The sequence below is a fragment of the Cygnus atratus genome, chromosome 3 (genome assembly GCF_013377495.2).
Source record: "Cygnus atratus isolate AKBS03 ecotype Queensland, Australia chromosome 3, CAtr_DNAZoo_HiC_assembly, whole genome shotgun sequence".
In the NCBI taxonomy this organism is placed as follows: domain Eukaryota; kingdom Metazoa; phylum Chordata; class Aves; order Anseriformes; family Anatidae; genus Cygnus; species Cygnus atratus.
The window spans coordinates 95,931,984-96,002,591 of NC_066364.1; the positions used below are offsets into that span (position 1 = coordinate 95,931,984).

Genomic DNA, 70,608 nt, shown 5'->3' on the forward strand with positions numbered 1-70,608 from the left:
CATTTCAGCCCTCAGCCCAGGGGGAAGCACAAATTTTATCCTTTCCTGTCTATCCACCCTTCACAGTTAAAGCATCAACCCTGTAAAGGCATGGGAGCAAGCAAGCCAGGAGACAGGGGTGATGAGCTGGCACAGACAGACTTCACTTGCCACCTGCTGCATGCCGCTTCTCCCCTTCTGCAAATGGCCACGGGATGCTGGCACTCCCCTCATCTCACTTGGCCACCACAACACTCACCAAACTTTGCCCTGACCAGCTTTCCTCACCTCAAACTTGCAGTTGCAAGTCTGAATTCATCTTCTGGATGTCTTCCCAGATGAACGTGCATGTAGCTTTTCCTTGGGGCTTAAAAAATTTAAAAAAAAAAAAAAAAAAAGACTTTTCAAACCATTTTTCCATATCACCACAAGCTGCCCTGGAGATGTCTCCAAGGTAGATATATGGTGAGGTTACACATTCCAAGTCCTCACCGGGAACGGGATTACAAAAGAACGTTGCAATTATTTTAAGTTATGGAAAAAGTAATCAAATATTTCACTCACCACTAAAATGTCATCGTTTTATGTATTTCACAAAGAATTCTCTCATTATGTTAGATAGACCTGGAGAGACTCCAGTCTCTGTGGGTTACATGCATTCCCCTGTTCTGTTCAGAAATCAAAAGCCTTAGTCTGTTTTTGAAGAAAGCCAAGTCACTTGGTGCCCTGCTACTGACCCAAAACTTAACAGCAATACACCTGATTTCTCTTATAAACTGAGTTGGCCTTTTCTGAATGTATTCTTCACACAGCTGCAAGCACAGCATTCTCCCCACATGCTCTGATAAAAATAATAATTGCACATGAAGAAAAAAAGAAAGCCCAGAACAATAACCACATCAGCAATCCTTTGAGGAAAAATTACTGAGTGCTCCTGAACAGCACAGCTAATCACCAACACTGGATAAAGAAGGCAGCAAGCCTGTGAGACCATTAGTATCCTGACTTTTCATTTTACTGGACCTCTCTTTAATTTTGTTACAGCTCTGCAACAGTACAACAGCATCATATGAGCACTGCAGCATTAGCAAAACGGCTCAGAGGCTGAGCAAGATGACTTCAGACAGCAGCACAGACCTTTTGAATGCAAGTGAGTGATTCTCACTTCAGGAGAGGGGTGAAGCATGGTCTTACCTCTTCCAGATCTCCACGGTGCCTAGAAGCTCAGAGAGCCAGAGGTACCAGCGACTGGGCACTGTACAAACACGCAAATGGACAGTCCTAAACTTATATCCTACAGTTCTAAGATTGCAGCACCGCACAAGAAATCCAGTGGCACAGTAGAGAGAAAGGCTGAGTAAGAAGTGTCTGTAGTAAGAAATACACCCTTTTTCAGTCTAGGTTGCTTTAATCCAAGCTCCTACATCACTGGATTTTATGCAATATAATGTATCTACTGAAAATTTGCTGCAAAGTTTTCCACAAGATCTTCCTTAAATATCTTTCTGCAAAATCCCAGAAGTAGAAGAGAAAATCTGTTTAAGGAACAAGGATAACACATGTTCCAGATTATCTAAAGTACCATGGGAAGAAATGACACTGACTGCACCTTAGTAACAAAAAAAAAAAAAAAAAAAAGTCAGATTCTTTTGAAATGTCATAGGTTTCTTTTGAAAAGAACAAAGCAATGGGACAACACACTTTAGGGACGCACTTCAGATTTTTGTTCAGGATTACCAGATGTAAGTAGTAGTTTTTAATGCAGCCGGTGGTGCCTTGTCCTAGCAAACCTCTGACAATAATAGAAAGTATTCTTTGAAGAAAACATCTGATCCTACAGACTCCACTCATACAAGCAAATCCTTAGCCCTGGCCAGTCACACTCCCGTACACGACTCACAAAAGAAAAGGTGTATGACTGAAAGCAGTTATTAACCCCCTCTAGAGTTGCCTTTGGTGGGGAGAATGAGAGGGAAGAAATCGTGAATTATTCACAATTTTCAGTTTATCCCTAATCCCTTAAATCTGTCGCTCTGAGGGTAGAGAATTTTACTTAATGGCAGTGCCAGAAATAACAAGCTAGAATTGCATGTTTATGAAATGGGGTCTTAGTTACTTATTAGGATCAACTGGGTTTGAATTAATGTTGGCTCACATTCAAGAGCACTGAGTGGACTGAATAAGCACTACAATTTTAAAATTCGTTAATGGTTGTTTGTTGTATATATTTTATATACTAGAAACGTCCAGAGATGCTCGACCTTAGCTTTCTTTTGAACATACACACATAGAAAACCATGGCTAACATAGCATAACATTCTTTGGGTTTGTAGGTCTACTTACACAGTTGATTAATGGATGAAGACAATCCTGAATATAACAGGACACCTCTTGCTTCCAAATCTAAGTTGTGCTGGGGTTGGTAGGCATATCACATCATTATCACTTGTGGTTTTGGCTCAGAAGGTAGGTGATAAAACAAAATATGGTGGAAGTAGAGTTTACATAAAAGTGATAATGAAATGTAAGGAGAAGAGAATCCAGGTCAGGTAAAAAGCATAACTGATGCTGTAGATAGCATAGGGCTTTGAAAAACTTGCTGCTGAATGCCATTGAATATGTGAAAATTACTCTGCATTTTGAATTGATGAAAATTGCACACAAGATGCTTGCTGCAGATGACTTATCAATGATCTGACACACAGAAAGTACAACCATTCCCACATATTTTGATGCGCATTGCACAGGACTTCTTCCAATACTAAATTTTTTTGTTTGTTTGTTCACTGTGGAAAAACAAATAATGCTTAAGTTTGCATGACAGCACAGCTATATTTCCGAAGATTTAACCATGCGAGGGATATTTATGTAGAAGATAATGTGTCAGGAAACTTTGAGCATAAGAAATAAAGGAAGTGTGACCACACTAGCTTTCTGTTTCAAATTAGAAACAAGCTTTTGTAGAAAATGTCTTTATCATCCCACTTACCATGCTTTGGTTTGCACTTCAAACAGCCTTTAGGCTCACAGACTGGGTGACAAAACTAAATGGGAAGCTCCACACTCCAGCAGCACACCTACTGCACTCCAGCCACCTAGAAAGAGTCCAAGGTAAACAACCTGAGATGCATTCGGTGTGGACATCAGCTCCTCAGCCCCAGGTGTGCTGTTCTGGAGATCCACAGCTTTTGTGCTGTGGTACCAGGAACACAGCTAGCAACAGCTGAACAAAACTGAGCTGTGCAACCATGAAATTTGATGGTTAGAATGCCCCGAAGTGACAAAAACTGAATGTTTCCTCTCCCTCTGCTCCCACAAAGTGTTACATTTCAAGTGACTCATCTACTGAAAGGCCAGTCCCGAAATCCTGACACCTGAACAAAGCCCCTCCAAGCTGGTCTCGTCCCTATTGAAGGACAGTTCTTTGTCAAATTAGATTCAAAGAAAAAAAGTCACTTTCAAATACAGGCCCAAGGCAAAAATTTACTTCTGAAAATTAAAACAAACTTACACATCTGACTGAAAATTACAGCAATAACAATAACATATGCCAATAGTAATAAACATTACAAGATGTGATTTTTCATCAAAACACTGGAAATTGACTAAAATGATTGATCTTGTCTGAGCACAGTTTTTCTAATAAAAATAAAATAAAATAAAAAACTGAGTAAAAGAAATCTCTGTGTTATACATAACCACAAAGTAATGGTGAATCAGGCCCATGTACAGCCAAACTTACCACAAGCTGAGATGCTTATGCAATTAACACACTCTGCAGCATTCCCCTGAGGACACAGCCCTGTCCTACCAAGTATTGGCTACTTTTAAGCAGAAGCAAGGGAAAGTCTGACCAGTCCAAGCCCTATGGCCGCAAGCTTCAGGGAAAGAGATGTCATCCCCTCCCCTTCTGGTAAGAAGGGAAGCATGTTACTGAAGACAGTTTCATGTGCAAGGGCTTTCAGCCAGCATCTCTGGTAGGAACATTATCATCAGCAGAAATTATCTGGGCCATGAAGGAGAACTCTCCTGCTCTCACAGCCCTACAGCGGAGGACTCTGTAGCAATAGAGAAATTTGCTACAGGAGATGTAGCAGAGCTGAGAAGAAGACACTGAAACTCCCTGGTCTAATAAGGCCTTGCCACGTTTCAGGGGCCCCTGGGAGGAGGAAGCAAGAGTTGAGGCTGGCACGGGGTTTGCGTAGACTACTGCACTGAACTTTATATGCTAGTTCTTAAACAGGCCAAAATTCTGGTTAGGTCAAAGCCCATTAAAGATTTTCAAAAGTAACCTGTGATTTTGGACCCCTGGCTTGACTCACCCAACAGACCTGATGCTGAGAACTCAGTATGTTTGGAAAACAATGTCTGCTTGAGGCATCTCAAGGTTTCAGGCATGCCACTTGTTGCACTAGTTGTTCACAAAAGCACACAGAGAAAAGGAGAAAAAAAAAGTTGTAAATATCAGATACTTTTATTCCTGTACTGTAGGAAACACTGACAGGTAATGAAAACCAGAAGTCATGTTACGGTCCTGTCTTGAACACAACTGTATTACAATTTTAAGGCTATACCGTCCCCCCTTTTTTTTAGCTCAAAATATATGTTTTTTTTTCTTTATTTCAGCAGATTAATGGCATCTTCTGAAGAAACAAAGCCAAAATTTTTGGTTCCCTCCATTATTCCTCTGCCTGCTTCAGAACTATCATCTGAAGACAGCAGCTGCAGAACAAAGGTGTTGAGAAGGCTAAGAAAAATGGGAGAAACATGTCAAATTATAAATATGAAAGAAAAGTATTAATTAAAGTAGAGTAGTTTTTAAACAAAATCACATTTAGCCATGCAAGGCAAATAAAGGTTGCTGAATAACCTGAAAAAGCTAAAATTTAGTATCTTATGCCACTGAGGGAAATAAAAACATTCAGGTTTTCAGAAATTAAAAATAAAATAAAATAAAATAAAATAAAATAAACATGACAACAGAACTTAACTTCATCCAGAAGATTGCACAAAACATAAACACATACTAAAGGAAGGCAAACACCACTTTGCTGAAAATCATTTAGAGAGCTAAGGCCTTTCCAAACCCGAGTGGATGAGATATCCACTCTGCAACATCTGAGCAAAGCAGCAGACTTCTTGTGGTTAAAGGATTTCAAGGAGGATTCATCAGACCTAGCGTCATTTTGCAATCCCACATAACATTGATTTCTTCATACGCTCATCTTCATTCTCTCATCATTCTGGCAGCAGTAAATCACAGCAGTTTAAAAGAAGGTCATGTACGCATTTTCATATTTCATGCATGATCCCGTTGCACAAGACATATGATCTGGAATACTTTGCTTGAGGGTTGTAAAGTCATCAGTTCACTTCTGGATTTACTTTAATACATCTCCATGGAATACTTCCATCTTTTTCTCCTTCAGAAGGACTCTGTACACTCATTTGTTCCCTGACTACTTTCAGGAAGGTCCAAAACTCATCCAAAATTTAACAAACCACAAAGCCTTCTCTTACAGGCAAGCACAATACATGAGAACACACAGTCTACCTCACTCCCAACCCCTAAGTGGGATCTTTAGCTCTCATTTAGGCACCTCTGCTCCCTTTGTAGTTTGTGTGGAGATGTAAGCACCGCAGAATAAGACACCCAGACCACACACAGCTGGCACTGCCACCTCCCTGGGAACTTCCAACCTCCACTAATGCCCCTCAGGAGCCTCCATCAAGTTGCTTCAGCATGCTACAGCCCAGCAAATCCAGCCTTGAGTCACCTCCCCAGGGCACGCCTGTGCCCTTTCCCTCAGCCCACCAAGAGGACTGCCCTAGGTCTTGTTATTCCTTTTAGAAGCCCAGCAGAACTCAGAGCATACAACAACGTGGTAGTCAGGGACCTGTTCAATCTCTAAGAGGCCAGGTTATGGTTAGCAGGGCTGTTGTTGGACTAGAAATTAATAACATCAGCTGGATCAGACCTGCCTCCACACTAGGTTAGTCTGATGCTTTTTCTCCCTTTGTGTCCCAGGGAATGTCTATTATTCTGTTTTTCCTATCAACCATGGTGCATCAGTGCTTTGTTAGGGAGAGTTGTGCGTGGTGCTGTGCATATATGATAATAATGTCTGATTGTATCTGAGGCTGCTACACAAGATCACCTCAGCACAGAGCCTAAACCTGAGCATATCTCTCCTTGACTTCTTTTCATTCCTTTTTTTTTATTTTTTTGAGTTCAATTTTATCTTTGCATCTCTGTGTTTATTAAGTGCTAGTCAGAGGATAATTACATCTCTGATACTTTCTCACAATCTCCTACAGTTATTACTAGGGTTTTGTTTGGAAATTTGTTTGCATTTACTGTTTTTATGTGTAAGTATCAACTTCTGCCTAACATAAAACAGAAAAAAAAATGCATATCAGGACATTTATTCTGTATGTGTTCACAAAAACACATCTTCTTATGTTTTCATTACATTTTTATACCTACAAGAAAACCAAACTCAAGACAGGATACATAATGATCACTGGTACCTAGGCTAGATTTTATGTTAAAGCAGAGGTTTGGATTTTATACTTCATGCCAGACCAAAACACTTTGCATGCTACTGACTTGAGCTGCAACATTTATTGTGGTTGAAATTCTAACCCTTCCTCTAAGCAGAACTGCCACACGAAAAACCCCAGAGCTACCAACATATCAGTCAGAGGATAGGTAGGATCTCTCGAAGAGAGTAGGGGCCAAGGGGATTGCTCCAGAACCCATTTTCATGCTCCAGAGAAATGCTATTGTATTGTTTCTGCTACTGCTGCCTGCCGTCTCCCTGCTTCACACATGGTAGAGAGCCCTCTCTGTTCCCACTCTCTCACGCCTCCAGCCAGGCAACAACTTGTAATAAAAAGCTGACGCCAAAAATTAGAATCATAACCATATATTGAAACACTCCTCTGAAGTGCTTACATCCCCAACACCACATGGATCCAGCAAAGGATCTCAGGGAGAGAAGAGGAGAGAGAGACGAGAGCTTCTAGCTGAGAAGCACGTGGATTCATGCTAGCAGCAGCAAAGAGCTGCTGGAACTGATTTACCGCTAAAGCTGTTAACCAATAACTGACTTTTTCCAATTATTGATTTCACAAACAATAACCAGGTTAAAATTAGCAATCAGAACATAAAACTTTTCTGAAAGAAAAGGGAGCGCCATCCTGTGAAGGCTGGGGAAGAGCGAAGGCTCGGAAGGGGAAGACATGAAAAAGCATCTTGGAGGTGGGAAGTGTGTTTTGTGTCGGGGCAGAGTTGCAGGACACCACGCAGCACACGTTCAGCTCCCTCTCCCACCTCAGGAACTACCAAATGCCACTGTGGTGACAGTGGGGATGAGCTGGAAGCCAGAGCAGAGAGTATGGGGTCTGGGGTCTCGTTTGCATAACAGAGAGCGACATGGAGATTTAATGGCAGCAATTCAAGTCTCAAATACATAATCTGGTTTTGTACAACTTTTCCTTCTCTACTCTCAGTTTGCAATTACAGACCAAAATTAACAACCTAATCTGCCATCCACACATTTATGTTCTCATATTTAACCACTGCACTGAAACCATCTATCAAAAAGCCAAGTTTGTTTTAAAAAATACAGCACCCCTGAGAGTTGACAGATCAAGAAACAGAGACACAAAGGTAAGAAACGTTTTAAAAAGTGGGGGGATCTGATTTTGGGGTGACCAGCTTATTTATCACAAAGCAGATACTGTTTTGTTTTGGTTCTTATTTTTTAAACCTTTGGTTTCAGTGACTGTAGCCAAATACAGGAGAAAACTGGAGCTTGAATGCAAACGTCTGGCTCCTATCCTTTCCTCAGACCACCATGCTGGATTACCACCACTGCTAACAGCACTTCCACTGAGAATTGGCAGCTGGGCCCTTGACAAAATATGAAGATATGTTGATGGGCTTTGAGTTGAAAACACTGAAGTATACACTCCATTTAATAAAGAAAAGCATCTAAATCTTTTAAGTCAAAAGTTCTACTGGGAAATAAGCAATAGACATTTCTGTGTTGCAAATGTCAGGACTTTCATTCTTCTCCTATAAATCATACGCAGGGCTCAGATATGAGGGGGGAAATTCCCAGCACAATCCCACAGGTCACACGGCACAGAGCTCTGGAAGAGGACAATCCTGAGCAATCCATATCGTTTTCCAGCCTTTTCATACACCCAAAGAGAAAACAAAGACCACCCCAGGACAGGAAGTGATTTTACTCAGCATAGTGGAAATTAAGGTACAAATTATAGGAAATACTTGTACAGGAAGAATTTCGTTTCCTACGCACTTGGCAGTATCACCAACTAGGAAACAATAATACCGGCTGTTCAGAGATTGCGCCACCCTTTCTAACTTCATGCAGAGGTGTTTCTTCCAGCCTGCAAAATCTTGGATAATTTTGGATCATACTAAATATGAAGGAAGCGAGGACCACTGGCATAAAACAAAGGTGAAGATACAATCCCTGTAATGGGAAGTCCCTAGACTGCAGATTACTGGTTATTTCAACAGTTTAACAATGAAAGATCGTTCTAATAATGCTCTGTTTTTATACTCTTCTCTGGACATCCACTGCAACCTGTACTAATAAGGAGTGTGTTGGTACTTTTCTCAGCTTTTCTTGAATTTTGCCCCACATATTTTAGGTTTTTGGCATATTTTATTCCTTTTTCTGCAATTAAAAATGTTTCAGTCACTAAACAACCAAAATTTCACAGCCATTATTTTTAACAGGACATGGGAAATGAGGCTCTAAAATCTGTATTTAAGTAATGAATAATTCTTAATGAGAACAGATCCTAATGAGGTTTCCTGACATGCTGCAAGACAAAATAGCAAGTACCAAGACAGCCAGACTGACCTCGGCTGATCTCAGGCAACAGACTCTCACATGAGGCTTCTGGCCCACAGCATCACTTCCCTCTCACCTTTGTTTCACAAGATAGGATACTTCACTAAATCTGCAACCTCAAGCTCATTTCCATGGCAACTCGTGGAATAACAGAACATAAGACTTTAATCATCGTTCTCAGACTTCACCAGGAGAGAAGACACTAGGCTGTGAGTCGACAGAATTGCATGACTCACAAATACGAGAAACAAGGGAAAGCAAAAGTGAGATGGTGTGCTGCAGTGCTCAAGGGACGAGCAGGATCCAAACCACACTGTATAGATCCTCATCTGGATCTGGATCTTGGCTCCCCTATGGTCTGGCAATGTTAATAGTCTATGCTTCAGCCTGTTGCACTCAGATTCAGAAAAGGATGAATCAGAGCTCCACAAAGACCACGTATAGTCACGCTCTGCGCTCCGCTGAGCCAGTAGCTCAGTACAGAATCAGCCCTAAGAGGCAACGAGGTCCAGGCCAACTGACCCAGAGTTCAACTGACCCAATTATTTCTCCTAATTGCACCTCCAGTGGAAATTTTTCCTCATCTGAAGCCCCAGTTGAAAGACCCTCTTTCGAGGGTGTGAGAGACTGCTTATTCTTATGCTTCACTCCTTTGAATGATTTCATTTCCACTGAAAATCCCATTTTATTGCTTCGTTTGTCTTTCTCTCTGAGATAAAGCAGCATCAGCGGTAGAATCTTACTGCAGATGGTGACCCTGAAACCTCTGGTGTTCACTGAATCTGTGAAATGTTTCCAGAATGAGATATCACAAGACTTGAATCTAAATATTTTTTTCAAGTATTCAATTTTGTAAGTATGCATCAAATGCTCTGCCTTCAGAAGAAGGTCATAACCATTCTTTGGATGGCAAAATAAATATTATAAATACTAGGAGAAAAGAAGAGGAAAAACGCATATTGGGATAAACTAAAAATGTTTCAAGACAGTGAACACTTGAATCAGTTTTTGCAGTTATATCTCAAGAAGAGGCTAAGTGTTCATTCTGTGGGAAAGGCCCCAAAGCAATCTTTGATCATAAAAAGTTTGCTGTGCTATATCCCTTGAATAAGTATAATTCCCCTGGTTCAGATCTCCTTGGACTTTGTGTATAGTAGCTAATCTTCTTTGATTTGCTATGTAAACACAGTTGCACATACCAGGTTAAGTGTATCTAGGAGGCATTCCTGCATCCTGCTGGCATGGATGTTTCTCCTAAGCCATTACCTCTGCAAGATTTGTTCCTTAATATCTTTCTCTCCTTCAGTGCTTCATTCCACTGGTTTCATTAGGATAAAAAAAGCAGTTCCACTACAATGTTCCTAGGAGCTTCATGAGGCTGTAGAGTGCTTTTATTCAAGCACACTCACTAGGCTGCAGCACTTTAGAAAGACTGAGTGCCATGTGAAGATGTGCAAGGTAAGTATGCCAAACTGGAAATCTCTGTTCACAAAGACTGATGAAAATTGTTCCTTAAGCTGCAGCTCTTGTATCTTCATATCTGTGGACCTTGTGCCTGCATGGATCCTCATGCACAGGAAAACAGAAAACTATCCAAATTTCAATAATATGGAAGTCCTGCAAAGTCACTGAATCCCACATAAATCCCATTTGAAAGCATAAATTAACTCTGATTTGAGAGCCCTGTCAAAAATCTGTGACTGAGCCCGGTCTGAACGCCACAACAGACATCTCATATGCCTGAGGAACCCAGCAGCAGTCCTCAAGTTTTGAAGAGATCTCAATATGCATCCACTCCCACACAGAGAAGTTGATGAGAGCCCGTGCCCCTACTGAACGCCAAGCTCTGCTGAAAACCCAGGAGTCCAGAGTGACAGCTGATGGCTTCCACATTCCCTTGAAAACAAAAAGAGTTCTTCTGAATTTCCCCCGCAGTGGCAGGTAGCTCAAAAGGCACAAATGATTGCTGCTGTGGTAATACAGTCATAAACATTAAAAAGGATAACTTGGAAAGGCATTTGGAAAATAAGCTTCAGATTTATCCCTCGTAACTTCAGGCACCACCAGAGAGTAAGACCTTACCAAGTGGTCATTAACCCTCCCCACAGACTGGAGAAAGGCTGCTAATTGTTGTGCTTGTATGGTGTCCCAACGCAGGTGACAGGAGCAGAGGGCACCATACTGCCATACCTCAACAATGAGGCACGCTGCCTCTTCCAGCTTGCTGCCAAACTGTTACTTTGCAGATTCACCAAGGAAAAGTTGTTATAGCCATTATTTTTCTTGAATCTGGAAGGGCACTAGAACACAGACCCTTTGTTTTCACCTTGCGCATTTGTTAATAAGTGTAAGACCACTGTTTTCCCTGAAACAGTCGCAAAAGGACAGGAGATACGACAGCTGGAGAACAAGCAGGGAAGGTATAATAGCTTCCTTACCTTTGACACAAGAGTACAAATTTGAGCCAGTGATAACCACGGTAGATGATGGGGTATGTGCAGACAGTTTGACAAAGTAGATGAAAATCTTGACTTCATTACTACCTCTGCTATGAATTTCTTATATTAACTGCTTCTAGTAAAATCTGCAAGAAAAATCGGCTAGTGCTTTGCTTTTGACATCAGGAAGGTTATGATAGCATCTTTGGTGCTTCAGAATTCTTTTCCATGGAAGAGAGATTATAAACTGTTCCCCGTTGCCCAGAGGTCTCCACAGATATACATCAAAAACTCAGATGCTGTGGTTATAAGGTCAGACAAGGAAAAAGTTACTATATTCACTTCTAAAAATTCAGTGGAATGAAATAAACACATACTTTATATAGTCCTAATGAGCTTCATTTTCTTTTTATTGTTTTGCTCCCTATAGCATATTAATTTTGTTTCTAGCGTTTTCTTCAACTGATAAGAAAGACAGATATCATAAGAGGCAATGTCAGGTTGGAAACAGTCATCTGTTTTCTAGCTAAATCCTCCTCCAAAGACAGCAACTTGCAACTGGGATGTATAGCAGCTGAAACTGTAATGGTGCATACAATGTTTAATTGTGCATATGTGATACACACTATTTAGCTTTTCCTTTGTTTAATGCAGCACACAGAAATTCCCAGGAGGCTGGGGAGGGTCATATCCATGGATGAATGAGAAAAGAACATTAAAATTATCATTATAGGCCTTCCTCCCTTTGACTTAGCCGGGTGATCCTTAGAAGATTTAGAGTTCAGGTTCAGTTCAGATAAACATCCAAAAGTTCACAGGTTTACCCAAACTATCTCAATCTCTAGAGCCCCAAAATGAGCTGGAAATCTCCAGAACTGCCTTTCTTTGGGGATTTCCTGCTTTTCCACTTTTGGACTGAAATCAGAAGTGAAACAAAAAGGAAAAAAAGAAAACAACCACCTAAAAAGCATTCAGCATTTCAGAACCTCAGCACAACTCATTAAGTTACACTCAAAGTTCAAGAATACTCACATGGACTTGTTATCAAGTGTTTTGTTGATCCCTCTTTTCTTATTAGCTTTTATATCTGGATCAGAGCATGTTTACTTTTTCACCTGTCTTCTCTCACTCACTTTCTTACTCTTTTTTACCATAAGAGTTTTTACCCGGAGCACATGTTAAAAAGACACTCTGTTCTTCTACACACTTGCAGTACATCTACACGGCACATTTTAGTCTTCCAGGGAATCTCTCTCCATCCAAAACTTTTATTAAAGCAGGGGCTTAGAGGTGAAGGGAAGAGACAGGGAGTAGAGTGAAGTAGTTTACAAAGTGCTGACATTCATAGCAGATAGGCCTCTCATTGGCATAGGAGCTGCTGGTTTCCCTCTTTGACACCGATATGGAAAAAAATATCAGCAGCCACACTATCAACAAGAACACAACCCTCTGATCAGCCTTTGTTCGCTTTCCCAGAGCAGATTCCCATCTATGCAGTTAACTGTGGCCATTCATTTTCTCTGTTGTAAAAATGTGTTTTCAATCACCTTTGGGACTAAGACTGATGAACTGTGCTAAATGAAGAGCACATTGCCTTGTAGTAGTTTCCATCATCCCCTCCACCTGGAAAGCCAGAGAGGGGCATGGGCACCCTGGCCACGACCACTGTTCACTTGGCATGCTGTGAGGAGCTCACCTCCTCACATAGCTCTGCAGAAACATCCTCCCCATTCACTCAGCAATGTGCTCTGCCACCTGCATCAGGCTGACAAGTATTCTCTCAGTCATTTCTTATGCTAGCAAGTGGGGAAAAATATGATTCATAACCTAGGCACTGTTGAAGGAGCATGTAGTCCAATCTAAAAGGTGTTTATAGAAGTAACTCTTTCCCTGCTACATTCATCCAGCTACCAGCAAGGTACCAGCTTAGGGACTTCCTAAGAAAGTTTGCATCTGCACCATCATGTTTAATACCTACTTGCAAACCCATCATCTTCAAATTTGCCTAATACTTTTCTGATCTGCTTATGCTTTTGTCCAGGAAAATATTTTGTGGCAATGGAGTCCATGACTTAATCATACTTCCTTTTGCCTGACTAAAATCAGCTACCTGAGAATTTAAATGAGTGTTTGTAGCTCCTGTTGAATGACAAATACTGTATAGAGAATTCCATCTATTATTCACCTTCTCTATTCTTCATTCACTCTCATTGCTTTTAGAGGCAATGATCATCCCTTGCCTGCAATCACTGTTTTCCAGCCTAGGGAGCCTATCAAGCTTTTTGTCAGGTAGAAGTCATTCCATAGCATTTTTATGATCCATCTCTACAGTTCTTCTTAAAACCCTTTGCATTTTTCAGTGACGGGATTTCCAGAGTTGCGCACAGAAGACACGGTATGACTGCACTGTGGCATGATGCTCTGTACTTTGACTTCTATTTCCTTCCTACCAAATGCTACCTGACTGTCAGAGCAGTCCATAACGACACCTGAGATGCTTCCCCCCAAAATGGGTATATTCCATGACATGCAGGAAATAGATAAGTATAATTTGCACTAGTTTCTTCACTCTTCATTTACTGAGATGAGAAAATAACCTGAGAGATCAGATTCAGCCATTCAGCATCATAATAGTGCCTACAACTCCCCATGGTTGACTTGATTTTAGATTCTCCTGAATAGTTTTGTATTATTAGAAAATCTTGTACTTTCACTATTCTTCCCATTTTTAGTTCAGGAAGAATTTGAATGACATGGAACAGACCTGTGTCAGTAACTTCCCCCTCCTGTGACTACCATTCCTTCTATTACATCATTACAATGTTCTAGCTAACTGGGGAAGTGTTTTCTACATCATTTTCACCCATTTCTTGGAGGCTTGCCACATCCATCCTCATAAAAGCATGAAATACTTCTTAACTGACATGGGTTATGAGTTAGTAAAGCAACGTGTTTCTCTTCCATACCTCATTGCTGGGTCTAAGTAAAAGCTATGGTACATGTTAGCTCTTTGTGAAAAGACCTTATGCAGAAAGCTCAGCTTCTTCTTCCCTCTCCCTTCCCATCCCTCACTTTTTTGATGTTCTTGGTGGCTTTTTTGGTTGGTTGGTTGTTTTTGTTGTTTTTTTTTTCTTTTTTTTCTTCAGACCAGTTCAGTGTTGATCTGGGGCTTGCTTCTTATCACCACTGGCTCAAATGCTTGATATTATCCAATATCCCCGATAGTGTTCTGGGTTTTTAGCCCTGTCCCTCCTCTTGCACTTGAAGCCCAGAGCCTGGTACAATTCCACCCCCTCCAGAAAAAAACTACCAGTCAAACTGGCAGCCGAAATTCATGTTTGCTGCAGCTTTCCAGAGAAATGTCTCTTGGGACTCACTCAGCCACTGATGAAAAAATGCATGAAATCCAGCAGCAGCCCGGTGTCGCTGTCCCCAGTGCATTGATGCTGGGGGAAGAGGAGGGGCACAGCCAGGAGCACACACAGTACATCTTCTCACCAGATGGTGCATCAGACCTGTTGGAGTTTAACTTCTAATTAAATGAAGAACTAAGGGCCACATTGAGTCACAGCATCAGTTTGCTCCAAACCAGATGTCTGCAAGATACCACAATAATTGTATTCATGTGAGCCCAAACCCAGGCTGCGGGTGGCCACTGCCCAAGCCTCATATACCATCTCCACCAGGACAGGAAGTCTTCTCCAACGGTGAGCTGACAGCCCCTTTTTTCTGGGCCTCCGTGCCCTGAAAGCCTCCTCTGTCCTCCGTGGCACACGTGAAGGCCAACACTCCTGCAACACACCACTGTCTAACCGGGCATAGAAAACAGGCTGGCAGCAAAAGCTCTGTAAGTTTACCCAAAGCTTCCTGAAGCAGCACTCTCCTTGCCAAGGCACCTGGTAACTGTGCAACGCACGCACAGTTTTGCTAATTTTTCCCGGCAGCTCAGCACATTGACCAAGAAGCCCTCTGTGCCAAAATCCCAGACATGCGCTGTAGTCCTGGCTCAGAGCAAACGGGCAGGAGGTGTCCGAATTGATAAGCCTACTAGACCTTTAGAAATCATGGATAAATCTATGAAGCCTTCAAAAGCCCCTGGATAACATTTTCAGTAGACGGACAGAAGAAAAATTAAAAAAGTTCCAGGCCAAGTCGCATGGCAGCCCTAACATCTTTCCTGGAGCCCTGCCTCCAGATCTCCATCAGTGCTGCACAACAATTTCAGAGAAGTGAGGTCCATAAGGCTCCAAAGAAGCAATAATGATTTATTTGGGTAAAACCTGAAGCCAGCAGCCTACCTGTAATGTTATTTGTCGAGCAATGGCAACAGCCTAGTACAGATTTTATATCCTGGGCATTGACTCAGTGTCAAATATTTAATGAAAAAAAAAAAAAAAGAAAAGAAAAAGTAGCTGATCCAAGAACTGGCAATGACTGTACTCAAGGATCCAATCCCTCTCTTGCCTCCAGTCCCCTCCCTACTCTGCACCCTAACTTTCCCCTCCCTCTCTGCCTTTCTCACTTGGAAGATGTTATTGTTTTACATGGCACGTTCCCAAGCTGCTAGACCAGGACAGTAAAATTATTCACTGACTTTACTGTACTCTTCTACCAGTCGCTCATTTTTTAAGCTTTCAGCCCTCCTTCCCTTCACCCCCACCTCCTCCGCTCCCCAATGAAATTCTCTTTTCCCTTCTCTCCCTCCCTCTTTGCTGGGCAGAATCTGGAAAAAAGAAATCGAGGCCAAACTCAACAGAACTACTGCTGCGTAATAGCAGTCCTTTTTCACACACAGATGGTCAGTCAGAAGAATGAGCGCTTTATAAGACAGACATCATGCTGGTCTTTGCAATCCTGTTCTCCTGGACCTCAGCAGGAGTTTTTCATCACCAAAGTGGATAATAACTCTGTCAGACACCTCATACGCACAGGTATTAATAAAAAAAGAAAATACTGTAGTGACTGATTTTACAAGAAACTGGGAATCTTAACGTGATAGTTAAAAATGCGCATGATGATTACGCACAACCAATAGCTATGTCAACGGGTTTATGGCAGGTTGCTAATAAGCAGGGAATGTGCTTATGTATACATCTATGGTTTTGCACTTTATTGACAACATTTCAGTGGCCAAAGTCCATGTACCATTGCATAGCCATGTACACACACACGCTGTATGCTTGTAAACACCTAAGTGGCCATATACATTGCCGTGTTTGCATATGGAAATGCCATTTGCATGGGCTTTACAGAATCACTGTCTGAAACATAACAAAGTGCTAGCACTTATGCATGCCTTTGTTTCTGAAATTTGGCTGAACGTACAAATAAAAAAAAATAACATATTTAAGCCTAATAAAATTCCTTTTTCTCCAAACTTTCTAAGTTTTGATGACTCAGAAGGTAGGTTTCTATCACTATTAATTCGATGCTAAAATCTTGTTTTTTCTTGTGATAGATCCAGTGTCAAGATCCCATACAAAGACATAGCGTCAGCATTCCCTAACCCAGAAACACAGCTCCCTTTGTTTAAAATAGAAAAATATTTTCAGAAGCTCCTACATTTTCCTACACCAACAAAAGAAGCCAAGCTAAAAAAAAAATATCACTACAATAAGTTTGAACTAGGAGCTCTGTTCTGAGTCATCCTTTTTTTTTTTTCCAGAAATGAAAATTCTTAGCACTTTTGTAGCTAGTCATTTTCAAATTCAAGTTGAATGAAACTGTGGGTGAACTCACTTCATTAGTCATTCCCTTCATTTGCCAAATGAGAAGGGGCAGCACTTTATGCTTCTGCTCAAAGTTCTTCTGCTAATATATATGAGATCTATTCTGATGTTACAGTCTAAAAATTGATTCCTCAATGGTATAGAAAGAAATTACACCATCATAGAAGCTTAAAGATAATTCAGATGACAAACAGAAATGAGTTTGCTGACATCCTTTTGTTGCCAGCAGACTGTAGCCCACCTAGCACTAAACAGTTATGGTGTACGTGGAAGGAGAAATCCCTGTCAAGGACACACGCTCTCCACAGGTGAAGCAATACCCAGTCTTCAGCTCTCAAAATCTCCGCTCTTCCTTGGGCATGGTGATAAGACATATCCTCTCCCCCTGCCCTTGCTACCTTCTTTCTCCTGTTAGGAAGTCTTCTCCTTTTCCTCCCTCCCCAATTCTGCGTTTCAGAACCGCTTCTTCACACTACTGAAATTACTGAAAAATAAACACCATCAACAGCATCACACCAGTGATTTGTACTCTCCCCTGGGTGCAAAATTAATTCAGGATTTTGTTCAGGAGTTGCCAAAGAGCAGCATATTACCAATCATTAAAGAGCTGCATGGACAAAGCTGTGAGCGAAGACTGCCAAGAACTGGGGTTTGCTGTGCCCACCTCCGTTTGGTGCTGTCAAGCCCTCAGCTTCATTCTCCAAATGTAATTAAATAAACCAAGTCAGCCTTTTCAGCATCAATCTCATCCATCATAAATTAATTTTAGGGGCATTTTCCCATGGATTCAAGCTGACTGACCTGGATTCCATGCTTCCCGTTTACACCAAACATAAAAATTAACCGTAAAAATTAATAGCAAGTGTTCAAAAGGAGAGCTCACACATATGGAGCACAGAATAAGATTTCAGAAAGAGAGATAAAAAGTGTTTAGCCATTGGGGGTGGAGGGGAAGACAGTTGAAACAGCAAGTCTCTGAGTGTTACAAAAAGTCATTTAAAACAAATTTATGTTATACTGTGGTATAGCACAAATAGATTGTGTATTGACTTCGAAAGCACAAAATCACATACACTCCTGTTTTCAATCAAACTTCTCAAACTTGTAGACTCTTTTTAATGATTATTAATGCCACACACTCATACCACATCAGCAAAACTCTCATTAAAGGGGGTGAGAGAAAAGAAGAAACTCACCCTACAGACAAGTTTTTCAACAACACCTATCTCATTGACTGAAAGAGAGAGGGGAGAAGAGAGAAAGTATTTCAGCTGGATTTTGAAACCAAGAGACCTCTTCCAACAGTGATTGCATTAAAACCTTCCTATCTATCTCCCTTTCACTCCTGCCCTGCTTCTCTCCCTCTGCTGTTCTTGCTGCCAGCAGCTCCCAGCCTTGCCCTCCAGCACAAAATGTTCTTTCTCCATCTGGGCCTCGGTCACGTAAATTGCTCTGAATGGCAGGATCCCCAAGCGCTCATGAAGCTCCTGCCGAAGTTAATGAGACTTGGCACGAGGTCTTCTTACAGCGAATGATTTGCAAGAGCAGCACCTCATTGCCTATTGGAGACAACACAAAAATCACTTCTCCACCAGCAGTTTTCAGCCTTGGCTCTAATTTCTTCACAAGTCAGGAATATTTTTTGCTTTATACCTGACTTGACAGTTATTAATACTACTGTGAGTACACACCACCTGATTTTATATGATTTAGAAAGAGCAGAGAGAACAAAGATAACAGTTTCATTATAAGTTTTAAGTACCCATAAATCTTTCTACATCAAACCATTCCCGACCTCCTGAGAGGGGCTCTCCAAACACTGAAGCCATGCCTATTTGGCAAGAACTACAGACAGGGATTTCTTTTTTAGCCTCCTTCATATCTGCAGAGGGCAAAAATCTTGGATAGAAAACCGTGGTCCAGAAGCCTTTTTCTTTTCCTGCAACAGTTAGAGGCACAGCAATGGTTTTAATAGAGCTCTCTAATGACTCTATTGCTACTTTTTATGACTATTTTTTGGAGCAATAAAGCGGCAGAGGCAACGATACTGAATCATTGACTTTTCTGCAGTGGAGAAGGGAGCATAATGAGTCCATAGTTATTTTCATTCAAAAACCAGCATCCAATGTGTTTCTGGTTCCTGTGACACACAGTAAAAATCCTTTCTCACCTGTGGACTTTCTTGGTTCACGTCAAGTAGGCTTACTCTACCCACTACTTGGGGATAATTTCAGCAGTCCCACCTTGATTTTAACCTGTTTTACAGTAAGTCCAACGACTATTCCTGAGAGCGGCTGTTACAGAGAGGAGAAGATCAGTATCCCCTAAGCACCTGAGGGGAAAGTGCAGGAGTGATGGGCACCTCTACAGCCAGGTTTATCCCACCTGTATAGACCACATATATATATATGTAGAGCACAATGCAGTTCCCTCCAGCTGATCACATCCCAGGTGGGTTAAATTGTCCCATCCTTCTTGACCGACTTTGAAGAGGGTCAAGGGTCCTAATTTGGTGACAAACGCAGAAGGGGATGATTCTAGACACTTGCACAAGTAGTTTTTCTAACATCAGGGACCTTGCAACTGAAAATAAAGCAAACACTCGTTCACTACACATTATAAAATTTCAGACTGAAACTGGAAGACCCATACAAAGGCTGTGAGATAAAATCCACTGAAGAAAAGTGATGATTTTTTACCACTGATTTCAATGGCAGTGGGATTTCACTCCTACTTATAGCCAAATGTCTAGGTTGGGTGTGAGATCCCCCTATACATTCAGTAGAAAACTTTACAAGAGTATATCAAAAATAGCTATCTAAACTAATCATGGCTATATATTTGTACGTCGTTAACCAAAACCAAATGTTTTCCTCCACAATTCAGTTCTCACTACAGTTGTATATGCTAGGCTGGAGCAAACTTTGTGACATACTTCTGTGCAATGCTGTACTCCAGCAAGGCATGTCAAAAATGCAAACTGAATAGTAAAATTATTTCATTTCCAAAATAAATAGTGTTTTTGGTTAATACTGGTACACAAAAGGCAGGTATTTTAAATTAAGGAATCTGGAGGGAATTGGTTTCTCAAAAAGCTTCAATTAGCTTTCAAATTATCTCTTTCACAATGTGTACAAATATTGCTAACCAGACTTCACTGAAAAATGGATTCTCAATAATTTTATTTAGCTAATAGTTAACACAAGGATAACAACACACATGCAAATTTAAAATAAAAACATATGTGGGGATTTTTTTCCCAAATAAGAATTTGAAACAGATGTGCTCTTTTAACAGTACTTCTTCACCCAATGCTTTTCTCTTCACTGTTTGTATTTTTAAATGTGTTTTTTTTTCCAAAGGTACAATAAGATATAAACCTAATAAATTATTCTCCCTTTTATCTGACAAGTGAGGTTTTTAAATAACATATTCTATCTTTATTTCTTGCTGGCATAACTCATTCACATCAATTGGTATTTGCACAGAGAGCTGACTGCAGTTCAAATATAAGCAGGGATATTATTTTCTTTCAAACTGTATTTAAAAACCAACATAACAAAGTTGCAGGATGAAAACATTATAATACTCACTCCTGTTTGCGCAGTCCTTTCTCTTCACTAAGTCCCTGCTTTTAATGGACACTGCCATCCTATTCCTTCTCTCCTTAAGTTTTCAAATAGCAGTGCCTAACACTTAGAGGGAAAAAATTGTTGGAGCAACTTTTCAGTCCCAGAACCAGAAAACATTGGAAAAGATATTTGATTCTTTTTTTTCCTCTTCAAAACTTAATATGTAACATTTGGGGAAGAAAAAAAAAAAAAAAAAAGGAGCAAATATCTACTAAAGTAAAATTTCATGGAGCAGCTTAAATATAAAAGTTAATAATGAATCAGCTCCATACCAAATATACTACACCTGAATGTGTTCTCTGAGATTTGCATCTCTGAGATATGCCAATATGCAAATAGCAACTTAAATTCTTACAACAAAATGCCTTCAGCTTTTTTTTTTTTTTTTTGGAAATTGTCTCCAGGTTTTTCAGAGACATTTAATTACGGCAAGCTCCATTAGCATTCACTTGATGATGAGATGTCTTGGCCCACCCTTATGATACAAGGTGCCCTTGCACAAAAGCATTTTGGTTCAGCATAATCCAATTCCAAATAACATGCCTATCTACGTGACTTCATATTCAGATGCTCTAAACAAATATTCTCTAAAATGCCCTGTATTTACAAGAGATATACTTAAGGAGTAAAGGCAAGAATCAATAAAGCTAGGCAACATTCCTAAATTTCTACTGAGTCTAAATGGCAGGGTGTGGGTAGCCAGGGCCCTGTGTGGAGGAGGTCCCGGGCTGCTCACCACCAGGCCCTGCTGACTGAGCACCCCAAAACTTCAGCCTGTCGGGGAAGTCCATGGCACCTCTGCCCAGAAGTAGTTAAAGAAATCAGCTGCTCATGCAGGAGATGCATGAGGAAGACATGTTTTGAGAAAACAAAGGAAAAACTGGGGCAGGGACACCCCTGAGGGACTGGCCCACAGGCCCCACACCTGAGTGGGGACACCCCCTGAGGGTGCAGTCCCAAGTCAGGGCAGAGGAAAACAAGTGAAAAGCAGCAGAAAGCCCTTAGGTTGGTGTCCCCAGCCTGCTGTGCAGCCCATCACCTCGCTGAGGGGACCACACGAGGCTGTGGTTATACCTATGGTGACAGGGCTGAGAAGGAGAGGTGTCAGACTAAAGCCAGGCCTGGGGAAAGGGGAGAACAGGTGCTTCCCCAAATGTTCATTTCTTTGTCTTTTTATTATTATTATTATCATTTCCTCAATACTAAATCAGTAATTAAAAGTTTATGTTACTTGGCAATAAATTAATAAAATAAAATTTCCCCAGTTGAGACTGTTTTGCCTGTGACAGACTTAACATTTAGGAAAACCCTTGCCCGTTCAACTGCAGCCCTGCCACGTCCACCATGAGCAACTCTACAGTGTTGTCTTCACTTTTTCTTCACATTCAACATGTGATAGAGGGGTTTGTTTGTTTAACTATGCTTACATTAAATCTTCTGGGAAAAAAATATTTGACTTCTTGGCATTTTCAATGATATTCCTAATAGCTTCATAACAGAATATCCAAAAGCATTTTAAAACATAGCATCAAGCAAGAAATTACCTGGCAATATCTGGGCAAAACTGAAATTTTCAACACCCAAAGTGTTAATGCTTTATTCCATTCAGGCTTTGCAACCTCTTCTTTTTTTTTTTTTTTCCTTTTTTTTCCTAAAAAATATATTTGGATTTGGATTTCTTAAACAAACACCTCCCTTCCCCCCCTCCCCCCCCCCAAAAAAAATGATAATTTCATCAAATATCAGAAGATTTTTAGGGTAAATATAAAAAGATATATTTCTGACTCATGTACCCAAATCGCTGACTTTGTCAGGTCTCTGGTTCAAAATATTTGACTAAAAATACCTTTTTTATATATACTTTACACTTAAAATATAAATGAAACCATGTTGTTGGTTTTTTTTTTTCTTTAAATTATTCTGAAAAATGCTAGACTATGTTGGTGTACTTTTGCCCAAGCAAATATATTCTTCTTGATGCAGACACCTGACAAAGTTTAAGCCTAACCATTAAAGATTGGCAAAGCTAAGGTGACCAAAAATAGGGTCATGTTTAAAGAAGTCTTACAAATATAAATATATAAAATGGACAGAAGAGTCAGGAAAATTCAGTAACTGGAGAACTTATTAAGCCAATGGTTAATTTGGATACAGAAGTGTAAATTAAAATATTTTGGGAGCTTTGGCATCCTTGAAAAATTGCAGTTTTACAACAATTAGATAGAAGTGGAAAGAGGAAAAAAAATAGGTCTGTGTTGCAGACCTGGCACATCTCACTTAAAGATCACAATAGAAAAGCAAGCTGCAGTGGCCTTTCACCAATCTAAATAAATAAATAATAAAAACTGAGACCGGGAGATGGCACTTTAAAAATTGTAATCAGTCTCAGGACCAGACTGAGTGAATTACATGTTGGCCTTTGAGCAGCAAATCAAAGCAATCAGCAGAGAAATCCAAGCAGCAATTGAACGTTGGCCATTGGAAACCAAGACTCAATTCACTGAGATTTTTCATTTTTTTTAAGTGAACTCAAGTAAAGCTAGTAAAACTCAGCAATTGCTAACATACCACCATAACTACAGGTTTAATAATGTCTCATAAACTTTAAGAATTTGAAATTCATTGCTGTGCAGCAGCTTTTGCATTCAGTTCGCAACACACCCATTTTCACACTCAAATACATCAGAAAAGCAGATGAAAGTTTATTTTTCTTCTGATAAAGAAGTTAAGCAGATTTTGGCAGCTTGCCACCAATATGACCCCATCCCCCAACTTCTCCCCCTGCCCAAACACTATAAATTAATCTTACACTGGTTGAGAAAAAGAAAAAAAAAAAAACACTGAAAAACTTCCAACGTTCGAGTCCTTTGGCTGAACCTCTCAGGGGCATATCCCATGGTGACAAACTTTGGCCTTGACTGTCTCAGCTGGCCTCTTCCCCAAAATTATGCCTATAGAGCAAACTTTTCCCTTAGATTCCAATTCTGTTTTCTCTTGGCCTTGATATTACCATCACACTTTCTGATTCAAATTCTCCAGAAATACCCACTATGACTCTCTCTTTTTGGAGTAGCTGTTGGTCTCCATGCAAACACAGAGATACTTCACTCAGCTGCTGTCAATGCAGGTTTCCACTACAAAGCCTAAGAGGAGAGTATGAGTCCTACAAAGTTAGTCTCACCAATTAGCAATTACACCCAGGAATTATATGGGGGAGGGGGAAGTCATAGTTGACTTTGACTGTAAGGCAAATTGCAAGATGTTCCTAACTTTTCTGCATAACAATGAATGTACAAAACAGTGAAAAAAATATACAGACTCTGAGACACTTTCCATGCACGTGTGCAATGCACACAGGTTATCCTAGGACAGATTTTCACCTAATTCAAAGAATATCAGCATCCCAATTTTCTGAAACTTTAACTTTTTTTTTTTTTTTGGATGGTGATTCTGCAATAATTTCTCCCATTGCTAAATCCCCAGCTTTCTCAGTAGTGCCAGGACCTCGTAGCACAATATCAGAAAAACAGAACACGAACACAAAAGACTTGGATATACATGACTTGGAAAAGTGTGTTTCTATCAATCTGCTGCTCTTACCACCTGTTTTTGTTCAAATATTAGCAGGTCACTGCTGATGACTTTGGAATGAATTCTTTCCCTATACTTTTGCATTAAATAAAAATGACTGATATACTGACAAGATGCAGATTTATCTGCAGGATGATAAATTGCAGTCTCTATTCAGGGAGAATAGTTCTTTCCATTTTCATGAACTAGGGTCATCCTTAAGTGTCAGGAGAAAAGATGCCAAAGGTAGGCTTCTAGTTTCCACACCAGGACATTGTAGCGGCTACTTCTCGATGTCCGTCTGTGCAAGATCTAACTTCCAAGGATTATCTGTAACAAGATACCAACATATAGTTTGAAGAGACTGCCTGAAACATTTTTTCAGGACAGACTGAAAATAGAGGAAAGTTTCAGAGTTGTTAGTAGGTCTGAATTTTGTGAAACAAAAATCTGGTTGTTACATCACTCTATGAAAAAATATTTGTATTGGCTCTGGTTTTAAGGTTACATTTTTCAGCTCATGCAAGTGGCAGGAAACATGTAGAATCTAACCAAGAGATAGTCCACAAGGCCTGTTAAATGAAACGCTACATAAAGACTTATTATGAAAACAAAAAGATGCAGCTCAGGAAATGAGCTTGGTCATCTCACAACTCTCTGTTGTTCTACAGCCAAGCATTGGCTAAACATTAGATTATCATTACAAACAATGCGTAGGAAAAAAAAAAAAAAAAACTGCATTCAGAATTTACCCTAAATTTCAAGAGCACACAAGTGATTTATGAGCCTCAGCTCTCTTTTCAAATCTGATTTAAATGACTAATTCAGATCTTATTGAAAGCCAGAGAATATAGGCTTCCAAGATGTTTGCGCACTTTTTTGAAGCCTTTAACCTAAAACATAAAATACAACTTTATGGATGAGACAGAAAAACTTGTAAGAAAATTTATTTACAAAATGTGAATTCATACTCAAGAAAAATCTCTTCAGTTGGTGCTTGTCTGTGGAGGAAACTTTATTTTTCAATGCACAAGGTCAGTGTTACTAGAAAATAAATAACATCAAAGGGGCGGAAGAGAACAGAGGAAATTGCTCTGCAGAAGAAAAACAGTGAACTGCAGTCACAAACTTCTCATGAACTCCTGAACTACCACGTTAACCAAGGTAATCTATTCCTATCCTCCATATTTCTGGCCCAGCCCTTCTTTCCTTTCTTTGGCCTCATTGCTTTAACTTTCATCCATTTGTATGGGTGAATTACACATTGCCACACCAAATATGATTTCTAAGTGTCCAATGGAGTTCTCAAATTTGTACCCATCAATGTCTCAGACTATTTCTTCAGATTAGGCAAGTGCAACAGCAGTGTCCTGTATTAAGATAGTTGCCTCTGTTTTCACTACTTGACAACGTGATTGCATTCACATTCAGTGGAAAGCCTACACAAACGGATGTCTTTTGAGCTTGGCTCCAGTATGCACGTTTTAGCTCCTAACATGGCGAAATTAATAGCTATTTTTATTTCATCTGGCAGGGAGTTTGCAGTCGATGTAGGATTGCATCTCCTGTGACCACAGGGTTTCTCAGATTTCCCAACAGTTTAATTGCTATATGCTACGTGAGGTTGCATTTTCAGAGAGAAAAGGAGCTATCTCACACTGCCAGAGCTCTGCAAACCAGTCAGCATTCTGGAAACATAGTCTTTGTTCAATGACTATTAGAAAAAAAAATAATAATAATCAGGTTTCAGAGGATATAGAACCATAACAAACAAAGAGTCTATGCTTAAAAATTATCAGTCTGATGAAGTTAAATTGATTAGTTTAAAGCAAATATTAAAATTCAGACCGCATATACATGAACATTATGGAATGATTTGTGTATGCATCTTCCATATCTTCATCGCTGACAGCAAAGCTCCATAATCACCTGATTTTGGGAAGGGGGAAAAGGAGGAAGTGGAAAAAGGGAAAGACAACCAAATGTGTTGGTTGTCTGAACAATCAATGAAACCTGGACAATCAATGAAAACAAATACTTGGTTTGTTTTTACTTTCCTCTCTTCCTGAATGAATTAATGAAACTGTTGAACTTTGGCCTCTTCTCCAGGCTAAAGCAGCAAGGGGACTGAGTGACTTAATATCCCCCACAGCCCACAGCGATGCTGGTGGAACATTTTGATGTGAGAACACTGTGCTCGTTTGGCATTGCACTCCCTAGAGGGAATATGGTAGACAACGTATAGATTAAGTTTAGCTAGAACTGGACATTAAGAAACATATACTTTGTGCCTTGATAGTAAAGGTCGAGAAAGGTCATTCTAAACTTGGTTTCCTTTGCAGGTTTATAAAGACTTTGCCTTTCTCATTCTTTTCTTTCTTTTTATGGCATAATTGTTGCATAGCAGACAACCATTTTTTCTTTCTTAGCAATGCAAGTTAAATAACATAGAAAGCTTGTGTTAGGAAAATAATCAGGATTCTCTGAAGCACTTCTAAAGTCCTTTCTGCATATGCCTCATAATTGATTTCAAGTGCCAGATGAAAAGAGTCAGGCCCTGTGACATAGTTTTGCTTTGGCTTCACAATCAGAAGAAGAAAAATTCCTGCCATAAGAAAATCAAAACTCTAGGTCTGAAGTGAGAGCTTTCTTGGATTTTCTTTTTCTGCATGAAATACCACTATTCAGAGGGATACTCAGCACGGCACCAGCTAATAATAATAACACGAGGATAGTGATCTTCAGTGGCTGCTTTGCAGACAATAAAAAAAGCTCGCTTTAAAAGCGCAGTGCCTACAACAGTTTCAGGTCATTTCCCAACTGGCTTTTCCTGTCTGGTATGCCTTTCAGAGTTTTGGCTGTGTTGACACTACAGGTTAAATGAAACAAAAAAATCCAAACAGAAGCCACAAAACTCAGTAACTCAGCCTTTTTGATCTACCTAAGTGCTTTTAAGCCTGCTCATCACCATGGGATCCAAGAGCCCTTTTTCACATTTCAGTGTTTCCAAAAGGGTCAAGCCATGGTAAGATCATAATGTTTGAGAGGCTGTTACAAGAAAAGATTGCTTCTTTAGAGAAGAAATGAGTCCTCTTTGCCAGAAACAAACCTGAATGGGACAAATTAAAGGTGGAAAAGGACAGAATGGCTATTTTCCCTTGGAAAAAAAAAAGATTAATAGAGTTGGCAGTATATGGAAGCAGAGCTTCCATCAAGTAAAGATCTGGAAGAAAACGCTTTCCTCTCGCCTTCAAGATCAAAGAGGTCACAATTCTTTCAAAGGGATTCCCTTGGGATAATGTGGATATGGACTGTCCCATACTTCACGGATTGAATAACCATCTGAAAGTGCAATAATTTGAGATAAACTGAGCTTAGTTTCTTGCATTGACATCTGCTTGGAAAATAACATGGAAAATCTAGTGCAAGGGTCATTTGGCTTGCTACGTTAATGATAACACTGCCAACATCCAGTACCAAAACAATGAGTAATTTGTAAAGATTTGCCATATTACATCCTGCTTAATAAATTCAGAGGCATGAAAATGACAGCATATTGTAATATAGTAACATAATATTGCTAATTTGCAGGGCCAGATTCAATCCAGGCATAAGTAAACCCAACATGGATTTCAGTATACATACTTCATACTGAATAAATACATACTTGGCTGAATACGTCCTATCCCAACTACATATGCAATAAAAAAATAAAAATTTATATTAAAAAGTGCTGTTTCTTTTTAGTTATTTTTATGTAGTCATGTAATAAACATATTTTTTCATACATATTTGCATCTATATTTTGGCAATAAGAAAAGTATATGTTTAAATGCAAGGCAAGGTCTCTGGAAGTCTGTCAAGCATGATGCTCCAGTCAGCATAAGTTAACAGCTACAGTCAAAACATTCCTTCAAAAAGTCACAACAACTTTGGGATGAGGGAAATGTCTCCAAATGAAAGGTAAGGCCTGCTTTCATAACCCAATATACCCAATTAATAATGGAGAATACAAACTGGTCAAGGTAACCATAGAGAGAGGGGTAGGATAACCAAGCATCAACTACAGCACGGGGGGATGCAAGTTAACACTACTTTTTTTATTCCCACCACCAAGTCACTGGACTGATCACCCACCAGTGTGCCTAGAAAATATCTATCTGTCCATCTTATGCTGTTACTCAGAGAGCCAAAATGAGCATGTGGGATAAAAATCCTGAACTGGGGAGTCTTAATTGCAGGGTTTTATCCTATGTATTCCTAGAGAGAGGGAAGTTTTTGTTTATCGGAGATCATCCATGGCACTTCTGTTGGGATAGGCTACCCACCATTTTCTTCTCCTCTCTTACAGGATACCTGATGAGACTGTAGCCAGAGCAGGAATTAATGTGGAAAGGCCATCGACTGTGCATAATGGAGGACAATTCCTAGGTGCCAACATGATAAAAATGGAGAGGAACGAAAGAAATGGACATAGATAAAACAATTTCCGTTCTTGTTCCAATAATGGGTTAATTTTCTGTTTGAAGAATGAAAATTTCCTGTAATTACAGTTCCTTAGTCAGGAGCAAACATGGGAGAAGTGACCCAATGCTATTTCGGTATCCAAGACCCCAGTTTTGGCCACGTAATGAGTGCAGGTGCAGGCAGAGGGCGAAGCTGGGCAGCATGGAGAGATGGCTCGCTAATTCTGTCAGGAGGAAAAGTGTTTCATGTCACTCAACGGCATCTCCACAGGGCAGTTAGGGGAGAAGCGCTGACAGCCTCTGAAAGGAATCACATCCAGTCGTCCTCCGGCAGGAAGAGGCTGGCTTTGACACAAAGCTTATAGGGTGGGTGAGATGAAAGTATGGGGAAGGGGTCTCTGGGCTCCACGTAGGATTTCGCCTTCCTCTGCCCTGTGAGGAGAGGGAAGAGGAATGCACTAACAGTCCCAACCACTCTCGGCTAGCCTGTCCTTTCTGACCCCTTCACCAAGCAGTTCTCTATCTCTCTCTTTCCCTGCCTTTCAAAACTTAAACTTGCCCACCCAGCTGCCAAAAATAAAGACAGAAATAACATCAGGGTTGAAAGCAGTTTCAACATCAGGAAAAGCTACAGGGACAGACTGGGGATTCTTGCTGCATGACACAGAGAGCATGCTGCACCACAGCACACCAACAGATGAGTACATTTTGCAACCAGTTGTACAGACTTGTCCTACTTTTCCTTAGAAAATATTTAGTCAGCTTCTTTCAGTTACTGGGGTGCTTGAACAGGATTTTCAGCAGTACAAGCAGTAAGGAGGCTAAACAAAGAGGTGAAACACCTCCAGAAGTCCCTGGGATGAAGTCACCCAAGTCATCAACAGGGTTAAATAAGAATGCACTTAAATTGGATAGTAGATTTCTGTAAGCAGAGTCACTATCTCCAATGTAGAAATCAGTAGGCATACAAACTAAAAGTAATTTACATCCCACCAAAAAGAGAATGTGAAATAAAGTAGAAAGAGGCTTTTCACATCATATACACCAGTGATGAGCGTTTGCAATACTTAACCTGAAGAAAAATCACCAAAGAACAACAAAGTGCATGTGATCCCCCATCCTGCACCAAGCCACGGCACTCTGAGTGTCAGGGTACACAGCTGTGGCCAAGGACTTAAATTCTCCTGCCAGAAGACACTTAGAGTCATGCTTTTAAAACGTGTAGGTGTCTAGGGTTACAGATGGGCTTCTGGATTTTTGCACATGGTATTCTTAACTGTCTCAGAGGCTTACACACCATTTTTACTGCAGCACGCAGTCTGCTCGCAGCCATTCCCTTGAACTGTGGCAGCAGCCATGTGTCGCTCTCAGAGACTGTTGTCCTCCTCTTCTAGGGCCTGAGCACCCCTTTAAAGGGGTAATAATTCTTGCCTTGACAAGCAAGAGAACAATGGCTTATTTCTAATGCTGAATGATGACAGAGAGAGTTGCCACTTGCCCAGCAGTGGAGAGTAATTCAGAGGTCCAGCTGCACTTTCCCTTCAATTGTGCTTCGATGTCAACTTTTCCTCCCTTTTGCAGATGAAAGCTGAAAGGCTTTACAGGAGATATGTCTGTTACTGTAATATAAACAATAAATAATAATAGGAAAGCAAAAGTAGACTGATTTATTGAAAGCTATTCACTTCTATAAGGTAAATAGCAGAATTTTCAATTTAAGTGGACATTTTTACTGCCAAATAAATCTCCTCACACAGATATGAGAGACTTTCATGTAATATACAGAAAAGCAAAAGTTTGAGAAATTAAGATAATGCAAGTGAACACCCAGAGCCAGATTCTTGATGTAACTGCTATTTTATACCACGCCGGGACTGTTTATATAATCACCTACCATTGAATGATAATGATCTACACTAAGATATAGCAGAAATAAACAAACTGATTTTGAGCAAACAAAAAAATAGCCACAGGCCTATCAGCAAGCCTTCACATCATGCAAAACTCCCAAGAAGTTGGTATTTGTTTTGCCCAAGTAAGGACTTTCAAAGTAAGCCCCTGTATCAAAAGAGGGGTGGGCAGCAGGTCGAGGGAGGTGATTGTCCCCCTCTGCTCTGCCCTCTGAGGCCCCACCTGGAGTGCTGCATCCAGGTCTGGGGCCCCCAGCACAAGAAGGATGTGGGGCTGTTAGAGGGGGTCCAGGGGAGGGCCATGAAGATGATGAGAGGGCTGGAGCACCTCTCCTATGGAGACAGACTGAGAGCTGGGGATGTTCAGCCTGAAGAAAAGGCTCCGGGGTGACTTTATTGCAGCTATTCATTACTTAAAGGGAGGTTATAAAAGAGATGGACCGCAACTTTTTACTCAGATAATGACAGGACAAGAAGGAATGGTTTTAAGCTAAAAGAGGGAAGATTTAGATTAGAGGTTAGGAGGAAATTCTTCACTCAGAGGGCGGTGAGGCACTGGCACAGGCTGCCCAGAGAAGCTGTGGATGCCCCATCCCTGGAGGTGCTCAAGGCCAGGCTGGATGGGGCTTTGGGCAGCCTGGTCTGGTGGGAGGTGTCCCTGCACATGGCAGGGGGTTGGAACTGGATGATCTTTAAGACCCTTTCCAACCCAAGCCATTCTATGATTTTAAGATATGAAATTTAGGTACGACATCTATTTTTATGCTTCTAAATGCCCTGTCCTGACAAACTTTTGGGTACCCTACGGTTTCCTTGGGTCACAAAAAGAAGTGGCATTTTCAGCACTGGACTACTCATTTACCTTTGCAGATTCTCACAGAGATGGGCCTATGGACTTATACGCACATCCAGAACTGAGTTCAGGTATGTCTAGTACTGGCCACCACTTGCCCAATTGTAGAAGTTGTCCCAAAGCACTAATGGCCAAATCATTGTAGTACAGAGAGCCCCACTGTAAATGAGAATGCAGAGATCTGACGAAGCACCACAAGGATATTTGCACCTGGCTTATTGCCTGAATCAAGCTGTATATTCAGAGCCATTCAGTTTCTAGCGAAGAAACCTGAGTTTCTTACCACTTCTGAGGAATGCTCAGACAGCAAACTGAGGTCCTATCCTTAGTATTCTTTGTTGATTTCTGCACTGCCATCTCTACACAGTACTGTGATAGTTACCATACCATTTATTCAATCTACATGGATTCTTTCAACAATCCACAGAAAGGGAATGTGAAATCTACCCTCCTGAACTGTCACCAGTCCAGCCTGTCTATCCTTTTCCAATGAACGAAATGCTATTTCTTTCTGATCTCATTTTCCCACAGTTAAAGTACAGTTGACACTCCCTGAAGCAACGTAACAAATATGGGTACACCTAAAACACAGGAATTTGGGAGTGATATGGAAAGTTTTATGTATGTGAAAATTGAATTCACACACCACTGACTTTTATCTCAAAGGATGGCCACACAAACTGCTAAGCATGATTCCTAAGTGGTAAGATAGTACTGCACTTAGATTTCCATCTGAACTGATGGAGAATCTTAACAATTTTATGAAATGTGATATATCCTCATACTTAGCATGAACTTTGACAGGTCACAATTTTAGAGCTCCAAAATTTGAATTTGCAGAAAAGAGATTTGCAAATCTAAAGCCTTTCTGGATGAACAGAACAAGAGAATAACACACTGATGGGAGAGAGAAAGGGAGAGGAAAGAAATACCTCCTGTAGGGTTTTTTGTGTGTTTTAATCATTTACTTAATTTTATTTTCAGCTGGTTTAAACACCTACTGCTGAGGTTTCTATTTGTTTCCTTAAAAATTAGTATTAGTGAACACCTAGCTAAGATTATTTATTATCCAGGTAAAAAGACTATGAATCTTTCAAAATATAGAGCAGCCTTTTTTATCCTTTGTTGATCTCTTCCAAGAGCTCTCCCTGTTTGGTGAATGCACAAAACAAACCCATGTTTCTGTAGCCAAATCAAGTGGATTGCAAACTTCTCTTTAGACTTGGAGCAGGCTTTGAAGTCAGAGAGTCAGTGTGATGAAATTAAAACGCAATAGGACATGAGTTCACAGAGTTCACATACCAGTGAAAATCTGTTTTAAGATTTGAAACTGAAGTTAAAAGCATAGTAAAGATACAAATTCCTGTTAATCTGAAACTTTCTCTTTCTCACCTTGTCATAAAAGCCCTTTGTGCCTGTAACCATAGTCCCTTATCTATCCTCCAGACTCAGCCAAAAGGAAGCTGACACCTCATCAGAAGATATCTGGGGAGAATGGTACTACTCGAATCCTACTTCTATCTTCAGAATGATATTTTAGTCTTCAAGGGATGGCAAAGGATTTCCACAAGCAGATGGATCAGCAGAAAATGTAACTGAACAGCTCATAAACAACATGTCCTTCTCATAACCAGCTAGTTGGTTTTCTGTTTCATGTTCTTACTTTTAAGTACACAGCTGTAATTGTGTCTTTGTCTAAAGTTTCTTAACTTTACATTACTAAATGTTAGTTTTTCCACTTAGAAGAATCTAAGCTCTATAGCCTAAGAGATCAGAGTAGGTAATGTCAGTCACTGCTGAATGGAAGAGAGACAACCCTACTTAGGTACTGCATGGTAGAAACCTGTAATGCGTGTAGGACTTTGCAGAGTAAGATTTAGCAGGCACCAGTTACTTTGCTGTAAAAAATACCCTTTTGCAGTGAAAACGTACACATAGCCCTTTCTTTCCTGCTTCCTAGTTCTTTAGCTGTATTCCACTTTTCCAAATGTTTACATAGTATTTCTGCAAAATAAATCTTGGACTTTAAAGAATTTTTTGCTCAGTCATTGCCTTTGACTACTTGTTATATCAGGGTGCACCTTTGATGCCCCTTTACTGTGTTTTTTGATCCAAGATAAACAGTTCAGCAGGGGACCAGGTAACGGTGAATAAAGAATAATGCAAAATGAATGGCAGATAATAATGTTCTTTATCCAAGAACATCTTTTATTGCACATGCAACAGTCATTAAATATAATGTTCTCTTCTCCCAGTACTTAGGAAAAAATGAGACTTGGAGTTAGCAAACCATCCAAGCATGTGCCTACCTTTAAGCCTGTAGAAAGTCTTACAAATGTCAACTGGAGTAGTCGTATGCCTGCAGCTAACCATCCCTAGAAATATTTCACTGATTTCTGAGCCAAAATGTGTTTGCATTATAGTTTGGGAATAGCAAAGGACAGAGAACAAAAGGAACAGTTATTCAGAATTTGGACAAATAGCTGTAAATACATCTTTTGGTGTTATTAAGCCAATATTGGCTCTGTTCAGAATGCACTGACTGAACACGCAGTCCTAATAATCACAGCTGAAAAACACAGACCATGGACGTTTATTGATTTAGACAAGATCACTCCTCACAGGAGAGAGTGCCTCTAGTTTTACAGACCTTTTAATTCCCTGTACACCATTCCTTTCCCTTTTACAAATCTCCTGCTGTGAAACTCTAATGCACTCTTGAGACACTAGAAATCATGGAACTAACCCTGTAAATTGTCCATCAGCCAAAAGAGGAAGCAACTCTCAGAACCAAGTTCAGTTCACGTTATCCACGTTCTGTTTTTATTCAGAGCATAAAACGTATATCGCCTCATACCGCCAGAATCTGAAATGCTGTTGTGATGCAGATAATACCTACAGATTGTTGTTGTTTTTATTGGTGTTATTCTTTTGCCACATCTCCCCCCAAAAACATAGGTACCTAATATCTAATGCATCTAGTGGCCAAAAACGTCATTTCTTATTTTAAGCAAATCCAACATTCCATGCAAATGGAAGTAATTTCTGCAGTACAGAAAGTCCTTTCAGAAAATGCTGAACTGATTAGTATTATGGAAAAGTGGAACTAATTACTATAGTGATATAACAAAAAAACAAAGCTAGAAATTAAAGCCATCCAATTCTTGCAAAAAATAATGGCGTATTTCCCACACGTAGAGCCTTTATGCATTCATTAAAAGGTAAAAGCAAGATAATCACATATCCCCTACCTAACCCATAAATGCAGGCCTCTGCACATCTTTAAGGAACAGGAGTATATACAAGAGCTTACACAAAAGTTTCATGCCAAGGCTTGGTTGCTGTTCAGAAACTCACCAAAAGGGCTAGTTTATTCCCTAAAAATGAGGTTTGATAGCACAAAACCTGATCTAGCAGTCAAGCCCCATGCAAGCCTGAGGCAGAGACCTTTCACTGGCCCTTCTCTCCATGGTAAATTTCACCTTTGGAAAAGGGAGGCCATGGGCTTGTCTGAACAACATGTGCCCCTTTTTTGAAGGAACACCATCAAGGCTGCAGGGCCAACTCATTAACCTATCCCCCAGCAGTCCCATCTGGATGGTCTTATCTGTAGGAATTCGGTCGTGCATTTATTTTTTCAACCACCATTTGTGACAGAGTTTCTTAAAAAGCAGACTCATGACTTATTATTAGCACATGGGCAGGTCAGCACACAGGTTTATTTGCTGTTAACCAACTTCCTAACATGCTGTGTTTAAAACCTCCAAAGGGACTCTGAATAGGTTGTAAAAGTAGGAGGTTGAATTCTTCAAGGTAAGAACTTATGATGGGACCACGGTCAAAGCAAGTCATATTTTGCTCTGATAACCCATGAAAATTGCTATGTAAAGACATATAGCTCGTACACGTTAACTTCTGACGATTCCCTTTTTAAAGGCACTTTGATAACCAGCCTGTAACCCTTCAGCTGTGCCACTTAGGAACATAAGCAAGCATTGAGCTTTGAAAAAGTACAACCTATCCAGAAAAAAAAAAAAAAAAAAAAAAAAAAAAAAGGAGAAAAGCTCGGTCAGGCAAGAAAGTTTATACCCAAAAGAGTATATATGCACTAACGTATACACAGAAAAAATCCTGCAGGCTATCAGGAGCAATAAATACTTCCATCATTCTTGTCTGGAGTAAACTCCAAGCGCAGAGATAGGACCTGTAGGACTTTGATGCTGGGAAAAGAAGATCCCATTTTCTATCTGGAATGTCTGTCAGATCCTAGGCTACTCACAACTTCACCTGTGGTAACACTCACCAAAGTACCTGTGTGCCATATTGTTTACGCACACTGCATGCACACAGCTGGCCACCACACCTCAGGAAATTATTCCTAGTGGAGTAAAAATACTGAATCACCTTCCAGAAAAGATTATCCACTTGTTTGCTTTCATCTTGTGCAGAGCACTGAAAAGTCTGGAAAGAGATAAATGTCTGTTATACAGGGATTTACACATTTCATCCAGACAATTGACTTAAATTTCAAGCATGTAGCCAAAATTGATCATTTATCAAGTTAATCTTCATGATGTATTTAGTGTCTAACAATAATACTTTCAATTGCTTTCACAGTCTGCAGAGCACCAGGCAGGGGGAGAACACCTGTTAAGAATCACGAAATAAAAGAGGTATGCAGTAGATTGAAGTTATAAATATTGGCCCCAATCCTGCAAGCGCTTGGCATTCACTGATCACCAGTGTGAATGAAGCTACAACTGACCACCTTCATAGTCTGATCATTGTCTGTCTTAAGTAAAGACCACCTTCTTAGTTCATTGAGAGGCACAGAAAAGGATTAACCACTCAGCACTCCACTATTTATATCCTAACAGAACAAAGGAGCAAATGAAGATAACTTAATTACTGCATTAACTTAAATTGTTGGGATATCCAGCGGCTTCCTTTCACCATTAGTGCCTTGATGTTTAATTGTTACTGAGAAACTTTTAATTGGATTGTCACTTTTGGTAATGCTCCTGCCAAAAGCACATCTTTAATTTTAATAATAATAATAATAATAATAATAATAATTTAATCTCAGATCAGACATTTCTCCACCCTCAGATTTGAGACTGGTTTTTAAATCGTGAACATTTCCAGCCAGATAATAGTCAGAATCTTTTCTATCTTTAATGAAAAAAAAAAAAAAAATAGTTTCTTAAGTAATACTCTGGTTTCAGCAGCACTATGTAAAGCACAGCTAAAGCTATGAAACCTCTGATGAACACTGAAGACTTGCTAAGTAAACGTCTTTAAAGCTGAATTAGTCACTTCCCAGTCAATAGTTCTGCATCTTCAACATCAATACTAAACACTGTCTGTACATTTTGTTTTAGCTAAACTGAAGTATATAATAGACAAAACACTCAAAAGTCTACATGGGTTTTACAGTACAAATCCCACTGACTCAGTAAAAGCTATGCTTATAAAACTCTTGAGCATATTTTCAAAGTTTTGCCTGTTTTGTAAAAGAGTAGTCTTTTTTTTTTTTAACATTTGCTTTGCCTTTCCAGCTATCCCAATTTCAAATTTAAAAATGAAATTTCCAATTCATTTTTACTGAATCTTTTCAATTTAACTGTCAACAAAGTGGGAAAGCTGCTAATTCTTAGAGGGAAAGGGTCCTTACTCTACATTTGTAAGTCTAGAAGAGTGGACCTGTAGGCCAGTTTCTTGGCTGGCTGTAATCAACACACATCTATAGTTGTCATTGGAAAGGTGCTGAATTACATCAATACTACATGCTGAAGGAGGGGGGGGGGGGTGAAGAGGAAAAAACCCACAACCCTTTAGATCTCTAAATCACCATCTTCCCTCCCTCTAGCTCTACCCTTTGATTTGATGACCTCTTCCAAAAACAGTGGAAGGAGGAAAGAGTGGGGTGGGGGGAACATCACTCAACCTCTACCAGGGATCAAGCACAGGAATGGAAGAAGGTTGTTGAGTTCTTTCCCAACCCACATGTCATGAGAGATAATTTTTCATTCTGATTTTTTACAACACCTTGACACAACAGAATCCTGGTCAAAGTAGCTTTTCAACATTTCTGTAATCCAGTTATTCAATTAACAGACTTGGAAGCCCCACTGAAGTTAAGCAGTGGTATCATTGTAAGAGTTGGGGTGCTGTAGCTCCCCAGTCACAGATCCAGAGTAATGCAATTATTTCTGTTTCAAATGTAATAGATTGGCATCTACACAACAAAAAAATGTAAGATAGTGTTTTAATTATCCAAATGAAGGAGATGTTCGGATTCAAAAATCGTTCTTGCATGGACTGTCTAAACTCTATTTAGACATGACATTTCACTTTCAGCTCAGTAAGCCTGAGTACAGATCACTAACACGTGTGAAAGACAGAAATTGCACAGGGATCAAACCTGTAAATTCACATTTGTACATTTTTTAATTCTCTAGGGTTGGTTCTGGATTACTTCTGACAAAAAAATAAAAAAATAAAAAGAAAAAATAATGATGTCAGAGTCAAAATTCACACATCTGGGTAGCAGCAAAGCTGTTTTGTCCATTTATACTCAAGAATGGGCTTCATTTCAAATGGTAAAATACATAGGATCTGTACTACTTAGTAGCAATTTGAAAAATATCAAGAAGTGCAAGCTAGGCTATGCAAGGTACACGAAAGCTACTTTGGTCTGACTCTTGCTTTCTTTTCTGAACTGCCGCTTCGCTAAGTGGCAAGCAGCAGAGGTCAGAGGCCAAATGAAAAGGATAAGCGTCAATGGGAGGCCCTGTGGTGCGACACAAGTGCATAGTGGTATATTGTCCACAGCCCATGAAGAACTTGTCAACAGCTCAGTGAGAATCCCTCAAAGGAGCATCTACTGTTTCATTGCATCCCGCTCCCTGGAGGCGGTGGCAGATACCCAGGGACGCAGCAGCTATACAAGCAAGATGGCTCTCCAGGAGCTCTGCTGTTTTCTAGTATCTCTTTTATTTCTCAGCATAAAGACCATCAGTAAAAAATGCTTCCAAATAACTAGAAAGTTATATACAAGCACGAACTGCAAGAAACAGGTTAGACTAAAAATGAAGTATGCTTTAGAAATCTAGATGCGAATAATAAGTACAAATAATATTTGCTAAATTGGCTGAAGCTATATTAAGGCACTATAAAATCTTGTGAAATCCCATTGTCCAGTCTTTCATTTTCCTGTGAAACCTGAACTTACCTAAGTACCACACCAGGCTTTGATGAATCAGAATTTCCTACAAGAGAAATAACTAAGATAGCATCCTTCTCAGGAAAAAATAATTATCAAGTTATCCTCTGAAAGGCAACATCTCTAATAGGCAGGCTCTCATTTAATTATTTCTAATCACTGAAGTTATCAAGGACAGAATAATGAGCATCTACTGTCAAGTTTGTCAGATTTTTCAATCCCGGTATAGAGTTAATAGAGTTAGCCTACAGAGAACAGAAAAAAAATTTGGCTCACAGTTAAGATGAATTCTTGCATTTCTAAAATAACCAGTTAAAAAGTACACAACACATAAACACATTGCCTTTGTTCTGGTTTTATACAACTCCTAAAGCAACTGAGTAAGAGTCCATGGAAGGGTTTTTAGGCCTAACATCATACAAGCAATAAATCATCATCCTTATTCTATTTTTAAAAGAACATAAAGTGAAAAATCTGGAATTGTGTCTATAACAATATAGACAATGAAGAGGTTAATCAGAAAAAAAAGAGATCAGAAGAAATTAAACAGCATCTGTTTGTTGGATGAAGCACAACACAAAGTGTTTGTGGATGGACATGCAGACATTTATTCATACAGAAACAAGAGGACTAATCAGAGAGTGAAAATAAGAAAATAACGTTAAAACAATATTTTGCTCTCTTGGCAATGAGTTTGAAAGAAGTTGGAACTTGCATTTCTGCACAATGGGTAAGGAACTGTAAAGCAGACTGTAAAGAAGTTGTAAAGCAGATTTTGATGAATTTCCTCTGGTTCACAAGGAATTCAACTGTTATGTATTCTCTACTTTACTTTCAGACTCTCCGTTGATCATCATTTTAAATGCAATAAAATATGCATGTAATGAAGATGGCCCTACGGATTCCCACCTGTTTAGATACTGCTACCTAACTCACCCTGGAGCACCCAGGAACTGAGGAGGAGTGGAAAATTTCCTCCTGTGGTGTGGGTTTGGAAATATCTCTTGGTGGAGAAATCAGGCAGAGCAGACAAGAGGAACAGCTGGACAATTCCATGTTTGTCTGAATGAAATACAAACAGGGTCAGGGGAGGTTCAGGCTGGGTGGGAGGAAAAGGTTCTTCATCCAGAGGGTGGTCGGGCACTGGGACAGGCTCCCCAGGGAAGTGGTCACAGCACTAAGCCTGCTGGAGTTCAAGAAGCATTTGGACAACGCTCTCAGACGCATGGTCTGATTTTTGGGTGGGCCTGTGTGGAGACAGGAGTTGGACTCAATGATCCTTGTGGGTCCCTTCCAACTCAGGATATTCTATGATTCTATGATAGGGTGATTCCCAGTATACCAGCAACCTAGTTTCGATGCAGCAGAGAAGTGTTGGGTGGCTGTATTATTTTTAAATGTTGGTAGTGGCCTATGGGCATTTTTGTCAACTTCTCTGATTACCACCTATGTTATTCCAGATCAACTGTTTTGGGGTTACAGCATTAACTGAAACACAGAAGTGAACCAGACCCTTGCACTGCAAATATGATGCAATTTGTGGGATGCAACATCACTTGTTTATGCTCACTGCTCCCAAGGCCAAAAGAAGAGCTAAGACTGTCTCACTGAGCAAAGCAAAATCTATGACACCAAGTTTTTGAAAAAATGACTGACAGGGAACCAAAACCATAACTCATAGGTCTTAGAAGATGGCTTGAGCTGTTCTAAATAAATATTACCCAAGTTATAATAAAATAAATGCATTACAATTATTAAAAACAAGAGTAATGTACAGCTGTTCAATCCCCTAAGGGGTCTTAAAAACACTGGCAAATATCCAGCCAGACAAGCCTGGCAGCACCCTACATCCTGAAGAGAAGCACAAAGAGGCTAGATGCAGCATTTCCAACAGCCAGCTTGAAACCAAGAGTGTCCACCTTGAAGCACATCCTGCTCTTTGGCAAAATCACGTACCTGCAGCTCCTGCTGATTCTAGCAGGAACCACAGGTCCTTCAGATAGACCTACAAAAGCTGAAGTTTCAGACCCAGCCCAAAAGTTGTCTTCAGAGCACAGCCCCTCTGCTCCCAGCAAGATATCTACACACACGGCAGAGCTGAGCAAACATCGAACAAGAATCCCAGCTCCTGGTCCAACAAACCAAAAGCTCTCAGTCTTTGGAGCCTGTTAAAACCAAGTTTATGACTTAGCACTACAAGCACTCAAGAATACCTTAGCACTTTCTTCCCTATCATTACAATGCAATCCTGCTTTTTATTCTAAGCTTACCTGGAAACAACCTGACTACTGAGTTGCTACAGAAAGCTGATCTATTCGGAGAATGGAGATACGGTGAGCGGATTTGCCAAGAAGCACAGAGTAGCACTCAACCAAGCTGCTGCTATAGGGGAACAACTTAATTTAGGTGTACGTGAAGTTTATTGCACTCTCTGCACAAAGCCACACTTTTATCAGCTGTTGTTAGAAACCTGAAGGAAATCTCTTTCAAATATATATATATTTGAACTTCTCGCAACTGGAAACTCTTTGCGTTTTTGTCTGAAGGTTCCTCAGCAGAATCCAAAGACCTGGGAAATTACAACTAAAATCATCCTTGGAGGCCACGTGTATTGCTTTCCTCCTATGAGTGCATTTCCCATTGACATCAAGAGGAAATGGACATGGGAGATGGACATGGAAGCTGTAGACCTTAAAGGATCACTACACTTCTGATTCCTTAATGCTTAAACCCCTAATTAGAAGGGCATCTAAATTAATTAGACACATGTTTCAAATCCACTTTAAAAACTGACCTTAGTTCTCTTCCTCCTCTCTTCAAAGCTGAAGAAGGCTTCAGCTTGTGCATGCAGAATCAGGCTGTCTGTCATGAAAACAGCAGTGGTTTCACCTCTCTTGCAACAAAATGTTTCAGAGGCATTATATTCTCCTTACATGTGACATGATACAGTTGGACTTTGTCCTTGCCTCGGTTTCAAGTAAGAGGTCAAGTTTATTTTTCCTCTCTATTTTCCTATATGGGATTAATCTTTCAGAGGAGACCGCTTATTTTTAAAAAGCCAAACTTCTCTGCTTTCATCACTGTGGCACTCCATTGTCAATCTGCAGCTCCACATCACTCCCAGACTCCCAGTGCTTAAGGTGCTCTTCGTCCTACAGCACAATGGCTTCGGCCCTTACCACGTGCAGTCTGCATCATGCGTGGCACCCATGGCGTGATTCCCTGTGGTTACACTGCACCTGGCTGCGTTACACACCAGCACACTATCATTTATTGCAGGTTATGGTTCTGAACACATCTGAAATCACTCCCTGGGGTATTCGGAGTTTTAATGGAAGGAAGGAGGAGGAAACCAGAAACTTTTTTTCTATAAATCCCATAAAGTATCCATAGCATTTTCATAAGTGATAGAAACAGTCATTCACAAACCTCAGCAACTGTTAGGGGAGCACAACAGGGAAACAATAAACTCTTCAGGTTTCTTTGTGGAAAATGGGAGATAACATTATTTTGAACAAAAATATAATTAGCAACGTGGTGGGCTGACTCAAGAGAAAACCAAAATGGCTTAAAAAATTCACGGGGTAAATCTCTGTTCCTCTGTTCAACTGAGGCTATCAGGCAAAATTCCAATCTTGCATTATTAAAGGCAACTTGACTTCATTGGATGATCAATACAATAAGGAGATGCATAAGCAATAAGAATGACAAAGCAGAAAGACAAAAAAATATGAATTTTATTGATAGACCTGCCAATCCCTGGCTAATCACAGTGTGGGAAAACAGAATAATGTGCTGAGCTCTAAAGATGAAAATCACATTGCAAGGACTAGACATCGTTGTAAAACTAAAAGATAAACAACATCTTTCCCTTCAATGGCACCACTACCGTGTGACTCCGAATAAATTATGTGAAAATAGATTTACAGGCTCATGCCCTAAACTTATTCTTCCTTTGATAAGAAAACATGCAAACATAATGATCTGGAGAAGAAAATGAAATCCCCAGGACTGGATCAAATTCAGAATAAAAACAAAGAGGTTCTTCAAAAGCTAATCTCTCAGAAGTCTCTGTACTACATGATACTCTCTCAAGGTGCAGATTTCTCTACCTTGCTGCTTAAGTATGCTTTCCTATGCAAAGCATAACAATGAGGAGCATTTTTTTTTTATTCAGTTAAAAGGTAGCGAATTATCTTAAGTCACAAAAGTAGAGAAACCAGATACTAGAGCATTAAATAAGAAGTGGTAGGAATCAGACTCTCAGACAAATACAGAGATGTCACTCTATTACCTATTAGATATATTTATTTTATGAAAATCTAGCATAATGTTTTCTTTATCAGCTATTATGTCAGGCATTTCTGAATAAACATATTCAGATACCCAAAGCATCCTCCCAATTAAAGGAAGTGAACTTTATCAGTAAACTGACCTGTAAATGAAACCAACTGCCAAGGGTGTTCCAGAGAGCATCACCCTAATGAAACTGGAGCTGGCAGTCACCTTCCTGCTGCTTTCTCAAAAGCCAGAAGAATATTAACTGACCCCAGGGATTTACAGTTCCTCCCACCCAGAGCCTCCCCACACCCACACTCTTCCATTCTGTTCTCAGCTGGACAAACCGTTCCTCATTCCCACAAAATTTGCCTGCAGAAAGGACGCCTTACTTTACACCATCAAGATAAAATGGGAAATGCCCCACTGCAGTTGGCTGCTCGTGGAGTCTGAGATTTGGTAGGGGACAGCATCCAGCTAAAGCTGCCACCTTTGAAATACAGGAACTCTGTCTCCTGCAGATAAACGGCCACACAGAAACTGCAGTGACAACAAACTCCCTGACTTGTGTTTAGCCAGATGGAGACTTTAGGGCTGGTAGCGAAGACAGACATGGGAGAGAGTTGTAGAAGCCATACATCCAAATAAACCAAAGGAGTTTCAAGTTCATATCCCCCTGCAGAATGCAGGCAGCAAGCATGAGAGCTAGTATCGCACATGAAGGGGAGGTGTTTAAGCCTCACTTTGTACAAGCTCTGTGGGTTGTCAGAACTCACATCTTGGGGGCTGCAAGGAGTCCCCATTTCTTCTGTAATTCTGGTTCATAATTTGCAGCTCCTGTATTGGCAAGGTCAAGGACAGAACCCAGAGTTCTGACTCCAAATCCTCAAATCTACCAAGATGTCATTTCTTTCCTATTTTATCCTCCTGAAAACAAGTCCGAGAAGAAAACACCACCAGGACTATTGCTCCCTAACCACAATTAACTGTCTGACAGACAGGTAGCAGCCCTGCAGCCCAGCGTCTTTCAAATGCCCTCTCCCACACACTGTAGCTTGACAGATGGTGAAGGCAGTAGGTAGGTAGTCCTACCTTTGCACGAACAGCAGTCACACCTCACACCCATGTGCCGATGGGAGCCCCTGAGCACAGCTAGCATGAAAGCAGGAGAGCTGGTTTCCTCAAGTCAGAGCCTGGCACAGACAGTGGCAGAAGAGCACGCAATAGCCATGAGGCAAGGACTCTTTCAGTAGATAGCTGTTTTCCCTGATGTGACCCTACCCTGCATAACCACAACTCTCTAGACAACTCAAAGAAGAGGAGGGTGAGGACTAACACAGTACATATTTACTATGCCTTTTTTATGATCTTTGGTACTTAAATTCTGCCCGCCTCTTTACCTTTTGCCTGTCAGCTCTCATGTGTCTCAGTTAAGGACCAGCCCTACAGGGTGCTGAGTTGATTAAATGTCTTTCAGCCTAGTTCTTCAGGAATTCATTGATTATAGTGGCTTTCCTGGAAGTCTCTTGAATCAAGATCTGCAAGTTAAACATCAGGTTTATTGCCTCTCCCACATGGTTTCTTTCAATCATCCAGCATTATCTCGAGAAGGTCACAACAAGAGCTTTACAACATTTGATGAAATACCCGGTTCTCAGACTAGCTTATTCCTACGGACTTCTCTCCAGAGCAATCCAAGTTTCTGAATTGGTATGAAAGACTTACGTAGGCATATCTTGCATTCTAGAGATATCAGCTCAAGCACATGATTGATCCTGTTCCAGCTGGTCACTTAGGTCCAGGTACAAAAATGCAAACAAAATGTAATTCAGCAAGGTAGCAATTCTGATATTTACAGATTACAAACTGTGTATCTTTAACATGCTCAAATTTTTTTTTTTTTTTCTATTGGATCTGTGGAAAACTTAAGGATAGGTAGAAAGCCTGCAGACTGAAATCTCAATAGCCCATGCAGCTTCTGCTGTTTCCACATATAGACTGTTCAGGAGGTAGCCACTACATATTGAGTGTTAACAGTACTGAAAACTTGGTAATTGGGTAAATATATGAGCCTAGAAAGTGCTAAATTCTTTGTGTTCTGTTATTTACATAAATATGAGGCTACAAAGAAGAAGCTCAGAATAACTTTTTCTCTTAATGAAAGACCTTTGTCTCAGCTAAAGGCTCATTGGGTACATGTACCTAAATTTCTCTGTACTGGGTAACACTGATGACTTCTCTTCAACCCACTTCCAAAAATATTTTTTGCCTTATTTTCAATTTAACTGGTACATTTAGTAATAAACATGCATTGTCCTAATGCATTTCTCATATAACCAAACAACTGAAAAAAAGACAAGTACTGTTTTTATTGTTTCAGAAATAAAAGTGCACATGCATGATGCAAAAAATATATTAAGTAATCCAGTATAATCTGGATAATTATTTTAAATGTCTACTCCAAAACCCTGAATGTGTGAGCCTACAAGTCTACTTCCTATGTTTTTCTATCTGCAAGATCTGCAAGTAATTTAGTCTTGTTTTCACAGAGCGCAAAGACATTCCATTTGTTTACACTAGAGACAAATTTTACTCAATTGACGCAATTCCATTGATTAAATAATGGCTTTCTTCCTCATTTTAGGCAATTTCAGCCTTATATCATGACATAAAAGAGGTAAGTGATTGTCATCTGTGTTCATATTATGTGACGGGCAGATTATCAGGTATGAGCCTTGCTGCCTAATGACAGGACCTTTTCAAGGACTGATTTAAGTCTGAATGCTCATAACCTGTTCTGAAAACTAGGCAGATGATTAAATAAGTCAACAAAGGGTCAACTATAGGCCAACTACAGGTGATTTAACTGGAGAGACCTCTAGCAGGTCAAGTGAAATAAAGCAGATATAATTTGTCCAACGTATGCATTAAAAACAGCGGGGAAGATCAGCTTCTGTTCATCTGCCACCTTTATGATAACCCTTCTTTAACAAGGGTATTGAACATACCAGATCCTCTTTACAGGTTTTTTTTTTGTTTGTTTGTTTGGTGTTTTTTTAATGGAAAAAGCACACAAGAGTCTCCATATTCCCCCTTTAGCACAGAGATTTATCTCAGAGAGAACAACATGCTGAATTAGCTGTTACTTTTGGAAGATAAGAAAATAAAATCCTTGGAAATCCTAGTAACTAGAGTACCACTGGAATGCTTTCAGAGCAATTGTGACATTTTGCCCTAATGTGCTTGCGCAGTGCAAATCGTGATAGCGTCATTTTGCCCATCCACAGGCTCTCCAAAACCCTACCATATAACGTAGCATTTTAGGGGGGTCCTAAGCTCGTGCAAGCTATCAGCCGCTGCGTGGGAGCCCAGAAATGGCTCAGTTCCTGGGGCCAACATGCAATGTCCGTGGAGAGGCAGGGAAAGCCTCAGCACAGGAGCAGAGGTGAGGGGGGCAAGCAGAATGATACTGCCCACCTGCACATCACCTCCTTATCCACCCACCAGAAAAGGCCCTTCGAGTCTGACTTCAGTGAAGTACCAGTGACATCTAGTGGACAGCTTTTCTACAATGATGTTTCTAATGGGGCAAACCCGGGTAACCTTCCAAATCCTTTGAGGGAAGCTACACAGCAAGGCTCAGTAAAGGGTAGATTTAAAAGGGAACTTTAAAGGTTTTCCAGCCCATTCCCGTCTAGTGCAGAGCTGACTATACCTGGGTCGTTCCTAACAACAGCAAGCACAAACAGATCTTAAAAACCTTCAGTGATGGAGCCACAGCCATGCTTCTTCCGGAGCACCCCTGCAACAATTTAGACAGTGAGACTATACTGACCAGCAGTACAGAAAGTTGTTCATACCTACCTAGAATTATAAGCATCTCTCCATATCTAGCCTGAGTTATTTGCTGCAGTGTAACACCCTTTTTCCCCTCCACACTCTTGCCCTACCCATGAGAGGCATGGAGAACAGCGAGCGCTTACACCTCACCCGGCATTACTTGGCTGAGCAGCTGTAGCACAATATGCAAGGGGCCTGGACAGGTGAGCTGCCTGCCTCACCAGTCCCTGCAAAGCATGTAACCTCAGCTTCTCATAAATGCAGGCTTTATCCAAAACTGGTTGAGATTTCACAGTTGCATGGGAAAAAAAAAAAAAGAAAAAAGGAAAAAAAAAAAGAAAAAAGAAAAAAAAGCACATCCCTACCAACAGGTCAATGCCCTAACTGAACTGAAATACCCCTGTTCCAAAGGGAAATGCACAAATCCACATTTCTCAATCTCATTTCTTCAGGAATAGTTTCAAAAATAGCCTACTCGAGGCACACAGCTCACACGAAGATTTTAGCTCCAAAAGCTAAGCTTCAGCAGAGCTACATGCAGCAGTAGCAGGGATCTTACAGTGGAAAATACAAGGTCACTGCAGCTCTAAGTATGATTTACCTGCCTTTGCCTGTATATAGTGTACCAGCAGCTAATCCCTTCCTAAATAACACCGCTCAAATGATATTTCATTTCTTAAACCAAAGTACAGACTTGTTAGGTTTCAGCAGTAATTCCAAACACTAAAAACATCTAAAAGCTATAAAAACAACAGTAATTTATTTTCTGAATAAGATTCTACATAAGCACTTCACAGATACTCCTGAAACTTGCTCGAAAAACACAAAGCTTTCCTAAGCCAGTATCCAGAGCCCGGTGGTTTAGGCTGCTGTGTGTGCTTCACACCACACAGCAACATCTGCTAGCAGTTAATTTGCAAAATGGGAGACTGTCACCACAAAATGTAGACCTTTTAAAATAAACACAAGAAAAATATTACCAAGCAAAAATAAAACTGCATAATAAATATAAGTGGGTGGTAGCTGCACACTGGTATAGAGGATTTTATAGCAGATCAAACAAATCACCACACTGAAACTGCCCACCACAGTTCCGCTTTCAAGAGACTACCGTTGTCAGGCTGAGAGCTGGACCTCTCTCATCTCCTCCTTGCCATTTTTCCCCTGTAAAAATGTCCTAATTACCTATTTTCTTCCGTGGGATCAGAACATTAAAAATATTAACCTCAAAACCCAAGTTTCCAAAGTACTCTGTCAGCAAGAAAGGCTCAGTCTTTCTTCTTTACGAGCTCTAACTATAGACAAGCAGGGAAATGTGGTCCCAATATTAGATGAAATATGGCTTAAAAGCAAAGTCAGAACTCACTTACTGGTCCTCAGTGGAAGTGTTGTTCTCTGATGGGCAAAACTGTTTGCATTAAATAATGAGAGCTGGAAAAAAGCAAAGTTTTCCCTTATGTCTTTATATTCCTCAGTATGAACAAGAAAAGGGCAATTCTGCAATTTTGAAAAGAAATATATATATATAGTGAAAAATTAACTTTAAAACGAAAGACAAAAAATCCAATGGTCCAGGTGGTATGAACTGGGAAAGGTTACATTGTGAGCCTTTCCAAATAGGACTTAGTAGATGTTATTGTCAGGATTGTACTGAAAGAAATATCCCAGTCTATGCCATAAAACCTAGTCAGGAATCACAAGCTCCACATTCCTCTGCTGTTTGCATTTAAGCAGGAACCCCATTGGCAAAATGAACTTTTCAGCTACCACTATCATTGTGAGAATGGGAACTCCCACATTGCTTTTTCTCGCAATTTGATGCTCTTGGAGTTTCAAGGCAGACTGTTGTGGCATCCTTAGTCATGAGAACACGTTGCCTCATACAGGCCGAGCTTGTACTCAGCACTAACAGTGCAGGCCTGCTGATTGATTGCATGGGAATCTACACCATGAATTTTTAAGGAGAAGGGTTTCAATTTGCTTTTGCAAAGGCCTCCAGAAATCACACGAAAAAAAAAGCAGAGCATTAAGACTCAACTTGAGCACACAGTTTTCTTGTGCACAAAAAGATCTGGATTTGGGTAGTAGGTTGGATGAAGTTCCCACTGAAGACGCTGGGAGAAAAAAAAAAAAAAACTTGTATTATTTTCAGTGGGGCAGAATTAAATACCTGCTGAACACTGACACTGGTGGAGGAGATGTTCAAAAACCCCACAGAGGCGAGCTGCCTATTTAACATTTATGTTTGTTTTTTGTTGTGTTTTTTTTGTTTGTTTGTTTGTTTGTTTTTTAAATCTTGTTTTCTCCCTCATTCTGCCTTTTTGCTGGAAAGTCCAGAAGGTGCAAAGAGAATGCAGGTAGAGCCATTTTCATGGCTCCAGCACCTGCCTGCTGCTCTTAGCAACGGAAGCCTTTGTGCAGTGCTTTCAGGTGACTCTTGGCAGCTCGGGTACTCCCAGCTCCCCACCAAATTCTGGGACTCGATTCATCTCAGGGTGAGAGGTGATGAAATAAAAACAAAGTGAGATGCTGGATAACTGTTCACTCATTCACTGAGGCCTATCCATCCTGTCCCCAGTGCAAGGCTGAGCTAAGCCCAAAAGTGCAAGCTACACAAGAGTGAAGAGGGCCTCTTCCATGGTGGAAACAGGCATTTCACAGACATTCTTGAGGAGAGAGCCATGCCTAGAGAGATTTCTGGCCCACGGGGTCTGCCAGGAGCTGCAGGAAATGGCATTCCATGCAGGAGAAAGCTGACTTTTGCAGGCAATTGAATGTACTGCAACTGATAGCACTCAGGTCAGATGTCAAAGGAGGACTGGTGCCAGACGGTGATATATGGCTGGCATGAAATGGCTTGGGGCGTCATCACCACCTTCCATCTGAAGATATCAAAGACACAGTCAGACATGAACAGATAACATCCACTCACACTTGGAGAAACTGGAATTCCAGTGCTTCCAAATATTTCTATCCCCAAGGTAGTCCCAATGAATTAACCCTTGTAGAACCTTTAAGCATGCAAATGTATTTGGTTACCCACAGGATATAAACAGGAAAACAGAAAAACAAGATTCTGGGAAGCATTTTCACACGTGCTTAGTGACCAACTCTGCCATTTGACTGGATGAGGTATACTAAAGTTCCTCTTCTTTCAGTTTGGGTAGATCTAGCAGACACTTTCCCCTTTGCTGTGGGGAGTGAAAGCAGCCCCTGCCACCCCCCTGCCTCAAGGCTGTGTCTCAGTCCCCCAGACAGCCCTGATTAGCCAAGCCTGAGTTAACCATGTTAGAGCTGTACTGTTTCTCTGCTCCTGCTCTTCCGTTGCCACAAACGTAGCTACTCGTCCATCTTCATCTGTTTGCTCTCAGGTTAGGCAAGGTCAGAGCATGACGTCCCCTCAGGCCCCTCGACACTTGAAATGTTTATGTGCAGGAATAACTCTCTGCCATTCAACCAAACTGGATTAGAGTTCACTTGACTGAGCCTCTTGTGTTTATTTCATAACGGTGATTTTTAAACCAGATCTGTCCAAGGGGGAACTGTGCTGTGTGTTGGCTGTGATTTTGCCCATAATCCATAGGAATCATAGGTTAGGAATAACACATAATTTGACTCTTTTACTGGAAGTTGTCACTATCCTTTTATTATTACAAAATAAAGTTAATGATCCAGCCAGGCATTTAACTTTAACAATCTAAGTTTAATTGTCCAAGGGGATGGACTATTTTAGACTGGGCATAGACGTCTCACATCTGTACTGAGAATTGGGAGCCTTCTCACCATAGTAAAAGTGAATCCCTGGTGGTTTATCTGACTTACAGGCTTTTACAACTCCAGATCTCTATATCCATGCTCTGCATTGTTTCTCCAGAAGTTTTACTGCTACATATTTTCATAGTTACAAATTATCTTTCACATTTCTTCTCAGTTATTCAAAGTAGGCAGTTTTCCCAAGAAGTATTTTAAATGCTTTACTCTTATATAGCCTGTTTTGAAACTGGGAGGCAACTATGAAGACACACACAAGTCACTTTAGCTTTTGCTCTTATATTTGATTTGCTGTTCAGACTCCAGAACTGGTTTTTTTACGTCTGTCACAGGGTATCTGTCATCACTTGTCTTCAGAAGCCCAGCAGGGTATCCTGAACAATACCAGCCTTGCAACAGGGAAGAAGGTTCCTTTCTTCCCAAGGTTTTAGTGGCAAAGTCTCAGGCAACAGAGTGAAGCATTGTGTGTCAGAGCCCAAACTGGAGTAGAAAAAAAAAAGCAAACAGAAAACAGCTTTTCCACCCACCCATTTTTGCTGCGAGTCCAAACTCTCCCTGAGTTATGGCAAGCACCCTGGAAAATATAAGATTTTTCCAAATTAAAAGACCGTATGTCCAGACCACAATTCCTTTCTAGACAAAATCATAGAAAGTCCCCTTGCATTCACAGTCTACACCAGTGGAAATGAGAAATGCTTGCTTACCCTTTTTCCCAGGATCCTATGGGAAAAAAAGAAGAAGGAGAGAAGGAGCAGCTTCAAGGAAGTCTGTGTGATGCTGAGCCCTAGACATCACCGCACCACTCCTCTACAAGCAGCTGCCTTGGGAACACTTACATTCTGCTGGTACCTGGCTGTCTTCTGTCTGCAAAGAGAACACAAAACCCAAGTTTTGCTTGGTTTCATACTCCCCTCTCAGCTCAGGGCACACACAACTGCACGTTTGGTGGCCTGCCCATAGCACTGCCACTGTCCCAGCTGTTAGGCCCTACGGTACAGTGATCCCAAGTACCAGAGAGCCACAGGTGCTCATCTCCTCCCCACCTTGCTGTGGGCAATGGACTGGCTGAAAGTCAGCTGAACCTTAGCATCAGCCACTTCTCCCATTAGCCACTCTGCCTGGTGGTGGTGGCAGTGCTGGTCACACGAGAAGAAAAAAGCCTGCAGGCATGAGCAGGCCTCAGCTGCACAGCTGCCACCACAGGCCGGAGGAGCCACAGGTGCTCCAGCTCAGGATCACCACACAGCTGTGATCCACCCTCAGAGCCACCACGCACCTCCCCAGTCCTTCCTGCAGCTTTGGGATGAAGGAAAAAGATAACTCAAAAAAAAAAAAAAAACCACTCTCATTTTTCCCAGAAAGCTAGCCCAGATGGAAGCCCCTTTCCAGAAGCGTTTTCAATCAGGTGGCCATTAGGGCACATTCAAGGTCCCCTTGCACCACTTTTTCATCATACCCAGGATCTGCTTCATTGTGCCTAGGAATTGATAAAAATCAGCCTCAGGCTCCCAAATGACAGTGATTTCTTTTCAGGGATTTGTGGCTGTCTCAGCAAAGTCTTTTATTCAGAAAGACTGAGGAACGTTATATGCATCTGTGAGCTCTTTATCCCTTCAGACTAAGGACTACTTCTAGACTTTTTCAAATTACTTTCACATTCTTTGGTTAGGCCTTGCAGGAAAGAATCTAAGGAAGATCTTATCTCAGCTTTGGCATGTAATGACCTTGCTGCTCCATTTCATCACTGGTTTTTGGATCATGTTATTAGGGATAATATTGGGAATTATGGGATTATCTTAGACTTCCAATTATATTTTACATTGACTAATTTATTCTGTCTTCCCTTTCATGAATGTTCAATGTAATATATGAGACAGAGGGTTTATAAGAGTCTAAAGGTATTAAGCTTTCACCTAATCACTATTGTTTGAGGTCTTATGGAAACTCAGTCTGATCTGCAGCTGGGTATTACTAATATCTGACCCCAGACATGTGATGGTACATTAAAAGTGCTAGTAAAGTATCTGGTTAGCAGATTCGTGAAGGGAAAGTTAATGAACTAGTACTATATGTACGCCGCTGTGCATGTAAGTTATATCTGGCTGCCATGTGTGCCCAGAAGCAGTTCTTTCTCCAAGTATGCTGAAAAGCTCTGTCACCACAAGTCAGGCGCACCCCTGATATTTTTCATAAGGCTCCAGAGGAAATTAATGTTGGTTCTTCAAGGTTATAGCTTTTGTATGATAAAAAACCCTACACCAGCTGTATCATATGGAAAACAGAAACAGATCAGAACAGAGACAGGTAACATAATCCACGTGCAACTGATAATTCAGGCACAGGTCTGATGTTCAGCATTTGACAGCATGATAGAGGAGGCCAGGGGTTTACCTCCTTAAAACATCCAATGTCAGTGGGAGAAATGAAAGCAACTCAAAAATGTGCAGACTGATCATGATGGAAGGTGAGCTATAAAAAAGGAATAATTGTTATTGAAGGTGCTTAACAGGGTAACAAAGCTTTCACGGATCAATACTGAGTCAGAGACAGAGCCCATGTGGTTATTGGTAAATGGGATACAAAAATCACCACACATTAACTAGTGTAGGTGCAGAGATCTAGCACAGATCAAGAATGCAAAAGCTCAGCAGACAAGACAGAGACATATCATCACCTCTGGTTTACAGAGGTAGAACCATTGGGCAACATCCTGACAATGACTTGCCCAACACCTTTCAGGGTCTCCTCTCCCAAAGTCCAGAAAAAAACGTCCAGACTTCCCAGGTTGAAAACCAGTATTTCATTTATAAAAGTTCACCCTTCTCCATTGACACTTATGCCTGAAACACAGAGAAAATTGGCTCCTACATCATACATGCATACTGCTTACTGTGCAAACCTTCGCGTTCCCTTTCCCAGCTTGTTTGGCTGTCTGGAAAGCTCTTGGTTTGGGTTGCTCCCTGCACTACTCTCAGAAGAGAAGGACAAATGGATGGACAGAGGGGGAATGTAGTCAACAGGCCCAGTTCTTTGTTATAGTGAAAGAGGAGGGATAGGTGCTGAGGTTCAGGTTTTTAAGGCAATACAGGAGCTGTCCTGCCTGTCAGAGCAGCACCAGCTGCTCACAACAAAGCTATGGCTCTGCGGTGAAGTTACAGATATGCTGACATGTTCTGCTTAAAGTAAATAGCCACGCATAGGGCTTAAATATCAGGTTAAACATTTATGCACTACAAATGCTTCACTGAGTCAAGGCCTAAAGTAAGACCTGAAACTTTGTAGTGCCTGCAGCGAAGTCCCTAGTCATTTCAGTGTGCTTTACACTAGGACACATGCGACAAATCTGCAGGTATCAGGAGGTTTTCGGTGTGAAAAGCTCTGAATGGTGTACTCCTGGACAAACAGCAGACACAACAGCAAGGCGCGCTCTGCCCTTGCCAGAGTTCCAGCTTTACGCACAGGATTGAAAGGCTCGCAGTTAATAAGATGACTGGATGCTTAAAAAATGCCTCGATGAGACACGGAGCTAAAAAACTTGGAGGTCACTCCTGTGGTGTCACATCAATATAAAACTGGAACGATGCAGCGATGAGTCAAACCCAGGACATACCAATCAACTCACGTAAGAGTTTATTTCTTGACATGCTGCACAGGAGACTGGTGAGAGGATCAAAGTGAACTCCTCAGACAGCATTTTGGGTGAATCACCCCTTCTACCTTTTAGATCTGTGCTTATTTGCAGGCCCTTTTTCTGGAATAAGGCAAGACTGACTATACATATAGAGGCAGACTGCTTTATGGGAACGGAGGAGGTGTGCTTATAGCGAAATCCATCTTGTGCCCAAAATTCAGCACCAGATTTTTCAGTAATTATCTGTACCAGCAGCTTGTGAATGCACCCCTTAGATCTCAACTCAAATGTTACAAACATTCAAGTAGAGCTGTACAGAATTTGTCATTGTCCACACAAAAATTCCGCTCAATGATCCATCATTTCCCCTGTATCCTAATTTGCTATTTTTACTATCTCTGAGTTTGTCTCATCAGAAGGATTTTTCTTTTAATGTGGTTTCATATCAAAGGAAGTTCTATCTTCTTCAACACACAATTTATCAGAGAGAAAATGAAGATTTATGACATCTCGTCTGCCTGAAACAGGAAATACTCTACCAACGCAGCTCAGCATGTCTGCAACAAGTAACTGAAACTAATTGTCCCATGACGTGGGACTCAGTTACAGAGAAGATCCCATACTTTGTCAAGTTTATAAATCTTAGGAGTCTCGTTTTCACGTGGCTGAAGTACTTCACCACCACAAAACAAAGGCCTCAGACTGGGACTTCACTATTTCAGCAGACAGATGCTACAGCAACAAGTATGCTAGACACACCTGGCTTGGTACTTAGAAGTCACAGACAACAAAATTTAAATCCCCATTCCATTGATTCCAGCTGTTCTCTGTCACCCAGTGCATTACAGCTTCGATCTGCTCCCAAACACGTCTCAAGTCACACGTCCTGGCAATACAGAGGCCAGGACAAATGGCATTCACCTTCCACAAGCTACCGAGCTGCTGTGCTGTCCCATGAATTAAAGGTGGAATAAAGTAATATGAAGTGATCAAAACTCTGTATCCATACTTACAGGATACTTAGACTTTTTAGTTTTTTTGGTTTTGTTTTCGTGTTTTGTTTTGTTTTAATTTAGAGTCCCTCCTACACAAAATGGAGTTAATTTAGTTTTTCAAATCCTAATGAAGGACCTTTTGAACCTGATGACAACCTCAGAAACAGAATTGATTCAGGGTAATAGAAATGCAATTCGGACTCCAGAATTCAAAGTAGAAACAATTCATCAGGTTTATGCCTGACCTGACGCATGCTTTCCTAGCTTGTAAATGCATTACATGTGGCACCTAGGAATAAAGCATTCCGTCTCAAAAAGGAAATACATACACATAAAGACTTGTGTGGGAATAGTCAGTGCTGTTCCTCCCTGCTTAGAAGTCTGAAAATGCTGCCTCAACTTTGCTATGCTTTCTCAACTTTAGCTGCACTATGACCTTAGATGACCCAGACTGCTATGAACCTGGCCACTGTGCATTTGATACAGAATACTAAACAAGCGGTGTCATTTTCAGGCAGTGCTAAATCCAATCTGACCTAGAAAGAAAAGCCCTTACATCCCATTACTAATCCCTTCGTTTCCATCTAAGCAGTGAAGCCCGTAAGCAAATAGCACCCAGACTTCAAGAAAAGCAGAAACACAAACTGAGTTTCACAGAATCCTGAAAACTCAGACTTCAGGAGATCACTCCACATAACACCAGTCACCACATTATCCAGAGGCACATTCTGATGTATTACCCAAATGCTTTCAGACCATTCCGTGACTGCAAATAAGTTTTCCTCTCTCCTCAGGGTCTATTTCTTTAGGACCAAATTGGAGCAACAATATTTTCATTATCTTTTCCCAGTCTATTAAAAAAAGTACATTTTGCGTGAATTTTGCAAGATGTTTAAAAAGCGTTGCCATTTTAAAATATTTTTCTTCAACCTGCCGGACATTCCACTTAGCATTTTTCCCTTAAAACCATGATTCCCAGCCGCAGCCACTTCATCAGCAAAGAAGCAGTTGACTTTCCCACAGTCTCTCCAGCAGTCAGACAACAAACCTGCACCGAGATGGTTCAATTTCATTGGAGTCAGCACCTACAGAGCAATGTGGTTTAGGTTTCTTTTAAGCATTTAAGAATGTTTTTCATAATAATGCCAGATGGCCTTGCAATCAAAACCTTCACATTCAGCCTTTTGCCTCCAAATTCAGTGTTGATAGTGTATAGATTTGAATTTGAATGCACAACACAGAAGCCATTTCAGATTTTCTCAAAAAATAAAACAGATTACCTCTATAATGACAAATTATCCAACTGCATTAGCTGCTCTCTGGCTTCCACATGCCTCTCCAAATATTATGTGAAGAAAAGAGGAAGACAGAAAAAGAAAGAAAAAAATCTTTCACAGAAGAAATTGTTCCTTAATTACAAACAGGACACCCTTAAGCCAAGAATTGAAGAGAAGGGCAATCTATACGACCTTTCCACATCATTTTGCTTTGAAATATGGGGTACGCAGAACCAATTGATGTGAACAGATTTAGTAAGATAAACACCAATGATAACTTTTTTTTTTTTTTATATTTAACAGCACTAGGTCTTCTTTAGGACAAAGAATAGGAACGAGGAAACTTGTTATGTACTCTTGCAAAACATAGTATGTATTTAAAAAGAAAATATTTGCTTATCAGTTGCGGCTGTATAATGTCAACCATACGGTAGCTACATGATATTTTAACCTTACCCCCAAGCTACACGGAAATTGAGTAGATAGTTGGTTTTCTATTGTCCTTAAAGTAACTAAACATGAAAGGTCAGACTTATGGAGAACAGTAGATAAGCTGTCCAACAAGGCCAGCAGAGCTGAGGAAACACGCTCATGTGCAATAGATATCCCGATGTTTGCATAGAAACATGCCATAAATGTAACATTTAGTGATGGTTTAAAGTATCCCACATGAATAAGTAGTGGAATTTACACAGGAAAGAAAAGGATATGAGAGACTGATTCAGAGACTAAAGAGATGGCTGTGTTAACCCGCTAAGGTCAATTTTAATTAACTTTATGCTCAACTACCATAGTTACTGGTTTTATGATCATGCATCACAGTTAATAGAATTGTGTTTCCTTTTAAAAGGCAAATAGAGTGCCTGCACTGAGACATCCAGCCTCAGAACAATATCATGTACATATTTTAGCCACAATGTATTTGCCTTTTGTGATGACAAAGTGATGAAATGGAGAAAATGTGCCTGGACTAGATCCAGTATCCTCTGAAGTCAACTGGAATAATAGGTTTCCACAAACTTGGACCTGCAACTCAAGAAGAAACATAAGGACAATTTGAGGTGCTCACTATTAGAATATATCAAAACTTGCAATAACTACTCAAGGAGAATCATGTCACGAGTTTGTTTCATGCCAGTATAGAACAACTCAGTGTTTTGGGGGAGAGAGAGAAGAAAAAAAAGAAAAAAAAAAAAGAAAGTGTGGTGCTGAGAACAGAAGATGGGTTTTGAGAGCCAGAACTAATTGCCACAGCAGCAGCCAGATGGAGAGAAAGTGAGGCAGGGCCCATCCCTACAGGATTTACAGCTCCACAAGCCAGGGACTGTGCCCAACACATCAGGACAGCAGGAGAGGTCAAAATATTTCTCTTACTGAAAGGGTAAACATTTTAGAACTTCTTTCTTTGCATGTATGTAAATATGTAGGTATGGGTCTGTCACGAAGTTTTCTTGTGGTTAGTTATTTAACCTTGTTTTTACCGCTAACATCACCGATAGCTGTACGTTTGACTACTGCATTCTGAGACTTGTCAGAGCAGTAGTTGCTAACTGCTGCAGTGTACAGGATTTTTGCAGTGGCCAAGACAACTAACATTGCGACTCAAAAATGACAACCGTTGCTCAGCTGAATCACCCACAGATATCATTGTTTTCTTTCTCTGCTTCATGGAATCAAGAGACGTATCCTCCACTCAGCTATCAAAAGGAGTCCCAAAACGACACTACTGTAAAACAAGCATAGTGGGACCGCATCCACAACTCCCAGGTCCCCCTGCAGCTGCTCTTCAGTAGCAACAAATGGAGCAACACAGGACCTCAGCAGGACTGCAGAGCTAGCACGAGGCAGTGAAGCAGCCCCATCTGGCCCTCGGCCATGCTCCAAAGCTGTCCTGAGACCTTTTCTGTGTCTCAGAAAAGCAGAATTTTTTCTGCTCAGTGGAGCAACATTCACGGAGGTCAAAGGAATGGGATTCATGGGACACCACTGACTCTTGCAGTGATCCTAAGCCAAAGACTATGCTATACTTCAAACAATGGTGTATGGATGTTGGAAAATCTCTAATTTAATGGAGGTACAAGTTACAATTTGAATAAACTCTGTTTAATCTGATATTCCCCCATTGTAGACTTACAGTACTTAATTTTTAAGAAATGTTATATAACTGCAGGTTTGAGTGGTCCCCATGACTTCCATAAGGTTGGGGTTTATTGGACACTGGCTGGTTCTCTCTCATACAGCATACAGTGCCCTTAAGCTTCAGGTTAATTAACTCACATCTGGTTTTCCACAAGCTAAGTTCTTCAGCCAGCTGCTCTGACTATCTTGAAGTGCTTTGTGCTCTCACTTATCTAAGGAAGAAACTAGTGCATCTTTGATTTTTAAATCTATATTCTTAAAGTCTGATGCCTTGTTAGAAGGCCAAGGGTTATTAATTTCAAAAACAGAAGGTAGAGTTCAATGAATAATGAATAGCAGCTGTTGGAAACAAATCTTTGTAGCCCTGGGACTGTCTTTCCCTATGTTACAATTACACTTTGATTGACCTCAACAATAACTAACAAGCATGCCCAGCTGGATCATAAACCAAGTATATACTATGTCCAGATATGGTGTAAAATTTCACATCAATGAAACACTCATTGTCAGTCTAACTTTGTCCCATCATACATCAATCAGACTTAGAAATAAACTCAATAGAGCTGGGATGCACGTTTTCCTAGGAAAAAGTTCCTTACTGGCAATGAGTTCAGTTTAGAAAAATCACTAATACATGGGGATGGCTTTGCCTCTGAAGAAAAGCCTTTTGTCCTGACAAAGTGTGGGGGTTTGTTCACTGTGAGTATTAAAGAGCCTGAAGAAAGAGAGACAGTTTTACCAGCTTCCTACAACAGCTATATCCCTGCAGTTGGGAGGCTGAAAGCAGAAAAAAAAGATAAAATCTGGGCTGATCGAGCACCTGATGTATTTTCTTTACAAGTGGCTGTGCTAGGTTGGGACTTGGTGCCTTCAGGATCTGTGTGTGGGATGTCCATGGAGTCCAGCGGGGTTTACTGCCTCCCTCTTTTGGATGGCCACAGTGCAACGCCCGAGCTTGAGATCTAAGCAAATGGGAATAAAAATGCAAGGATGAAATCTTTATAAACGCAAAACCAGAAAAATCTGGCTTGTGCTGTCTCATGAAGTGATTACTCACAGCTTTACATCCCGTCTTATCTGATAGGAGCTGTTGCCTATAGCCAAACAATATTAGGGATGAGCCACTGGTGAATAAAATACTCCAGCCTTGGGATTTAACTACGTTTTCAGCTTTCAAGTGCATTATCCTCCCTCTTTAGGTGAAACAAACAGAAAAGCAACATTTCTTCCATTGAATCACTGGAATTCTCTTAATTCTCACACTTAAAACAGATATATATTACCTGAATTATTATTTCTATTGCTAAACATGACAAATCGGTTTGCCACCATTTCTTCCCGTCCATGGATTACACTATTACAAATCCCAAATATTTTTATAGGCACTTTCTTAGGGGGCAGAGCACAGCTTGCAGAAATACTTAGATGCCAAAATAGGCCAGGTTTAGTTTTCCAACTTCAATTTCCTTGATGTGCCCTGTGAGACCACATCATGGTACTTTGTACAACCGCCACTGAACAACAGTCGGCTCAGCATGCAAGTTGTGCATACCACATTGCAGAACCGTAGCTGCACATCCTACCTCTCTCCATCAGCGAACAAGGCCAAGCACATCTCATCATTTTGCAGCTTCCCCTCTCCTGTACCTCATTTAATGAGCCGTGCATAAAACAGATTGCATGACAAACATTAACATGGATTCTGCCTCCCCTTATGCTGGGGTTCCTCTTTGTTGTGTTCTCTACAACTGATGTTGCTGCTCTAAAATGGCTCCTCAGTGATCTCAGAGTCTGAAAGAGAAGTCCTGTTAGTAGGGTTTCCTGCCCTCATCCATCTTTACAGAGAATTTCTTTTTGGATTCTTATCTGATCTCAAAAATTTTTCTCAGAGGAAAGTATCATGGGAATGAGCTGTACACTCCCACTGATTTCAATGGAATCAGAAATGTAATTAATTAAAATACAGTTGGCAATGCCTCAGTTCAAGAGGCAGGATGGCAGGTATAAATTGTAGCTATGGTATCATTTCAAGGGCAATATCCTGTTACTCCTAGCATAAAGAGAACAAACAAACAAACAGAAAAACCCACACCTCATCACCACCAGATAAAATTACATGGTGCCACCACCACCCCGAGCAAAAATCCCACTCCTCAAACCATTCCCCTGTCAGATCACCAGGCTGACGAAGAGAGCTCACAGCCCACACTAACTGTTGGCAGGTCCCAGCCCAGGTGGATGGATTTGGGAAGTAAATTCCACAGCTGAGGTCGGGTGTCTCTGGCTCATTTCAGTTATAACCACTGCCTTGCAGGAAGAGAAGCAGTCTCCTGGGTGCCTGCTTAGGGATTTGTAGACTAAAGCTAACACCTTGAATTCTACCCAGGATCTTAATAACAAGCAGCAGACCTGACCTAAAGTGTTCTTGGCATGAAGCTCCACTTTGTGCACAAGCTCCAGTTTCCAAGGGTCTCAACGTACAGTCCTGTATGGACTGCACGACAATAACATAACACAGCCTCAAGGTGTCAGAGGCATGGATAACTGCGACAAGGTTTCTCCACTGGACAGAAAAGGCCCATTTTTCTTAATATCAACATGGTTTAAAAAAAAAAAAAAAAAGAAAGGCAAATATTTCTTCAAAGACTTTTCTCAAAGTGTTTTTATGCCCTGGACACCACCAGTCTTGGAGTCCTTATAAAAGCTCTATTATGGACCTGGTCTCTGCTTTGAGAGAATTTTCTGACCTCGCGCTGATGAAATTAATAAAGTTGCCTAGGTGTGAAAGCAGCAGAGGGGGGGTCACATCACCCCCAAAACTCCTCTGGTGTGAAGATTAGCTAGGATATCCCAGAGAAACGTTAGTGGATAAAAATGTCTATCTTTGTTCTCCACAGAGCTCATTTCTGTCACGCCCCATGAAGGTTTACGGTCAATTAATTTGTCCGCATTTCAATTCAGGGCTGAGCTGTACAGAGTTGTATTTTTTTGAAAGCTCATTTAAAATCATATCTAATTGAGCTGATTTTCTCTGCATTTCTTATTTTGGTACTCCCCCTTTGACTGTAATAACATAAATAATTCAAATGACTTTAGGTCTGGACAAGAAACTAAAATAATACTCTTCTTTACTCTAACAGACTTTTTGGACCAAAAGCATTTCAGCTGAAATAAATACTGTGCATCCAGTTTGCAGTAAATTGCGCCATACATAAAAGCAATTCAAGTCCCCAGTAAGTCCACGTGTGAGCGTCCACCACAAGCTCTGACATAACAGACTACCTGCATTATTAATTTATGAGTAATAATATGCAGTAGGGATGCAAATTAGGCGTGCCTGGAGATTATTAGAATTTCCTCTGAGATGGAAGTGCTCTATATAAGTAGGAGGCTATGTGTTGAATTACCAAGAATGCATCAAGGTATTTTCAGCTAAGTACCTTCTTCACAAGTGGCAAGTCAACAACATAAGGCTCCTGGACAAAGCTGCTTCTCCTGGCTAAAAAGCTGGAGATCAAAAGACCACTTCAGTTTAAAAGCCTTCTAAGAGGAAAGGGGTCACAGAAGCTATCTAGGGAGATAGACTGACAGAAAGACTGAGTGAAAGACTAAGGAGTGGGAAGGGTTCCTCTTCCATTTTATTATGAACAGCAAGCATTAAACAAAATTCAAGCAGTCCGGTACCTTGAAAATAAAAATGTTGTTTCTGAAGTAAAAGAATGTTAAAGTAAACATACCTCCAAAAATATATTTTTGCATTAAAATCCGTTTATTCTAAACTACTTAGCCAGAAGAGAACCTCAGGTCACTCTCCCTCCCCTGGAAGGAAGAAAAATGAGAGATCAGAGTCATTCCCACAAAAATGGTTACACATACAGCTGGATACACAACCAGGGGTTGATCTGAAAAAATCAGAAAATATTTTGTTATTCAGGTGCATCTTAAAATGTAATCATAGCCTAACAGTCCAGGCAAAGAGATTTCAAATGTGTTGTGAGCTCCCCACCACCAACCACCTATGACCAGAGCTCCTCAGGATATGTTCTCCACAGGCACTTTCAATGTCTGTGTAATTTTCTGTTCCTAGTTTGCGCCTCCAGGATTTTTCTATTCATAGCAATACTCATAGGGGGTTCTCTCATGCCTTTTCCCTTACCTGGGAAGATATATGGCTTTGAGCCCACCTTCAAGCTCTCATCTCTCAATTTTCAATTCAAAAAGAAGTTCTAAACTACAGAGAATTGTGAAACCAAGTATCAAATGTGAACACAAGTGGAATACAAATCCTGAAGGATACCAATTATTGCTATGTAACCTCTCAAGAGAAAGTCCACATTTATTCAAAACTAGTGACTGCAAGCAGTACCCAACCCATTCACAAGTTCCCAGAGTCACAGCCCTGGATCTTCAGTGGAACAAGGGTGGAAACAGAAAAAGCATGATTCTGAGGTATTTCAGCAATTGTACTGTGCTCCATATGGTATCAGCGGAGCTCCAGGCAACCAACCTGCAGATTCCTTAGAAAGATGAATGGTCTGGTTTTACTATAGTGAGCTCCAAATACTGTGAAGATTATGGGTAAACCATAAAAGATCTTAAGAGATCCCGTCATGATCCACTCTCAATATCTCTGCTCTGAGGTGACCATTACTTTGGGACTTCATTCTAACAGAGACAAATCATTTTAGGTATTATCTAGAGGACCAGAGAATATAAAAAGGAAAAGTCTTTCTCATGTCCTGGGTTATGCGAAAAAAATTGAGGCAGCAAGATTTAAGAAAGAAAGCTGGCAGACTCATGTTTTTGTTCTGGTGAAACTTAACTAGCTTTAGGAGAAGCATTGGTCAGATTACGGGATACTCTCACTGATAAAGAAGATTGTAGAGGAATAACATGAACATGTGTAATACAGTGACTGCTAAAAAAAGCCACCTTCTTGGAAAGGCATAGCAATGACATGTTGTCAGCAAGTACTAAGCTCAGAAGTCACTTAGATATAGGTACTTAATTAAAACCCAAATTATATTCTTGAGAACTTGAAGAATTCTCTGTTGAGAAAAAGGTTTTGATATAGTAAACCATCTAGAAGACAAACCTTGGAAAGCTAATTGATAGCCCAGTATCCTAAAGGATGAAGAACTCTCAAGGAGTCCTTATGCAGCCCTAAACTGATCATCAGCACAAGAAAAACAAAATGAGTTTATGTGGCTAGGTAATCACATCTTTTAGAAGCAATACTGCTGTTCTGTTCATCATTTGAGCAGAATAGCCACAAGGATTAGGAAAGAAGATGTGCTTACACACATGAAAACCAAACTAAGAAAAATAAATGGAATTTATATGAAATACATCTACAGATCCAAACATCCCTTAAGATTTTTTTCCACTCCAGTCATGATAGGCTAGTACTTGTTCCTAAGTCTGTTATAACTAGTGTTTTTGTTAAATTAGTAAGATCCCCCTGCTTTTGTCAACAAATGTTGAGATATTCCAAACTTGAAAGGTCTGTCTTGTACATCCTAATGTGTCCTGTACGCTGTACCCAGCACATTTTACCAGCACATACTCCACCTGCATTGTAGGAGGAAAAAATGTACAGCTGTTTGGATTGGACTTGGCAGGACTGAAAATAAGCTGTAAAAATATTACAGAGATTAACCAATTACATAGCACTGGACTCCAGAAACAGTGACCCCTACAAAAAAGAAAAAAAAAAAAGTTTCTACTTGGCAAAAAAAGAATTCCTTGCATCAAACCCTATTGAGATGCACCGCCCAGATACAGCCACAATACAAACACACAATATTCATTATAGAATCACTGGCCCACTTCAGAAGGACCCTGATTTTAATTGTGACAGAAGACCAAAATATTTAGGCACAAGAAAGCTATTGATTTTTTCTTCCCCTGACAGCAGCAAATATTTTTGCATTAGGTCACTGGTTCAGACCTATTGCAACTGTTTGGGCACCATTTCATTTCTTTGCCAAGAAATTAAATACCTTATCTTGAAAGTACCTGAAGACAACACACAGCATCTGAGGAGAGGCTTGCCAGTGTTCATAAAATAAAGTTCATTAGCATGAGTCATTAGAAGATAAATAAATAAATGCAGGAAACACCACATTATAATACAGAAATATCTCAGAAAGATATCTTTCAAGAAAAAAATCCAGAACTCCTACCAACTACCTCCAGGTTAAAAGAAAACAGAGGTCATATGTGAATCTAAAGAATAGTAAGTTAATAAAGTATCCTCCTCCAAGCTTCTAGGAGAAGAAAAACAGAAGGGGGTGTTAAATCTTTGAATAAATCTCCAGTAAAGACAGCCAGAAATGATGCTGCTGTCAGCCACATGAAAGAGAATAGAGGGATTTCTCTTTTTAAATTAGTCTTTATTGTCTGCTTTGTAAATCGTGATCACATGTGGTATTTATTACAATGAAATTTTATTGTTGCCATAGCCCTGTTTCTTGCATTTGGTGTGTTCTATTAATTTTAAAGAGAAAATGTCCAGAATTCCTTCAGTTCCGTGACTGAAACTTTTTGGCTGTGGACATGGTGGAGGGTCACAGTGACAGCCAAGGAGATTGCAGAAAATACGTGTGCATTCTTTAATTCAGAGTCAATGCAACAGGAAAAAAAAACGTAGATTGCGTTATTCCATCTCTCCATTTCATCCCTGCACAGATAACTTTTTATGGGTAGGATGGGAATTCAAGTATAATGAGAGTCTTCTGTGCCTGTGCAACCTGGGGACTTGCGCGGCTCACTCTAAAGCCCACCAGAACCATTCCAGTTCTGCACAATTATTTAAGCCCTTCTACAACTGACCAAACCCTTTACAAACCTGCCAAACAAGCAAAGCCAATTCACAGATTGACACAAATTCACCTCCCCACTGAGGCCGTGAATCAACACATATAGAAAACTAAAAAGAGGCACTGATACCACCACGGATAAACACATTCCTCGCATTTTTTTCAGCTGGAAATTGACCCACGTTTGGTTTGAATTAAAGATTCATCGCAGTGCAGCAAATAACTAAATGGGAAGATATGAGTCCCTTTGAAGAGCGTGCAAATCAAATTTGGGTGATAATTAGCAGCAGACAATGGAAACCTACTGTGTATGTGCACAGAACCTGATGTTACCGAAATGCAGCTTGAATCTAGGCACACTGAGAACCAAATGACTGAGTTTTCAGGAATTAATTTAGCAGCTTAATATCTGAGGTAAAAACAACCATACTTTTTACAAAAGGAGACAGATGTACACGCGTTTAAATATTTCATTTTAGCTACTGTCCCCTACTGTACAGTTACTGCACTTTCAAGACTTTTTATGTGGTAATTTTTTCCCGCAGAATACTCCCCTCTTGGGAAAGTGATGCATAGTGATGCCATAATTGGAGAGGAGAATAAGCTGCTCACAGTCAAGTTATAATGAAGTACTACCTCCTGTAACGTCTGCCCAACTTAGTCCCTGTTTGTTTAACTTAGTTTGCCAGGGAGCATAAATACATGTGTCATCAGCTGCGTGTTTGGCAAACCGAGCAGTTTTTTCCTGAGATGTGTTTGGCCTCAGCATAAGAGGAAGCACAGTTTTGCAGTACAAGTGAAGATGAGAAAAATGGCTCTCCAGCACAGAACAGGACAGAGCAGCAGCTCCCAAAAGATAGATTTGGCCACAGCGCTGAAGGGAAATTTTGGTGTATTTTTCACTTTGCCACTTTTTTTTTTCATTACTCCAAGCTGCCAGCAAATTAAAAAAGGCCTGGTTAAGGAAAAAAAATAATAAAAGATTTAAAGCAGTAGCATCTTTGTGATGAGGGGAACTAGCACTACTGCAATCAGCAGAATGAATTACTCAGGCTGCGGGGTGGGAGCAGCATCCCAGGGCTGCTGCGGTTTTAAGAAGCAGGGAGGGCACCTACCCAGCTGGTGTTCCCAGCCCTGGGCCACCTGGCCGAGGAGAGACCACGAGGCAGGCCCTCGCTCCAGCCCGACCCCGTAGGGCAGCAATCGGAGTTTTCTCTGCAGCACCCCGAGGCGTTTGCCCCGAGCCCTGCTGCTGGTGGAGAACGCGGGACAGTTGCTGCCTGCCCAGCCAGCCAGCAGCAGCGCGCAGCTTAGGGCAGCTGCCGCCCCGCCTCGCCAGAGGCTACGGATGGTACCTCTGAAAGAGCTGAGCTGTCCTCCCACATAGGCATGCACAACGTGAGTCCCGTATTAATAACGAAACAGCGAAGCTAACACATTCAGCCAGGTCGCTGGGGAAAAACTTTGCCTCCTCTGGACAGACAGCTCACATAAATGGATGCTTAGCACTGCTCAGGGTTGGTTATCTCCGGCCAAGGTTATGTTCGTCAGGATAAATGCAGTTTTCTTCGGGTAGTTTTGGAAGGAGCACCCATATGTTTACGATATTCACCAGAGACAGCATATTAGTGTTAAATTTCCTTATTACTGAAGCAGAATGATTTCTGTTAACGCTAACACTGCATTATCGTGCCTCAGACCACCGGACCTTTAGGCCTCCGTCGAGGAATTCCGGCCTTGGCACCTGACCGATTTACCACACTAGCAGGTTATCACTCCTCAACCAAGCTGTCAGTAACAAAGCCCTCATATATTTTGGCAAAAATGAAGGATGTTGCTTATTTCCTTTAGTTAAATAAATACAAGCAATACTAGTTAAAACAAATAAACAAACAAAAAACCCATAACATTGACTAAACCAACCAAACAACTGTCCGCCCCCACCCCCAGAAAACAGAAGCTTTTTTTGATAAGAACAGGACAAGAATAGGTCCGTGGACATTTTCTCTGATGGAAACACTGTCTGTCAAGTCTGCACCCCCCTCACCTCCCACTGCTTCCTACCATGAGCTGCAGCTCCCAGCCCCTGCACTTAGGGCAACGCGGTGTTTGCAGCAAGGTGGAAACAGCCAGCTCACAGAAAACGTTTGGGTTAAAGGAAGCAAAACGACATTTTGTGTAAGCACATAACTGCAGCCTCGGACAAACCTCTGCCAATACTGTTATGGGCACAGTTGATCCCATATCCAGGATGAAGCAATTCCTAAGTACTCCTTAGACCGTTTTCCAGCCTTTCTTCCAAGAAATTTACTGTTTTAGTCCTCAGTTCTACTCCTCTCTTTGCATACCGCATGTCACCTAAAAACATCCAATTCCAATGGCTTTTTATCTTCCTGTCCTGCTTTCACAATCACCTAAGCACTGAGCAGCTTGAAAACAACCCTAACACCGCTGTAAATGCACTTTAACACCTTGAAAGATAACTCACATCATCTGCCACGTGATGACCACCCAAAACAGACATACGTTGTCATGTCTACATTAATATTAACAGGTGTTTTTTTTATAACAGGACTTAACTGAATTGAATTTTAAAATCAGTATTTTCTTTTTCATGCTGTGCTGTTTCATCAAGAGGAGAGATCACAGGCAAAGAGAAAGATCAGTCAACTGAGTAATAGGTTTTGAGACAAGGGAAGAGGCAGACAAAAGCAAAATGAGCCTCTTGGCAAAATCAGAGCCCTGAGCAGACACCTAGCCCAAGTTAAAATATCCTCCTTCTTCCCCTGGCAGCAAAGCAAGCATCCTTTAGGGAGCCCTTGGCAAAGGACAATGACTGTAAAATCCCTGTTATGGTTTTACAAAGGAGGGAAGTAGCAAGGAACCCGCAGAGCCCCTTGCGAGGAAGGGAGCAGACACCGAGCTGCAGCATGAGCTGCTTCCCCCACCTCGTGGAGGAGCAGGAAAGTGATGGGGAAACTGCAGCCACCAGGCCTGCATCAGGTCTGGGGATCTTAAATCCAGGGAAATGCCCGTTCCCCAGCCCTCCCCCCACAGCTCCAGAACTTGGGGAAGTTTCCTCTTCCAGCTGATTTAGCATAAGCAGTTAAAAATCTTGGGTTTGCTTTGTTAGTATAGAGCACCATTAAATTTATAGGAGATTTAGAGAAGCAACCTAGAGACCACTACCAAAAAGGAATGCTCAGTTCTTTACCTTGAAACTTATAACACTTACAGATTTGTTTCATAAAAAAAAAAAAAAAAAAAAAAAAAAGTAGAGTTTCTCCTCATTTGTGGTGATTTATTTTTAATCTCACCGTGCTCTAGGTTTCAAACCCTTATACCATTAAGTTCCACCGCTGTTACACATGACAGTAGTTACCATGCTGCTATTATTCTGGAAGTTTTATTCTTAATAAAAGTTTTTATGGCCTCACTTGGTGTTTTTCTTTGTCTCATTATCTGTCCTTTTTCTCTTGTACTTCAGGTTTAAGTGGTAGTATCCAATTCACCTCCTCTGTGTCAGTCACTATTTTGTCAGGCTCCCTTTTATTTGATTCCCTTTTAACTCTATGCAAACATTTTCTTAATTTCCTATCTCTCAACTCCCTCTTTTTGCCATGCTTTTTAGCATCACAGAAAAGAGCACTTTATTCAAATTAATGTTAATAGAATTGTAATACGACCAGATTTTCCTAGCCTGCTTCCACAGCCTCAGATTTTGTTTGCTCTCTGACTGCTCACTTATCTCAAACGGATGTTTTCATTGAGGTGTCTGTACCGACACCCACCCCAACACAAAGCAAGGAACCACGCAGCTGAACTAACCAAACCTATTAATTGGGTGTTAATTGCATAGCAAGCAGCAGTGAAATTAGGTTTGAAAACCAACACTCCATTAAGACAGCTGGGAAAAATTCACACTTTTCAGTGCTATTGTGTCCGGTTACAGAATCTATACATGCTATTTCTTCCTGCAAAAAGGCAAACAGGAAAAAAAATGAGCCTGCAGAGTAAATGTTAGCTTTTACCTACACTCTAGTGCTTACTCGCCCCCATGCCTTCGTTCTTCTCTTGGGGAGGGAGGGGGAACACTCCCAAAAACATGTTCTCTGGAGGTAGAAGTGATTTAAGCCTAAGCCCACTTACCTGGCCAAAGGTAAAGCAGGCCAGATCTCTGCATTAGGCCAAGGCAATTGCACACCCAAGGAAGGCTTCACCATCTGCACCAAACCAGCACCTCGCTGCCCTCGCCTGACAGGAGCCTGGCACGGGCAGTCTGTGCCTTCCCGCATGTGGGACAGCAAACGCTGTTCAGTCTTAAATACAGTTTTTGCAAGAATCCGTTCCAAAACTACATGCAACCGTACAAACCTGCTACCAATTAGCAGAGCTAGCTAAGTTTCTCTCCCACCTCTGCAGACAGCAGCTCACTGATTGGATTTAGCATTTCCCCTGCTGGGGCTGCTAAGTGCCTAGCCAGCTGGATGGCAGACTGCTCTTCGGCGGGATCAATTACAGCACAAAGGCCCTAAATAAATAATGCACAGTACCACAGACCGATTTCAAGGTGCAGAAGAAGCAGGGGCTCAAGTGTCTGCACACGACCTTCCCACCTGCCGCCTGTGCTCCCAGAGCAGCCGCAGAATGAGAGCAAACCTGCTCTTGAGGGGGAGCTGGCAGCCACGGCAGCGCCGGGTGAGACTGGGTAACAGGCAGGGACTGAGGGGGAGAGCAGACATCAGTTATCCTACGTGCTGAAAGCAGGCAAAGCCTGTCAAAATGAGGAGCGTTTGGGTTCGCGCCGTGCAGTGAACGCTTTAGGAATGACTGCCCGGAGTTAGGAGCTACAGCACGGGCTGGACTCTCCAGCAGAGGATCAATGACTGGCACTTCACGGTAAACACTCAAGAGCCAGCTCTGTTACAGATGACACCTACTTTATTGCTGTGTTGGCTTCACAAAGACACGAGGCTCAAACCAGATTCCACTGGACCAGGTACCAAAAACCTGTGAAATAGCTGGTGCCGCAAGCTAACACACAGAGTATGAAAGGAGCATCTGACACGAGTCAAGGCACCGATCTGCTTGGGCTTGGCACCGGCCAGCCGTTCCCCAGCAGGTCAGGAGAGGCAAAAAATGAATGCACCTTACACTGAG

At 40.8% G+C, this 70,608-nt stretch overlaps 2 long non-coding RNA genes across 2 annotated transcripts in view; both read right to left on the reverse strand.

Moving 5' to 3' along the window:
- LOC118253485 (uncharacterized) overlaps positions 1 to 3,075 on the reverse strand; it is a 17,132-nt gene extending 14,057 nt beyond the window's left edge. Inside the window, exon 1 of the long non-coding RNA XR_004780444.2 lies at positions 2,969 to 3,075. This is a non-coding gene — a long non-coding RNA (uncharacterized LOC118253485). The remainder of the gene's footprint in view (positions 1 to 2,968) is intronic.
- Positions 3,076 to 51,067: 47,992 nt separating this feature from the next.
- LOC118253489 (uncharacterized) lies at positions 51,068 to 52,166 on the reverse strand. Its single transcript, XR_004780445.1, has 3 exons — positions 52,042 to 52,166; positions 51,290 to 51,449; positions 51,068 to 51,159 (listed from the first exon to the last, which is right to left on the reverse strand). It is a non-coding gene; the product is annotated as an uncharacterized LOC118253489 (long non-coding RNA).
- Positions 52,167 to 70,608: the final 18,442 nt, after the last annotated feature.